This window comes from Leucopleurus acutus (genome assembly GCF_964270905.1).
Source record: "Leucopleurus acutus genome assembly, chromosome: 3".
Taxonomy (NCBI): domain Eukaryota; kingdom Metazoa; phylum Chordata; class Mammalia; order Artiodactyla; family Delphinidae; genus Leucopleurus; species Leucopleurus acutus.
The window spans coordinates 89,984,443-90,056,531 of NC_139145.1; positions in this window are offsets into that span (position 1 = coordinate 89,984,443).

Here is a 72,089-nt window from a genome sequence, read left to right on the forward strand (position 1 = left end):
AACTTAGGTTAAAAGTTTCTGAATATGAGTGCTAAGAAGCCTTTTTATGGATGCCAGCTCCATTTTGTTTGTTTGTTTTTGTTTTTGTAATCACAGCTAACTCTATTGGATTGATTTTCAGCTTGTTGTGAGGATATGGAATGTGTCAGAATAAGTCATCCTTAGAAGATGATAATATAAACCCCATGAAGCAAAATACCCTTATTAGTTTTTAAAACTAATTATATCATTTTCTTATTTCTCAATAAAAGACAGTGCCAACTTCTTAGAATTCTTGAATAATCTTGTGCTAGAAAGAAATATTTTCCAAAGTTGTCTATCAATGTGCTTGCATAAGTCATTAGACTCTAAAACTACTTACTTGGAAATATGAAACCCCCGTTGGGAAACAGTATAGCATGCAAAATAGTAATTGTTCTGAATTAAATTTTAGTGCTTAAACCCTATCTATTATTTGATTGGTGCTTTAGGAAAGAAATGGGGCAATAAGACATTGCTATCATTTGACTTTTATTTAACAAATATTTATTGACAACCTACTATGGAGTGGGCATTGTACATGAAGCTAATGATAAGAGGCAGATTTATGGGGAAGATAAAGAAGCTTAAGTCTCTAGACCTCTCACCTGATTGGGGTCCCTCACCTCTCTAAGACCTTATCCAAGGCTCTGGGAATTGTTCAGCAATGGATTCGTGTCATTTTTGTAAATTTTGGTCATGTCATTTTCGTAAATTTTGCAGAAATATGACTGAAATCTTTTTCCATTCTGATTTCCACTCAGGAAAGACTGCTGTCTTTTAACCACTCTGATTTTCTGTCTATTATACTTTTCTTTATGAATAGCATTGGATTGGCTAGGGATATTTGGGGATCTAACTAAGGAAAAAGTTGAAGTGATACACTGTCATTTCTACACAGTTCAGTTTTTGCTAGGTATCCTTGTACAAGAATAGTTTCCTAGGAAAATTCTCCCAACCTGTATCAATTACCCAGAATTCATGCCACAAAGATGTAGTGCCAGAGGCAATATCTTGATATGAATAAATTTGATGGGCAGTGGGAGATAAACATGGTTTTAAATATATGGTGTCAGAAGCTGGTCTGGATTTTTTTCTTTTTTGCATTCTGTGATGTTCTACTAAATGTTTGTATTTATTTTGTTCTATTTTTAAAATTTAAAGTGTTTATGTATATTTTTTACTCCTAATTTTATATTTATTATGTATAAAATTGAATCTGACCTTACTTGGGACACAGTGATGAGCCAAAAAGAGTCATACTTCTTATCTGGAGACATACTGGAGCTTAGAGTCTCATAGACAACATAGATATTAATAAAATATTCACAAGTTGATTTAAAATTCTAGCAAATATAAATGCCCCAGATGAATGGACCATTGTGCAATGAGCACATGCTTTTTGTGTGTGTGTGTGGTACGTGGGCCTCTCACTGTTGTGGCCTCTCCCATTGCGGAGCACAGGCTCTGGGCACGCAGGCTCAGTGGCCATGGCTCATGGGCCTAGCCGCTCCATGGCATGTGGGATCTTCCCAGACCAGGGCACGAACCCGTGTCCCTTGCATTGGCAGGCGGACTCTCAACCACTGCGCCACCAGGGAAGCCCAATGAGCACATGCTTTAAGAGAGCTGGCTTTGTCTGGAGGGTGAGATATGTCTTCCATGTGGAATTACTGCTTGAAAAGAGATCTGAATTAGATACCCATCTGAATTAACAGATGACAGTGGTGTGGGCAAAAAGGTAATTACTTGAGATGAACCAGAGAACCTGTATGAAGACCCTTTGGAAAAAGGAAACACATTTTTTTGCTTATCTTAAATCTTTTTTTTTTTTTTTTTTGCGGTACGCGGGCCTCTCACTGTTGTGGCCTCTCCCGTTGTGGAGCACAGGCTCCAGACGCACAGGCTTAGCGGCCGTGGCTCACGGGCCCAGCCGCTCCGCAGCATGTGGGATCTTCCCGGAGCGGGGCACGAACCCGCGTCTCCTGCATCGACAGGCGGACTCTCAACCACTGTGCCACCAGGGAAGCCCACTTATCTTAAATCTTTCAGAAGAATATCCAGTTTTTAAAATTTTCTTACTGACCGCTAATTGTGTTGTAGCACACAAGAAAACTGCCAAGGTAGTGAGGCCTATCCTGTTTCCTGTGTAAGTAAAAATACTGGCTAGGATAAACTAATTTCCCTTTCTCTCTCCTCTCTCTCTCTTTCTCTCTTCCTTCCTTTCTTTTTTCTTTGTTTCTTTCTTTCTTATTTTCTGTCTTTCTCTTTCTTTGTGCTTCCTCCCTCTCTCCCTCCCTCCCTTCCTTCCTTCCTCCCTTCCTTTCTTCTTTCCTTCCTTCCTCTAGTATAGAAAATTGTATTGATTTCAAGGAGAATATTAGCCTGTTTAAGAGTTATTTTCTTTAAACCCATTGTATAAATAAAGTCATACATTTACAAGTTTGTAAGGTCTTTTTGTGGATATGTGTGTATAACGCTTAGTTTTGGCTGGGGACTACATTTTAGTTGAGGTTTAGCTATCCTTAAAATTGATTTTTAGTTATTTATTCCCTCTCCATTTCAAAATGTTTTACTGTAATCACTGAATGCTGTCTGTGTTTCCTCCAATGGCTAATTCAACTGTTAAATATTTCAAACATTTTTGGAAAGATAGTAGTGTAACAGAAAATGGTGGCTGATAGAGATGTCGTATAGTTGATGTAGTTCTTATTGATAATACATTTCTTATTCTGTGAGGTTTTCTTTTCATGTCTTCATCCACAGTTTCCTCAATATTGTTTTCTGTAAAATAAAAAAATAATAGGTGACAATATGTAGAAAGTTTAGTGGATGCTTTTAGTGCCTCATGCAGATCCCTTTCACCAGACAAATTAATCTATCTGCTGTAAATTGAGCTGCTACTGGCTCAGAATAGCTTTTCTTTTCCTGCAGAATTACCAAAGGAATTGCTCTAGGCCAAAGGTTCTCAACTTTTAGGGGACATCAGAATATTCTGGAAGGAATGTAAAAACACAGATTCCACTTCCAGATCTTGAGTGAAGAATTAGAATTCGCATTTCTACTAAGTTTCCTGTATTGCTGGTGGTGTTGGTCACAAGTACTAGGTTTAAGGAAATTGCTTTCCTGGGTCTCTGCATTCCTGCAAGGGAATGGCCCAAGGGGTGAAAATTTAGGACAATTCTTGGGTGTGATTTTTGCTCAAAAGGCATCCTGTCCTTTGGAGCAGACCAAGAAGAGGCTTTCTCTGGGTCCACAGTCTTGCTCAACTCTTTTCCCTTCACTGTATTGCTTTCCAAAAGCACACTCTCCCTATATATCACGTGCTAGAAGCCCAGACTCAGGCTCTGTTTCTAGGAATTGAACCTAAAAAAGACTAAGAGAATTAATTTTCTTCAAAGTAATTAAAGAATTTTTATAATCATTAATTGTCTTGATTCCATGTTAGTATCCTTACTTTGATTTGTCAGATTTGTTAAATTGAGGCTGGAGTGTAAATCCACCATTGTTTGGGGATCAGTGCTGAGATCTTGATTAGCAAATGCTCAGACTTGTTACCAAAAAAAATCAGGCTTGAGCCAGAAAAAACCCTCTGTTCTTGGACTTTATTTCCTCCCTACCTATCCCCTTCTCTTCCCACCTAGGGCTGAAAAAAAGGTAAGTTCTATTGACTGATCTTGCAAGTAAGACAAAATAAAGCTCATATTTTCAAAGTTAATCATCTTGAATAATGAAGATATGATATATAGAATACATATATGTATACTTGATGTTGAATATACCTTCAAGCAGTACATCTAAGAATACAAAAATATAGACTAATTAATAGAGAAAAGAAAAAGTATCTTATTTAGGTTAGTATACCTGCATTATAATTACTGTGCAAATTGTGTACTCTGGGCCAATTTTTATATTTTCTTTTTTGATTTTCAAATATTTACATATTTTATGTAATTTGTTTTTATTCTGGTAATTTTTTGGCAGAAGTAGTATCACACTATTTAACAGATAAGCATTTAGGCTTAATTTAAATAAATTAGCATGGAGTGAGGTCCTCTTGTTCTTGTTTTCAGTCAGCTTCTCAAGGAAAGTGGAAGGAATCATTTTGAGAGATCAATGAGAAATTTCTATTAAATAACTTTAATAAGCATAAGGCTTAGTGAATTATAGGAGAGAAGGACTTGCTTGTGATGTGGTACATTCCTATCCACTACCATACATACTAGTGGCTTTCACAGCTCTAAAGGAACAGGAAATGCATACATACACACATGCACACACACACACACACACACACGCGCGCGCATACACACACATCCCTGTTTTATGTGGTTATATGGCCATATGAGTTACAGATTAAGAAATGCATGTTGTAAAATAAAATATTTTATGATTACATAAAGAGTAAATTATGTTGCTAAACTTAATTCACAGTACCATATAGGGAAAATATTCAGAGGAAATATGCATTTAAGTATAATATTGCTATAGAACTGATGAGGAAATATTTAGAGGTGGCAAAAACTGTTATTTATCAATGACTTATTAATTATAGACATTGATCTATTATTTGCTCATATAGGATTTTAATTTAGCAGGATTTTAATTTAAAGTTAAACATCTCAGTGCAACAGTGAAAAAACTCAAATGGCTTATAGAAAAGAGAAGCAATCTATTCACCAAATATGCCATCAATAGCAGAGGGATTGTGCATGGCTATATTGAGTTTAAATTCTGCATTTGCAAAGGAAGCTGAGTTTTGTTTTTTACTTAACTGCAAACATTACTCCATACATTTTGAATAAAAAAAGACAGCAGAGACTATTATGATTTGTGTCAGTAAACTAATTTTTTAAGATTTTATTCTTTGAAGGAAATGGGGGATGTTTTCTCTTAGTTTTCTTACTCTCAAATCAGCTTTTCAACCTGAGATCAGCCTATGAAATTTCAGATACCAGTTCTAACACATATTAACTCTTTATTTTTTTAATTTTTAAAAAAATTTTTTAACATCTTTATTGGAGTATAACTGCTTTACAATGGTGTGTTAGTTTCTGCTTTATAACAAAGTGAATCAGTTATACATATACATATGTTCCCATATCTCTTCTCTTTTGTGTCTCCCTCCCTCCCACCCTCCCTATCCCACCCCTCTAGGTGGTCACAAAGCACCGAGCTGATCTCCCTGTGCTGTGCGGCTGCTTCCCCCTAGCTATCTATTTTACATTAGGTAGTGTATGTATGTCCATGCCACTCTCTCACTTTGCAGCTTACCCTTCCCCCTCTCCATATCCTCAAGTCCATTCTCTAGTAGGTCTGTGTCTTTATTCCCCATATTAACTCTTTAAGTATGACTCTGTTACTTTTCTTTACAATGTCTTGGTTTTCTAGACTGTGAAATAGGAAAGAGATTACTGACCTCGATAATTAACTAAATTTATATTTTCAGAGAGTGTTGAACTGTGAGTGCCTGTCACATAGCTCAGCAGATGTACACATGTTTGTTATTGCCCCTAAGTACCCATATTCCAGGTCTTTTTATATTTTTGTCTTTTAAATGTCATCAGAAGCACTTATTTCAAATTTAAATACATTTGCTTTTTGAGAGACAAAACCTCTAACTCTTACAAAAATTGTCAAAGAAAACCACATTTCATCTTACAAAAATTGTCAAACAAAACCACATTTCATCTTTTTTTTATAACACAGTTTAAAAAAAGAAATACAAAAACGTATTTAGGAATTAAAATTACTGTACTAGTGTTTTAGACTAAATAAGGGATTGGAAGTACTTATATAGACCGTAAGTCCAATAAAATTTATGGTGACATTATTCTTGTCTACGCTCCTACCCTTCACTCTAATAGTCATTTTAATAGTGGAAATTTTCATGAGTATATATGAAACTTTTGTTAATTTCATAAATTAATTCATTAATAGTAGTAGGTTTATTTTCCATCCAATGTGAACAAAATTTTTTGTGTGTCTACTGTGTAAACAAAATAGAGCCCTCAGTCTTAGGTCTTAGAGCTAAAATTCTGGTGAGGAGAATACAGACAATAAAAACACTAACAAATAAAATTTTAGTTGTTGCTATGTGCTATAAAATAAAAGAGATGAGCAATGTAATAAAGAATAACATGGGGAAAGAAGTATATGGAGGAATTGCTTGAGCAATGGTGATTGGATAAGGCCTCTCTGGAGACCTGAAAGATAAGAAGAAGCCAGGGTTGTGAAGATCTAGTAGTAAAAGGACAACCCAAAATGAAAAAAATCACAGGATAAAATACCTGAGCATGTTTAAGGGATACACTAAAGGCCAGTGGGAATGAAATGTAATGACTAAGTGGAAGAAAGGAGAGAAAAGAGACCAGAGATTCAGGCATCAGCCAGAACACGTAGTAGCTTGCAGAACAGAGTATAAGTTGATATATTTATTCTGGTTGCAGTGGGAAGCCACTGGAGAGTTCTAAGAAGAGGAGTATGTTCTGAGATTTATGCTATCCAGAGCTACAAACAGCAGAATATCAGAAATCCTATGAGAGCCCAGCCTGTAATATATTTATCATTTTAATGGGCACTAATCATATTTTGATGGTATTATACATTCAGAAGTTATCTTGTAAATCATTGGGTTTTTATATCACTAACAACATTTGGACTCAGAGGTACAGGTGTAGGGAATAAAACTTTGGTAGAAGAATCACCCTGCACATCTCTAATCAGCCACTGTTCATAATTAGCTAAGCAACTATTCACATAGATATCTTCATGTTGCTTCTCTCTCTAGGCTTGCCAGCCTCAGTGGAAGCTTGCTGCATTTATTGGGTAGTAAATTAACATCACAGTGCTTCAAGCAACAACATGTTTTTTTTTAATTTCTGTTACAATTTCAGCCCGTCTGCCTTCCATGCTGCAATCCTCTTACAATGGAGCCAACTTACAAACTGAATGCTGAGATAGTTTTGTCAGCTTGGCAAATCATTTTATTTTTCTTCCCTTGTTTAGTAGAAATAACAAGATGATTCTCTTTTAGTATAAAAATTTAAAAAAAATATAGCAGGAATTGTACGGAAACTTAATCCTAGAACATTTTATATAAGCAATACTAGATCATCTCCTTTCACAGCAAGAAAAGCCATTACTACTTCAAATGCTCTAATTCCTTTAAAGTTTCATTGAATGTACCTTCTGAGAAACATCAATTACAGTAGAAATCAATCATAAAGGGGCCTATTTGATAAGCTTTAACTGTATAACAACACTCACACACTTACACTGATACTATACAGAGGAAGAAATTGCCATTATAAAAGAAGTGAATGTTCTTAATCCAAGTATCATCCAGAGTCATTTACAGAATAGGGAAAATGACTGGGAAGTGGACTGTTTTGAGCTAACTGAATATAGTAAAATAAAGGGGGAGCATTAAAATATATTAAAAAATAGTAAGGTAAATTAAAAATAGGAACAAAGAAATATTTGAACTTTTGAGACCAAACAGGGAGATCTATAATTTAAAAATGGGTATCTAGTAATATTAAATCATGCAAAGAGAATCTGGCAAAAATAGAAAGTAAGGGAGGGAAGAATAGGTCCTCTGTTCCTCTTATATTGGGAGAAGAGTGGAGCAAAATTCCCTAAAAATATTTTCCCTTTAATAATTATAAATATGATTTTTTTTGTTACAAATTCACTTTGTAATCAAAGAAAGAGCAATATTTTTAGATGTCCTCAATCACACACAGAGATAAAAAGTCAGTCATGACATACTACTTCAACAGGTGCATCTCAAGAATAATTAACTTCTGCTTATTTTCTGGTATTAATTCATTTTTGTGTACAGGGACCTAAAACAACAATCCATACTTTATTTTAGATATTTCTAGAATGCAGAAAAGAATGTCTGCCTTTCTGGCATATTTAGAATCAAGAAAAGATGATGTTTCTATAAACCATGCTAAACATATAAACTATAAACTGTATTGTTAACTTAAAATAATGATAACTGATTAAATGCCACTAGGTTTCAGCTTACAAGTGCATGTGACTATTGAATTATAAAAAATAATAGGATTCTGGTTTCTTTTGTGTGTTCAGGTATATTTATCTTATTAACTTCACAAAAGAACTGTATGAAAGTGAGTGACTTTCAGCCCACATTTTGGCTTTCATACTAGATTTCAAAGTTTTAAAACATTGCACCTTTTATTGGCTTAATGATATTTCACTTATTAGACAAGGCTATAGGAAGAACTTTACTTTTCTTAGGCCAAATTTTTGTATGGAAATCAAACTCAGTATGATGTATTAAGTATCTTTCCTTGGGAATGGAACATGTGGATTGGTCCTCTATTTGTTCATGTAGGAGGAAAGCCATGGAAACTATAATACCATAAAATCTATGAGAGTAGGAAATGTCCTAACACTAGACTTTCTCATGTTTCTCATGTTATTCATTCAATACAATCTACTGAACTGAATTTTAGGAAAAATAAAAGTTTATGCCCGGAAGGTTTGTTGTTTAATGCCTACCATTACACAAATATCTGTTCCTACACAGTTGCACATGAGAGAATAATCTTGAAAAACAAAACTAAAGTACAGCTTTGTGCAAAATGCATGTGAGTGAGCTCTTATTGAAATGTATTTTTGGGGTAGAAATTGGTTCTAGGGTTGTATAGGAACTATACTTTGAATAAACTGTTTTTAATAAAGAAAGCAAATGAAAGCATGTATATACTTACAGTCAGTGTCATTTGATTAAATATAGCATCGCCTCTTTAACATTTTTCTCTCATCCATGTTTTTATCATTGCTCTTCTACATAGTAACACTGGAGATTTTATATTAATGCATGTTATATGTATATATAACATGATTTAAGATAATTTTGTATTGGTACAATGTTAATAATGTATCCTGAAAATTGGCCATTTTGCCTATCCTTAAAAAAACAAAATGATGGTGTCACTTGTATCAACATTTAGTAATTGGTTTTTTATTTACATCTTTAAAAGGTTGAAAACTCTTAAAAAAGAAAAATATAATGTGCATTATTTTTTGTAATTACACATAGACTTCTTAAGATTGAGATTTAAGTAGCATTACATCACAGACAAATATAACTTTAGAAATGTCTAGTACTTTCAATTATTTGCTAAGTTTATGTATTTTAGTTTTATACTTTTCCAGTGTATCTAGGTCATTCCACATTATATAGAATTTTCTAAACTGTGAAATATATTAGCATTTTCTATTCGGTGTATCTGAAACATTTTAATGTAATAAGATAAAAAATTTATCTTAAATCTGGTGCCATAAACTTGTGTATGTCAATTTCCACTACTAGCAGTATGGGAGACAAGACTCCCTGATGATCTCTTGAATTTAACACAGCTAAGCTATGAATAAGAACAATATGCTATAAAATGACCAAGACAATTGGAAAATATTAAACAGGACTGCTTAAAATAAATGCAATAAAAATTGGAAATAAATCACAATGAATTCGTGATTTGATCAAATTGTAGAGGGAATTTGGAGACTAAAGTAAATTATAAAATTAAATTAAATTATTAAATGTGTATGTAATTCTCAGTAATAATTTACTGTTAAAATAACAGTAGTAGTCATGTGTTATTCTAAGTCACTAGTGGACCCTTGACTTACATATATCTCAGTTAGGAAAAAAATACTATCTTCCATAACTGTTAAACAAATTTGAAATGCTAGTAAATGATTGAGTTTCATAAAAAAATCTACTACATGCTTAGTTATTAGTTTTTCAAAGAATTTATGTGACAGTAAAAATTATATATTGGTTATTTTGTTCTTGTTAACATTCAATTAAAAGATTATTTAAGTTGATGTTATTTACCATTTGCCATTATTCATATTTCTTAAGTTTGTGGGTTCTTAAAAATATGATGTTGTAGTTCCAATTCACCAAATGAACAGATCACTTTAAAAGTATTCATTAAAGCATAAGATGTGTTAATATTATCCATAATCATAGTTTTAAAATATTACACAGAAAAGTATAGAAGCAAATAATAAACTGAACTCAGGAAATACAGAATGTAAATCTTTACATTCTGGTATAAGGAAATATGTGAAACAAATATTTCTGCACAAGCAATTCAAAAATTATAAAAAGAGAAAACAATGTATTTTAAAGTTTTATGCATTAGACCAGCTATCTAGTCACAGTTTCTTTCCTATTTACCCATATATTATACAGTGTTGTCAATACTCATTAAGGTTTTACATCATTTTTGTAGAGAACAAAGTTATGGACACCAAGTGGGGGAAAGGAAGGTGGGATGAATTGGGACACTGGGATTAACATATATACACTAATATGTGTAAAATAGTTAACTAATGAGAACCTGCTGTATAGCACAGGGAACTCCACTTCGCTGTACAGTAGAAATTAACACAACATTGTAAAACAACTATAGCCCAATTAAAAAAACTAAAAAGGTTACACATCATTTTAGAACAAAGCACAGAGATCATTGTTATAATTATTGTTTGTTGTTTGTGTTTTATTGAATAATCATGAAATGTTTTCCAGCACAAAATTGGTAAATTTTTGTCACTAATGGCAGGCAAGAGCCCAAAATTAAAGAAGTATCATTCAGCCTACTAACATGGCATAGTTTGCTAGGAGAGAAAAAAAAAATGAACTACTGGAAAAACATTATTTAATAGTACAGTTATATCAACAGCGCCAAGTCAGTACGCTGACTGCCAAGGGAAAAGTACTCACATGCATTTTGGTACTCAGGGAAGATGTACAATATTTACTTATTGCACTGATAATACAAAAAAAAAGAGTCCATTTCAGTTATTTTAGGTGACCTGTTATATTGTGTGGTGAGGGATAATTTTAATATCCTGTATAGAAAGAACCTATAATTTCCCAGATAAAAATAGTTCTTTTTTAACATTGAGGATAAGATATTCAGCTGTTTTAAAGCACAAACTCTGATAGCAATAATTTGAAAAGTAAGAGCTTGAGTCATTCTTTCTTTTTAAAAAACTGTTACTGTGGTTTCTATGCTTAGAAGGTGATGCTTTACATTCTCTGCTCAGCCTCCTACTACCAAGCCCAAAGGTTATGTCAGGGCTCTAATATACCCTTTTGCCAGGTTCATGGCACTGTCCTAATCGGATTTTAATTTTCTAGTAACCTGCAGCAGTACACTGAGTTCAGTTCATTACAGTCCTGAATAGAGATGCAGACAAAATATTCCCCATGGTTGGCCTTGAAAAGCTGCTTCTTCTCCTTCTTCCTCTTCTTCTTTCCTTCTTCTTCTCCTTCTCCTTCTTCTTCTCCTCCTCCTCCTTCTTATTCCTTTTTCTTTAATTTTTAAAAGTTGCAGAAGATGCAAAGAAATGTACAGGGAAGACCTGTTCAGCCATCACCCCACCTCCGCCAGTGTTGACATCTTACATGACTGTAGTAAAATACCAAATCCAGGAAGTTGCCATTACTAAAATCCACAGAGAAGATGCTTCATTTTATAGGATGAAACTAGAACATTCTCTAACACCATATACAAAAATAAACTCAAAATTGATTGAAGACCTAAATGAAAGACTGGACACTAAATCTCCTAGAGGAAAAACATAGGCAGAACATTCTTTGACATAAAATGCAGCAATACTTTTTTGGATCTGTCTCCTAAAGTAAAGGAAATAAAAACAAATAATAAACAAATGAGACATAATTAAACTTAAAAGCTTTTGTCCAGCAAAGGAAATCATTGATGTAATGAAAATACAATCTACTGAATGGGAGAAAATATTTGCAAATGATATGACCTACAAGTGGTTAATATTCAAAATATATAAACAGCTCATACAACTCAACATCAAAAAATAACAAACAACTGATTAAAAAATAGACAGAAAAACTGAATAGACATTTTCCAAAGAGGAAATGCAAATCGACAACAGACATGTGAAAAAATGCTCAACATCAGTAATCATCAGGGAAATACAAGTCAAAACCATAATGAGATATCTGTCATAATGGCTATCACCAAAATGAACAGAAATAACAAATGTTGGTGAGGATGTGAAGAAAAGGGAACCCTTGTACATTGTTGGGAACCCCCGTACACTGTGGAAAACAGTATGCTCGTTTCTCAAAGCACTAAAAATAGAATTACCGTATGACCCAGATATTCCACTCCTGGGTATATATTCAAAAGAAACAAAAACACTAATTCAAAAAGATACATGCACCCCAATGTTCATAACAGCATTATTTACAATTGCCAAGATATAGAAGCAACCTCAGTGTCCATCAACAGATGAATAAAGAAGATGGTATATATATATACAATGGAATACTACTCAGCCATTAAAAAAATAAATTTTTGTCACTTGCAGCAAAGTGGATGGACTTGGAGGGCATGATGCTGAGTGAAATAAGTCAGACAGAGAAAGACAAATACTGTATGATATCACTTAATATGTAGAATCTAAAAAATACAATGATCTAATAGATATAACGAAAAAGAAGCAGACTCACAGATACAGAGAACAAAGTAGTGGTTACCAGTGGTGAGAGGTGGGGGAGGGCAATAGATGGGTGGAGGAGTGGGAGGCACAAACTTTTGGGAGTAAGATCGGCTCAAGGATGTATTGTACAACATGGGAAATAGAGCCAATATTTTGTAATAACTGTAAATGGAAAGTAACCTTTAAAATACTTTAAAAATAGTCAGTAAAAAGGGATGAAAATTTAAAAAAAATATAGGACTGCAAATAAGCTAAGCTTGTTACAGGCATAAACAAAGAGCTGTATCAGTACAGAGGAGAGGTACCTAACCCAGCTTGAGAGGAGTTACAAAGAGGATGTTGTTGGAGAGGAGGTAACACTATGACTTAATCTTAGAAGGTGAGGAAGACTTGGGCAGGCAAAAAGACTAGATGTGTGTGTGAGTGTGGGTGTGTTGGGGGTGGTGGTGGCAGAAGGCAGATCAAAGCAAAAGGAGAGCTCTATAAAGACAAAGGATCATCATCTTTTGCCTCTAAAAAGAAGAAATTTCTCTCAATTAATAGCAAGTGTAGGACATTTAAAATGAGCTTTTCAGCTCTTGAATATCAAAGTAACACTAAGGTATCAGCAACTCTTAGCTGAGTGAGAAATTTGCTAATAGAACCCCTGCAATAGTGGGAAGGGATAAAAGAGCTTTGATAAGTATAAAAGCACGTGTGAATACAATAGTTTATTATTATTACTACCATATTGCCAAACACCACCGTCCCAGCCCAGAGGCGTCTTCTACAACTCATTCTTTCTTTTTTTAGATAATATATTTGTGATGAATTATTGGATATATTAAAAAAATTCTAAATATGCCACAGGAATGAGGAGACTCTTTTCACCGTTTAAATATAAATAAAGATGGATTAAAGCTTCATTAGACTCTGACTTGCAAATTGAAATCCTCAACACTTAATTTGAATCTAACATACACGTTGTGTTAGCATATTACATAAGATTGTTAAAGATTTTCAAGAATAAATATCTCCTTATTTTCTAAGTCCATGTCAAATAATCCAATTCATATGGTAAGGCCACCAAGAACTTGCTACAACTTCCCAACCTCTAGCTGTGTGTTGTTTTAAATAATTATAAATAGAGAAAGAAAAAATAAAGATAATTGGATAAAGAATCTGAACTAAAGTTCAATGTCAATCACCAAGACTCATAGAGATCCCTTTGTGTTCATTGGGTAAACCATATAATCCCTCTCAAAGATCTGAAATCATTAGTTTTAATATTATGTTTATTGTCACATTAACAGAAATTATTTTATCCATTTCACTTGAAAACTATTTTTCTATCACTAAAATTCACCTACAGTGAAATTGAACTCCAATTCCATATTGAGAAACACCGTATTGGCCTCAGGTACAAAATTTTGAGAAACCTGATCTAACTGAACTTAGAAAATGGGAAAATATAAATTTGGTGTATAGCACAGTATATTACTAAAAGTGGAATATTCTGATTAATATATTTTCCCTCCCATGACCATCTCATTAGACTTTATCATTGAGGTTAATTTTCTGCTCCAAATCTAGCTGTTACTTTGTGTATAATATGCCTACATACATATATAGAACACCAAAGAAGTAATTGACTTTCCCAGCTGAAATTTAACTCACATAACGGCTAAGATACAGAATTTCCCAGAAATTTTATTCTTTGCCTGTACCTTTAAAACATACAACTTTATTTAAAGTATAAACGGATTTTAACTGATCTTATTAATGCACAGTGATGTCAGTGTTCTGGTGAAATAAATATACTTAGTGACTCAATATAATACTTTGATGTGGAAAATAATCCTTTGGAAAAGTGGGACAGAGTAGACATAAACATATTATCATTTACTATAATAGGTTTACTGAATTATGTTGTATGAAAATGGCCATGCTTAATTAGCTAAATCTAATATATGAATTTCTAGAAAAAATTACCAAGGGCAATTTTGCTCATATCTATGTTATATTTAGACAAGTCAATTTGTTATTATTTGTTAAAGTATATCTATCTTAAATTAACTATATCATGCCCTAAAGAATTCTTTCTTAGAGTTCTAGGAAATAGTACATTCTACTTAGAAGAAAATAATAATAATAATAAATCAAATCAAATGTGTTTAAATATTGCCTTTCCAATTTCCTCAGTTTTCTCATTTGTAAAATCAAAATAACAGTTGTACATATCTCATATAATTTCACAATGTTTAAATATAATAATAAATGCAAATAAGGTAAAACTATATATGGGGCATTTGTGGATATTCTATATTTAGCTAATAGCATTTCAGTATTCGAAGTATATGTTTTTTACCATGTATAGATCAATATTTTAAAAGATGTATTGATAAAACATATTGCAGTTTGCAAGAGGATAAGTATATTAATGGCAAAGTAAAGTTCTTTCATTCAGTATTTTCCCAATCTATATACACTTCTTTGTATATATAAAATTTCTGTATATTTTATTCCGTCTATTTATTTTGTTAATAGTAATGGGCATATTATGGATAAAGTATTTTTAATTAATAAGCTTTGAGAAATGGAGGTTCATATGAGATGGTCATTTCCACACTAAGAATGAAATAACTCAAGCTACAAAATTATGATTTTGCAAAATTAATTATAAAATTAATGTCTCTCTTTCACATATACACACAAACACAACTGAAAACAAATACATTCCAGACAATCTCAGGTTCTATTCGGGAGAGAACAGACTCACAACTTATCCCTAGCAGAGATCCTCAGGAGAAGGAAGCCATTATAGAAGTGGAAGAGACACTACTTGAATTTTAGCACCCATTTAATAGTGGTATGTGGGCTGGTGTGACAGAATAGAATTCAGAACATCCCACAAAAAGTAAATTGCATCTACATGTTCTCCTTGACTTGTTGTTCTTCACTCTACATGGTGGTGGTGAAGGAGACAGGAGTACTGAGAGAAATCTCTCAATAGCTCTCTAAATCTTCAGTTATAAAAAGACTCCAGTCATTCAGGGTAAGGGGACAAAGAGAAACACCTCAGGCACTCCAGGCTTTCACCTTCAAAATGCTGAGGGGTTGGCAAGTGAACTAAGAGACATGCTCCTAGAGAATGTTGTACACCTTAAACTCATACAATATTATGTGTCGATTATATCTCAATAAAACTGGGAGAGAAAAAGTACCCCACACAGCATAGAGCTGGAGCCCTACAGAAGCTAGGAAGGGGTAACTAGATTGGAAGAGATTTACTGAGACACAAAAAACAGAGGGCAGAGCTAGAGTTCAAAGACTTCCACAGAAAGCCAAAAACCTGACAGTGAAGCTATAAAGAAGCATGAGATTTTCCACACGTTTGAAAAATAGAAGTTTAATTGTGAAACAAGGAAGATCTTTGGAATCTCCTCTGTGTTCAGATCTCTGGTCTGGGTTCTATCCTCAAAATGTTTAAAAAACAGCTGTGATCTGAACCACATTAAGCCTGCAACAAAACTCAGACCCAGAATAAGTATAGGTTAGATTGACTCAGCCCCACTGTTTTGGGACAACAAGAAAGAGATCTGCTCTTTTCTTGATATTAACATTATTTACTTAAGTCTCCATCATTATTTTATATAAAACTTTCAGTAAAAAATCAAATATTATAAAATGCATTTAAAAAATCAAGAAAATATGACCCAAGATCAAGAGAGAAAATGGTCAATAGAAGCAGTCTCAGAAATGATCCAAATATTAGAATTATCAGACAGGGACTTTCAAATAATTTTGTATGAATAATCAAATTATGTATTTGAAAAAGTGCAAAAAACTGTGTGAAGAGATGCAAAATTTAAGCAGAGGTATAGACACTATAAAAATGAACTGAATGGAGTGCTAGAAATTTTTGAATGTAATGTCATGTAGGAAGAAATCATTTGAAAGGTTAAATTCAGATTAGACTAACTGAAGAAAAGATGAGAGGCCTTGAAGATGAAATAGAAAAATAGGACAAAGTAGTCATGAAAGCAATCCAGAGAGTCTGAGATCCATGGGATAATAACAAACAGTTTAGTATACTACAATTTAAGTCCCAGAGGGAGAAAAGAAAAATATAGGGAAAAGGGCTGAGAACTGTCCAATACTGAAGGATGAAAACAGATCTAACAAATTCAATAACTTCCAAGCAGGGTTAATAAAGAGAAAATACACCTAGTCACATTATACTCTAAGTAGTGAAAACTGAAAAGAAAGGGCAGATGTTAAATGGTGCCAAAGAAAACAAATTGTATCATAGGAACAAAATACGAATATTGCTGATTTTCTATTAAAATAAAGTGAAAAATAAGATAATGAAATGACAATACTAAATGGTTGACTCAAAATAAGTAAATGATTTAAAAAATTGTAAAATTAAAAAAAATTCACAACAGTATCGAATTACTAAATTCTCAAAAACATTACTAACGTAAGTAAAGAATAACTAAACAAATGGAGAAATATATTCATGGATTGGAAGATTCCACATTTTTCAGATGTAGTTTTCCCTAAGTTGATTATGGATTCTTTGCCATTCCAGCCAATTTATTGAAAAAATAGATAAGCTGATTCTAAAGTTAACATAATAAAGTGTCTAGAAAAGCCAAAAGGGTCTTGCAAAACAAAAACAAGTTGGAAGACATATACTACCTGATTTCAATAATTACTGTAAAGCTACAGCCATCAAAACATCATATTTGCATAAGGATAGACAAATCAATCAATTGAACAGAATAAAGTTTCAAAATAGACCAACATTTTTATGGCCAACTGATTTTCAGTTAAGGTCCCAAGTCAATACAACAGAGAAGAGAAAGTCTTTTTAACAAAAATTACTGGAAAATTAGATATCAATATGAAAATAAAATAACTTCAACCACTGTCTCATTCCCTATACAAAATTAATTTGAGGTATAGATGGAACCATAGCACCAAGATCCATAAATATCTAGAAAACCAGATTTTTAAAAATCTATGGGAACTTAGCATAGGAAAAGATTTCTTAAACTAGATGCCAAAAGCATGTACTGTACCAGGAAAAAACAATAAAATGGACTTTATCAAAATTAAAAATGTTTGCTCCCTAAAAATCACCATTAAACGTTGAGTTGGCAGACTACAATTTGGAAAAAGAATGTATATGACAAAGAATGTGTCTCTAGAGTATGTATAAAGAACTTGTACAAATAAATAATCAATAAAAAACAATCAATCCATTAAACATGGCCAAAACTTTAATGGACACCTCAAATAAAAGGCACCAAAATTATTATTTTTCAGAAAAATCCCAGTTAAAACACTAAAAATATACTGCTTTATACCAAACAGAGTGGCTAAATTTTCAAATATATATATTGACAACACCAAATATTGGTATGGATGTGAAGCAACTGGAACTCTCATATAGTGTTTGTAGGTATGTAAACTGGTGTAACCTCTTTGGAATAGTGTTTGGCAGTTTCTAATGAAGTTAAAAATATATCAACCCTGTGGCTGAGGAATTATATTGCTAGATATTCACCGCTACCACCACCAATAAAAATGTATGTCCACAAAGAGACTCATACAAGAATCTTAATAGCCACCTTACTCATAGTAACCAAAACTGGAAACGACTGACATGTCTATCAACAAGAGGATAGATAAAAATATTGTGGCCTATTCATACAATGTAACACTACTCAGTACTAAAAAATAATAATAATGAACTCCCAATACATGCAATAGCAACACAATTGAATCTCAGAAACTTTGTGTTGAGTTTAAACTCAACACAAATTGTGTGTTAATCCTCACAAATTGTGAGGATTAAACTAAGGAAGGAGGAGAATGATTAAATTCTACATATAGAAAGATAAAATGGAATTCAAAGTACATAGAAAAGAGATTTAGAAAAAACAAATCAGAGGCAAAAAGTTAATAATGTAAGCATATTGTATACTAGCAATATGAAACATTCAAAAAGTTTACACCTAAAGTCTTCTCTTTTCTCTGGAAAGTAAGAGGAAGTAAAATCACCTAGTGTAGGAGAGGCACTGTGATAAGAACACCTCTTGTATTTCTTTTCCCTATATACACAGTCAGTTAAAAAATCAAGGCTTTCTAAAGGAGACACAGACATAAAGCTTTTACTCTTCGATGGCTTATTAAACTGTTTAAGAGTAATACTTTTCCTATGCTTATTTCAGAAATAATTCCAGATAATTATAATTCTTATACAATATTAGTGTAAATACTGCTAAATAACTTATTTGAGATTTGTAAATCCATAGGTATTTTTCTTAACTATTAAAGAGGAAGGGAAAAAAATGGTGGAGTATGAAAATCCTGGGCTTGTCTCCTCTCAGGGCACACCAAAACTACAACTACACACGGAGCAAGTATCTCTGAGAATGACCTGAAGACTAACAGAAAAGATTTTTGATAACTAAGGATATAAAGAAAAGCCACATTGAGACAAGTAGGTGGGGCAGAGACACAGTCTGGCCATGACCCCCACAGCCAACACAATGACCTACAGGCAGAAGAGATATCACAGCAGCAGAGGTTCTCCCTGAGGAGAAAGGGATCAGCAGGTCCCCAGGCTGAGTTCCCCAGCCTGGGGACCTGCACCAAAAAGACAAGCACACATAATCACTGGCTTTGAGAACCAGTGGGGCTTACCTCCAGAAAGTCTGTAGGAAACCCAAGACTCTGCTCTTAAAGGGTGAGTGCAAAAACTCACTGGCTTGGAGTTCTGGTACAGGGACAGCAGTTTGAAAATCATCTGGATCATACATAAAGGGGATTCATTGACTAATTTTAGGGCATGCGCTGGAGGGTCAGGGACCTGTTGGAAATTTATTCAGGTAGGGAGGTACTGGTGGGCCACATTTTTTTTTTCTCACCTTCTGCTTAGCTGGCCTAGCCCTGGTGGGTGCCACTTCTGACTCTTCATCTAGCTTACCAGAACTGCTTGCCCCATCATGGTGCTAACCTGTGGGACTGCCCCAGACACATTCTTACAAAGTGGCCTTCTAAAACATGACATCTGGCAGGCAGGCTTAGTTGGCACCAGAGACCCTCCAAACCGGAATCCTGCCCACCCTCACCAGCAGGTGGCATCAGCCGGCACAAGGCCAGCCATTCACACTAGTGTACCTGTAGTAATTGCAGCTTAGCCACAACAGAAGGACACATGGATAGCACACCAGGAAAACTCCTGAAGCACCTGGCTCTGATGACCAGGAGGGACTGTGCTGCTGGGCCTAACAAGACATTTTCTACATAAAGCCACTCCTTCAAGACTGGGAGATATAGCTGATCTACCTAACACATAAAGACAAAAACAGAGAGTTAGGCAAAAGAGGAGACAAAGGAATATGTTCTGCACCAAAGAACAAGACAGAACTTCAGAAAAAACTCAATGAACAGAGGTAAGCAACCTAGCAGATAAGGAGTTCAAAGTAATGGTCATAAGGATGTTCACCAAACTCGGGAGAAGAATAGAGGAACACAATGAGTGTTTAAGAAGAGATAGAAAATATAAAAGTAACTAATCAGAATGGAAGAATACCAGAAATCAAAACTACGGTAGAGAAAATCAACAGCAGATTAGATTATGAAGAAGAAAAAATCAGCAATCTGGAAGACAGGGCAGTGAAAATCATCCAATCAGAAAAGCAAAAAGAACTAAAAAAAAATAGTTTAAGGGACCTCTGAAACAACATCAAGCATACTAACATTCACATTATAGGGGTCACAGAAGGAGAAGAGAGAGATAAAGGACCAGAAAAACTATTTGAAAAAATAATGGCTAAAACTTACCTAACCTAGTGAAAATAACAGACATCCAAGTTCAGGAAGCACAGAGAGTTCAAAACAAGGTGAACTTAAGGAGATCCACACCAAGACACATTATAATAAAAAGGTAAAAGTAAAAGACAAAGAGAGGATCTTAACAGCAGCAAAAGAAAAAAAATGTCTTATTTACAAGGAAAACCCCATATGGCTATGAGCTGACTTTTCAGCAGAAAGTATATAGGCAAGAAGGGAGTGTAATGACATGTTTTAACTGCTGAAAAGAAAAACTTGCAAAACCGAGAATATTCTACTGGGCAAATTTATCATTCAGAATTGACGAAAAGATAAAGAGTTTCCCAGACCCAAAAAAAAAAGGAGTTCATCATCATTAAACAATCTTAGAAGGAATGTTAAAGGGAATTCTTTAAACGAAAAAGACAAAGTCATAACTAGGAAGAAAAAAATTATGAAAGAAAAGATTTCATTATAAAGGCAAGCCTATGTTAAATGTAGTCCATCAACCACCTATAGAGCTAGTATGAAGGTTAAAAGACAAAAGTAGTAAAATTTATCTATATCAATGATAATTAGTCAAGGGACACAAAAAATAAAAATATGTAAATTATGATAATGAAAACATAAGGCTTGAGGGGCAGAGTAAAAATTCAGTGCCTTCAGAATGTGTTCCAACCTAAGTGACCATCAACTTAAAATAGACTGCTATATACATAGGTTGTTATAAAAGAACCTCATGGTAACCACAAACCAAAAACCAATAACTGATCCACAAACAATAAAGAGAAAGGAATACAAAAATAACATAAAGAACGCCATCAAATCACAAGGAAAAAGAATAAGAGAAAAAGAAAGGAAAATAGATACAAAACAACCAGAAAACAATAAACAAAATGACAATAACTACACACCTATTAATAACTACTTTAAATGGAAATGGACTGAAGACTTCAATCAAAGACACAGAGTGAATAACTGGAAAAACTAGGGCTGTCCTTTGGAACAAATTAAAATACCAAGCAATGAAATTCTACATTCTAGAGGCTTGATGCTATTTCCTTGATTTTTTTCAGTTAGAATTCCCACAGAATTTTTTTTTTCAAAATGTGTGGCATGTATACAGCAATAGATATACAAAGTAATTTTATGTGGTACATAAAAAAAATCAGGCTAATATGTATTCAAAAATACAATTAACACGTGAATCTGATTTCAAGGACACTATTTTCTAGGATGAAACAAGACTAGATAGTGATAACTGGGATTATTAGATTTAAATGGAAATATCAAGTTAATGATAATAAAATTACTAGGTGATATAAAAAATGAGAAAGTAATAAATAAGAGCACTAAATTAGTGGAACACACTAAATTAGAACATTTCTTAAGGCCTTGCTAACTCCTAAATATTTCTTCTTTTATACTATGTATTGGCTTTTATATTTTTTATTTTTTATATGTGCACCACACAGTATTATTATTTTTGTTTTGTTTTGTTTTTGCGGTAGGTGGGCTACTCACTGTTGTGGCCTCTCCTGTTGCAGAGCACAGGCTCCAGATGCACAGGCTCAGTGGCCATGGCTCACGGGACTAGCCACTCTGTGGCATGTGGAATCTTCCCAAACCGGGGCACAAACCCGTGTCCCATGCATTGGCAGGCAGAATCTCAAGCACTGCACAACCAGGGAAGCCCCTACACAGTATTTTATTGTAATTACATGTTTTCTCATCATGAACTGTGTGTTTCTTTTCTTCCCTTCCTTCTTTCTTTCTTTCTTTCTTTCTTTCTTTCTTTCTTTCTTTCTTTCTTTCTTTCTTTCTTTCTTTCTTTCTTTCTTTCTTTTTCTTTCTTTCTTTCAGCATCTTTATTGGAGTATAATTGCTTTACAGTGGTGTGTTCGTTTCTGCTTTATAACAAAGTGAATCACTTATACATATACATATGTCCCCATATCTCTTCCCTCTTGCATCTCCCTCCCTCCCACCCTCCCTATGCCACCCCTCCAGGCGGTCACAAAGCACCGAGCTGATTTCCCTGTGCTATGCGGCTGCTTCCCACTAGCTATCTATTTTACGTTTGGTAGTGTATATATGTCCATGCCACTCTCTCACTTTGTCCCAGCTTACCCTTCCCCCTCCCCGTACCCTCAAGTCCATTCTCTAGTATGTCTGCATCTTTATTCTGGTCGTCCCCCTAGGTTCTTCATGACCATTTTTTTTTTTTTAGATTCCATATATATATGTTAGCATACAGTATTTGTTTTTCTCTTTCTGACTTACTTCACTCTGAATGACAGTCTCTAGGTCCAACCACCTCACTACAAATAACTTAGTTTCGTCCCTTTTTGTGGCTGAGTAATATTCCATTGAATATATGAGCCACATCTTCTTTATCCATTCACCTGTTGATGGACACTTAGCTTGCTTCCATGTCCTAGCTATTGTAAATAGAGCTGCAAAGAACATTTTGGTACATGACTCTTTTTGAATTATGGTTTTCTCAGGGTATATGCCCAGTAGTGGGATTGCTGGGTTGTATTGTAGTTCTATTTGTAGTTTTTTAAGGAACCTCCATACTGTTCTCTACAGTGGTTGTATCAATTTACATTCCCACCAACAGTGCCAGAGGGTTCCCTTTTCTCCACACCCTCTCCAGCATTTATGGTTTGTAGATTTTTGAATGATTGCCATTCTGACTGGTGTGAGATGATACCTCATTGTAGTTTTGATTTGCATTTCTCTAATGATTAATGATGTTGAGCATTCTTTCATCTGTTTGTTGGCAATCTGCATATCTTCTTTGGAGAAATGTCTATTTAGATCTTCTTCCCATTTTTGGACTGGATTCTTTATCATAAATGGGTGTTGCATTTTGTTGACAGCTTTCTCTGCATCTATTGAGATGATCATATGGTTTTTCTCCTTTAATTTTTTAATATGGTGTATCACATTGATTGATTTGCATATATTGAAGAATCCTTGCATTCCTAAGATAAACCCCACTTGATCATGGTGTATGATCCTTTTAATGTGCTGTTGGATTCTGTTTCCTAGTATTTTGTTGAAGATTTTTACATCTGTGTTCATCAGGGATATTGGCCTGTAGTTTGAGAAGGATAGATGTTATCTCTTCTCTAAATGTTTGATAGAATTCGCCTGTGAAGACATCTGTCCCTGGGCTTTTGTTTGTTGGAAGATTTTTAATCACAGTTTCAGTTTCAGTGCTTGTGATTGGTATGTTCATATTTTCTATTTCTTCCTGGTTCAGTCTCAGAAGGTTGTGCATTTCTAAGAATTTGTCCATTTCTTCCAGGTTGTCCATTTTATTGGCATAGAGTTGCTTGTAGTAATCTCTCATGATCCTTTGTATTTCTGCAGTATCAGTTGTTACTTCTCCTTTTTCATTTCTAATTCTATTGATTTGAGTCTTCTCCCTTTTTTTCTTCATGAGTCTGGCTAATGGTTTATCAATTTAGTTTATCTTCTCAAAGAACCAGCTTTTAGTTTTATTGATGTTTGCTATCGCTTCCTTCATTTCTTTTGCATTTATTTCTGATCTGATCTTTATGATTTCTTTCCTTCTGCTAACTTTGGGGTTTTTTTGTTCTTCTTTCTCTAATTGCTTTAGATGTAAGGTTAGGTTGTTTATTTGAGATGTTTCTTGTTTCTTAAGGAAGGATTGTATTGCTATAAACTTCCCTCTTAGAACTGCTTTTGCTGCATCCCATAGGTTTTGGGTTGTCATGTTTTCATTGTCATTTGAGTCTACATGTTTTTTTGATTTCCTCTTTGATTTCTTCAGTGATCTCTTGGTTATTAAGTAGTGTGTTGTTTAACCTCCATATGTTTGTATTTCTTACAGATTTTTCCCTGTAATTGATATCTAGTGTCATAGCATTGCATTGGAAAAGATTTTTAATACGATTTCAATTTTCTTACATTTACCATAGCTTCATATGTGACCCAAAATATGGTCTATTCTATAGAATGTTTCATGAGCACTTGAGAAGAATGTGTATTCTGTTGTTTTTGGATGGAGTGTCCTATAAATATCAATTAAGTCCATCTTGTTTACTGTATCATTTAAAGCTTGTGTTTCCTTATTTATTTTCGTTTTGGATAATCTGTCCATTGGTGAAAGTGAGATGTTAAAGTCCCCTATTATGATTGTGATACTGTCAATTTTCCATTTTATGGCTGTTAGTATTTGCCTTATGTATTGAGTTCCTCCTATGTTGGGTGCATAAATATTTACAATTGTTATATCTTCTTCTTGGATTGATCCCTTGCTGATCATGTAGTGTCCTTCTTTGTCTCTTGTAATAGTCTTTGTTTTAAAGTCTATTTTTTCTGATATGAGAATTGCTACTCCAGCTTTCTTTTGATTTCCATTTGCATGGAATATGTTTTTCCATCTCCTCACTTTCAGTCTGTATGTGTCCCTAGGTCTGAGTGGGTCCCTTGTAGACAGCACATATATGGGTCTTGTTTTTGTGTCCATGCAGCCAATCTATGCCTTTTGTTTGGAGCATTTAATCGATTTACATTTAAGGTAATTATCAATATGTATGTTCCTATTACCATTTTCTTATTTGTTTTGAGTTATTATTGTAGGTCTTTTCCTTCTCTTGTGTTCCTTGCCTAGAGGAGTTCCTTTAGCATTTGTTGTAAAGCTGGTTTGGTGTTGCTGAACTCTCTCAGCTTTTGCTTGCCTGTAAAGGTTTTAATTTCTCCATCAAATCTGAATGAGATCCTTGCTGGGTAGAGTAATATTGGTTGTAGGTTTTTCTCCTTCCTCACTTTAAATATGTCCTGCCAGTCCCTTCTGGCTTGCAGAGTTTCTGCTGAAAGATCAGCTGTTAACCTTATGGGGATTCCCTTGTGTGTTATTTGTTGTTTTTCCCTTGTTGCTTTTAAGATTTGTTCTTTGTATTTAATTTTTGATAGTTTGATTAATATGTTTCTTGGCATGTTTCTTCGTGGATTTATCCTGTATGGGACTCTCTGTGCTTCCTGGACTTGATTAACTATTTCCTTTCCCATATTAGGGAAGTTTTCAACTATAATCTCTTCAAATATTTTCTCAGTCCCTTTCTTTTTCTCTTCTTCTTCTTGGACCCCTATAATTCGAATGTTGGTGCATTTAATGTTGTCCCAGAGGTGTCTGAGACTGTCCTCAATTCTTTTCATTCTTTTTCTTTATTCTGCTCTGCAGTATTTATTTCCACTATTTTATCTTTCAAGTCATTTATCCATTCTTCTGCCTCAGTTATTCTGCTATTGATCCCTTCTAGAGAATTTTTTATTTCATTTATTGTTTTGTTCATCACTGTTTGTTTGCTCTTTAGTTCTTCTTGGTCCTTGCTAAACGTTTCTTGTATTTTCTCCATTGTATTTCCAAGATTTTGGATCATCTTTACTGTAATTATTCTGAATTCTTTCTCAGGTATACTGCCAATTTCCTCTTCATTTGTTAGGTCTGGTGGGTTTTTGCCTTGCTCCTTCGTCCTGTGTGTGTTTCTCTGTCTTCTCAGTTTGCTTAACTTACTGTGTTTGGGATCTCGTTTTCACAGCCTGCATGTTCGTAGTTTCTGTTTGTTTTTGATGTCTGTCCCCAGTGGCTAAGCTTTGTTCAGTGGGTTGTGTAGGCTTCCCAGTGGAGGGGACTAATGCTGGTATTCTGGTGGATGAGGCTGGATCTTGTCCTTCTTGTGGGCAGGTCCGCATCTGGTGGTGTGTTTTGGGGTGTCTGTGGCCTTTTTATGATTTTAGGCAGCCTCTGTGCTAATGGATGGGGTTTTGTTCCTGTCTTGCTAGTTGTTTGGCACAGGGTATCCAGCACTGTAGCTTGCTGGTCCTTGAGTGGAGCTGGGTCTTGGCGTTGAGATGGAGATCTCTGGGAGATTTTCGCTTTTTGATATTACGTGGAGTTGGGAGGTCTCTTGTGGACCAGTGTCCTGAACTTGGCTATACCACCTCTGTGGCACAGCACTGACTCCTGGGTGGAGCACCAAGATCCTGTCCTCCACATGGATCAGAATAAAAGGGAGAAAAAAGAAGGAAAGAAAGAAAGAAAGAAAGAAGATAAAGTACAATAAAATAAAATAAAGTAAAATAAGATAAAGTTATTTTAAAAAATTATTAAGAGAAAAAAAATTTTTAAGTAATGAAAAAAAAAAAAAAGGGCAGACAGAACCTTAGGACAAATGATAAAAGCAAAGCTATACAGACAAAATCACACACAGAAGCATACACATACACACTCAGAAAAAAAGAAAAAGGGAAAATATATATATATATCGTTGCTCCCAAAGCCCACCTCCTCAATTGCGGGCGATTCGTAGTCTATTCAGGTATTCCACAGATGCAAGGTACATGAAGTTGATTGTGGAGATTTAACCTGCTGCTCCTGAGGCTGGTAGGAGAAATTTCTCTTTCTCTTCTTTGTTCACTCAGCTCCTGGGGTACAGCTTTGGATTTGGACCCGCCTTTGCCTGTAGGTCGCCTGAGGGCATCTGTTCATCACTCAGACAAGACGGAGTTAAAGGAGCAGCTGATTAGGGGGCTCTGGCTCACTCAGGCTGGGGGGAGGGAGGGGCACGGAGTGCGGGGTGAGCCTGCGGCGGCAGAGGACAGTGTGACGTTGCACCAGCGTGAGGCGTGCCATGTGTTCCCGCAGGGAAGTTGTCCCTGGATCACGGGACCCTGGCAGTGGCAGGCTGCACAGGCTCCCGGGACGGGAGGTGTGGATAGTGACCTGTGCTTGCACACAGACTTCTTGGTGGCTGCAGTAGCAGCCTTAGCGTCTTATGCCCGTCTCTGGGGTCCTCGCTTTTAGCCGCGGCTCGCACCAGTCTCTGGAGCTCCTTTAAGTGGCGCTCTTAATCCCCTCTCCTCACGCATCAGGAAACAGAAGGAAGAAAGTCACTTGTCTCTTTGGCAGGTCCAGACTTTTCCCGGACTCCCTCCCGGCTAGCCGTGGCGCACTAGCCCCCTTCAGTCTGTGTTCATGCAGCCAACCCCAGTCCTCTCCCTGCAATCCGACCGAAGCCCGAGCCTCAGCTCCCAGCCCCCACCCGTCCGGGTGAGCAGACAAGCCTCACGGGCTGGTGAGTGCTGGTCGGCAGCGATCCTCTGTGTGGGAATCTCTCCACTTTCCCTCCGCACCCCTGTTGCTACGCTCTCCTCCGTGGCTCTGAAGCCTCCCCTCTCCGCCACTGGCAGTCTCCACCCACAAAGGGGCTTCCTAGTGTGTGGAAACCTTTCCTCCTTCACAGCTCCCTCCCACTGGTGAAGGTCCCGTCCCTATTGTTTTGTGCCTGTTTTTCCGTTTTTCTTTCGCCCTACCCAGGTATGTGGGGAGTTTCTTAACTTTAGGAGGTCTGAGATCTTCTGGTAGCGTTCAGTAGGTGTTCTGTAGGAGTTATCCCACATGTAGATGTATTTCTGATGTATTTGTGGGGAGGAAGTTGATCTCCGTGTCTTACTCTTCTGTCGTCTTGAAGCTCCTCCTCTATGTATTGGCTTTTAAATGAAGGTTCTCCATTTTACTCTCCTCATATTTTGTCTAATCAGTGTTCATTTCCTCTTCCTGAATATATATTCAAGAAATAGTAATTTATTTCATTTGATTATGTATATTCAAAAAGTTTTAAAATTTTCCACATGCTTTCTTGTTTTGAAAAATATTGAATTTTGTTTGCTTTATAAATGTGTAATTTGATACAATTCATGTCTAAATGGAATGTTATCATATTTCAAGAACTTTTCATATCAAACAACTAAGTGAAAAATATGTTCCCATAGCAATCAGACTTTCAAAATCACAAAGCAGAAACAATATTGTTCAATTTTAAAACCCCACTGGTAAATATTGGCAGAGCTTTTCATGGTTTGGAATAATTAAATCATCATACAAAGTGTTTATGAACCCAGATCCATAAGATATAAACAAAAATGTTGGCAAATATTTTAAACTTTGCATTGTCTTAAAAGTGACTGATGACACATAATAATATTGGCAGGTCTCAAAATTACAAATAAATTGTGTTTTTAGCATTCAATTTTAAGTTGATTATTTATAACTCAGAGCACATACCTCAATGGAAAAAATATTAAATTTATTCAGTTCTCAGCTTAGCCTTTAAATGGCTACAAAATATAATGTAGAAAAATGAAATGCTAGTACTTCTGGACTGAATTCTGAATACTAGGATGAGAAAACAATGATATATCAAAAGAAGCAGAGATTCCTTATTTTTCTGAGAATAGGTTAAATATTAAACAAAGTTGTGGTATTATTTATTATCATTGTTACTAATATCATTGGTATCTATTGTCCATTCCAATACCCTTTTCTTACCCAGTTTCCTTCCTCTAAAATGTTTTGAGTTGTATCCATCGTTAAAGCACCCACCCTGTAACCTCCAGTCAACCCATTCCACTCAGCTGCTCCAAAGTATTTCATAGTTCAAAGTCACTGCCTTACTATGTGATCAAAACTCCTGTTAATTAAGGACTGCTGATTTAGCTATATTTTAGGAAGAATATAATATGATTTAACTGTTTCATACTAATATGGGATTATTACCCCTTCAAAACCTTAAAGTTTAAAAAATGATATAATCTTAAAATTTATAGTGACTGTATCTAAAGGCAGTCCTCTCTTGAAATTGGCTACTGAATTTATCTCTACCAAGATGATTATTTTCTGGGTTAGTTTGAGCATCATTTGTTGTATCATTCCAGTTTCCTCCATTATTCCACCTCTGAATTTATAAGACCACCAAAAATTCCAAGTCTTATTTCTCTCCCACAAAAGCTTCTATGGCCAAAGTAGTGAGTTTTGGTGGCTTGGGAAGGATCAGAGGAACAAAGGCCAGGGCAAAAGCTACAGGAGAGGTGGCATCAGTCCATAAGTGAAGGATGTTTGCAATAAAGATCATTGTAAGAGGGTGGGTTAGTCAGGGTTCTCCAGAGAAACAGAGCCAACAGGATGTTTTTGTGTGTGTGCTTGTGTGTGGGTTGGGGGTGGGGGTGTGTATGAGAAAGAGATTTTAAGGTTGGCTTATGCAGTCATAGGGACTGATAAGTCCAAAATCTGAAAGGCAGGCAGGCAAGCTAGATGACCAAGGAAGAACTGATGTCATAGCTGCAGTCTGAAGGCAGTCTATAGACAGAATTCATTTTTCTTTGAGGAACCTCAACCTTTTTCTCTTAAGGCCTTCAACTGGTTGGATGAGGTTGGAGATTATGGAGGTTAACCTGTTTTACTCAAAAGTCTACTAATTTAATGTTAATCTCATTTTAAAAGTACTTTCACAATAATATCTAGACTGGTGCTTGACCAAATATGTAGTCAAGTTGGCACATAAAATTAACCATCACAGACTGCCCACCAGAACTATAAAGATGATGTTTGTGATTTAAATATATTTAAATGTAAATATAATTACTTCTATTTTAAAGTAAGCAGTGGTATCATTGTATAGGAATATCTATGTATTTAAATTTTGCAAAGTAAAAAAGTAGGAGACAGAAATTTTTAAAATTTAATACTAGTTGTTTTTTAATAATAAATTGCCTATATTCTTTATATTTTAATGATTTATTCTATTTAGTGATTAAAAACTGTCACCTGTGAAATCAGTAGAGATTATGCTCATTGTTCCTTCAATATATGTATATGGAATACATATTTTCATAAAATTAGAATTGAAAATACTTCTTAAAGTGAATCTTGCTATTACTTCATCTAAAGAGATGAATGCAAGAGTAGGGCATGTTTATATTTTGTAACAAGATAAAATTCAAAGCAGTTATGTACATTCTCCAAAAAAATTTAAAAAGAAAAAAAAATTGTCATTCTGGGGTGTAAATTCCCACTTTAATTAATTTGGCAGAACATAATTCATACAAGGCATAAACTTTTTTTACCTAGAGTATGCAGGTATTACTGTCATTATTCATTTCTCTTTCAACTATAAAAGGCAATATTTTACAGTTTAAAGGACATATAGATTTAAATAAGTTAAGCAAACAGATACTGAAAGCAGTTGTTCACGGATACCATAATAAAAACAAACTCATACACTCACACAATGATAAAAAAAAAGTGACATTTTGTGTTTAATGAAGGTCCTTTTTTAACAAATTATAATAAGAGAAGATGCTGATTTTCAAATGAAATACTTTTATCTCTGTATCCATAGCAATATGTATCACTCCTTTACGGTTATTATAATGCTGAGCAATGATAAAGTCACATACACACATAATGAATACAAATGAAAGGTAATAGTTAGCTAAATAATGTGTGCCACATAGATGTATGAAACACTAATTTAGAAATTTCTAGCAACCAAAGGGAATATCAATGAGAAATAACCTAGAGCAAAAAAGAATCAGTTTGATGAATTGGGCTATATTAAAGAAGTTCTGAGATTTTTTCTTTTTTCAACTCCAGCAATAAAATAGACAAAACTTTCATGTGAGAAAGTAATATTTTACTCTTGGAAAATGAAAACTTCGAACCTTTTCCTTAAGGGAAGAACTTTGCATTTAAACCACTGGCTCTTTAGAGACATTTTCAGGATGAAAAAAATCAAAAGATTCATTTTACTTGGAGCATTAAAAAAGATGAAACACATGGGGCTCCTGGTATTCCTCCTATTTAAGTTTAGTGTCACAGTGGTTTGAAAGGGTCTGAACATTTCATTTAAAAAGATATGCCAAGTAATTAAAAATATTGCAGGTACGTTGAACATTTGACCTATTTGCTTATTTTAAGCTCTGCCTCGGGATCACTCCTATTCCACAATGTAGACTATTCCACAGAAGTTATAGGCCATGCATATATTTTAGCATGGTGAATGTTGGTATTAAAAAGCTACAGTATATCCCATTTGAGACAGCACTTTATATCAATATAGAAACTTATTGTGAGATTGAGAGTTACTGCAGTATCCTAAGGATTCAAGAAAAGTCATACTCTAATGTGATGAATACTCAGAAGGAACAACATATAAATGCACCATGTTTTAATCAACATCTCTACCTCAGTATTATAATAAATGTTCTAAAATAATACATTGTCATTTTGATAGTAACATTTGGTCATTTATGCTTTAATTCATTCATTCATTTGTGTATTGCTTCATTTATTTAACACATTTATTGAGCATCATTTATGTTTCTAGGAATTCTTCTAAATTCTGGGACGTAGCTGTGAATAAAACGTGTTTCCCCAATCCTCATTTAGTGAAGGGAAATAGAAAACAAGCACATAAATAAATAAAATATATGGTGTCTTAGGTGACTAACAATAAAACATGATGAGAACAGAGAGTGATGGATGAGAATGGTGAGATATAATTTTGGAAAGCACTGTTACAGAAGGCCTCAGTTAACAACTACCATTTGAGGAAAGATCCAAAAGATGAGAGGAGAGCCACGTGTTGATAACGGGGAGAAAAACCTTCCAGGCAGAGTAAATAGCAAGCACAAAGGCCCTAATATGATTGGCAAATTCTATAAACAGCAAGAGGTTCTATTGCTGGGGTGGAGAAAATCAACAGAAAAGGGGCTAGACATTTTAGGACCTAGTAGGCCACAAGAACTTTGGCTTTTCTTCTGAGATTTTCTACTTATCAGAAGCCACCAAAGGACTTGAGCTAAGGATAACATGATGTGACCTAGGTTTTAATAGCAAATTCTGACTGCTATATCGAGAATTGACTATATGTAGGTGAGGAAGAAAGTGATTATACTGGTTAAAAGACTTTCCCAATAATTCAGGTGAGAAGTGACAGCAGAAGATTAGCTGCTGAAACATGTCAGATACTACATGAATTTTGACTGTAGAGCAAACAAAATCTAGGCACAAGGGGATTTCTTGCTCTTCCCTCATGGACAGAGGTCTTTTGCTTTTACATAGGGTTGACAGCTAAAATACAAAATTCCCTGTTAAATTTGAATTTCAGGAAAAAGTAAGTCGTTTGTAGTATAAGTATGTCTTATAGAATATACTATTAATACAAGTATGTTTCATGTGGTAAAAAAGTATACTAAAAAGTTATTTGTTTTGTGTTTGAAATTTAACTGGAAGTCTTGTATTTTTATTTGCTGAATCCAGCAACCCTACTTCTAACATTTCACCAGCTACAATGGCTCTTTACTTGCATCCTATTGGTGAGAGTGTTCTTACATTTCCTCAGATGCAGATATGTTTTTCTTCTTCCAAACCCAATCCCCCAGAATCAATAGATTTTTCCTCATCCCTGGGAGATGGAGAGTTTGCTATCCTTTACCAGCAGCCTCAGATTTTTGCTCCAATGAGAGATGGTTCTGAGGGAAATGGGCACGGCTTTCTGTCTTTCTCAAGCAGGAGCTAATAACCTCTGTATCCTGTATCATAGAGAATAGTTCTCTTTGATTTTCTGCCTTGCCCCCAATCCTTCTTATGAGCACCCTTTGGAGGCCTACAAAGTCATCTTGGGTTTGGAGCTCCCAGATTTTCCAAACAAGTGTTCCACATCTGGCCTTTAATAATCAGTTAATATTTTAGCTAACTTCTTCTTACCCTTTTGTAGAGTAACCAATCTTTTCCATGATTTTCCAAAGGTAAAAAACTTTCTATGTGTCATCTCTTCCAGGAGGGTCATGCTTTGGAATTCAATTTATTTGGTTGCCTTGTGGCATCCTATGTCTGATAGTTTCAGAAAAGTTACTTGGATTACTTGGCCTTTTCTCATTGTTAAGGTGGAAGAAATACCGTTAAGTCCCCTACATACAAATGAGTTCCGTTCCGTTCTTAAGTTCAGTTTGTTCCTAAGTTCAACAAAGTTAGCCTAGGTACCCAACTAACACAATTGGCTATATAGTACTGTGCTGTAATAGGTTTATAATATTTTTCACATAAATAATACATAAAAAACAAACAAACAATACAGTAAAGCACAGCCACTTGTAGAGGATGCACCCACGTGACAATGCATGCCAGACACGTGAAGTAACTTACGTGATTGGACCTGTGAACACAAGTTCGCATCTTTGAAAGTTTGCAACTTAAATTTTCATATGTAGGGGAATTACTGTACTCTCTTGCAGCTCCTACATACTAAGTGGAGTAAGATCATTAAAAACTTTTAAAAAATTTAGACACATTATCACCCTACATTTTCCCTTCTTTTCTTATCCATCATCCAGGAAGACTAGAGACAGTATTTTTGATTACATTGTAACCACTGAAAACAAATAGGAGGTAGTGCCAATAAAGAGTGCAGAAATTTAGACAATTAAAATTCAGACAAGTAAACAAATAAAAAATAGTGCTCCCTAAGCAAATATTCTGCCTGTGTATTTACTTCATTTTTTGCTCCTGTTCAGCCTTATATGGCTGGAAATGCTCATAGAAACATGTGACAGGTATTCACTATAATATGGATATTTAATCTCCCCTAGCTTTTGATCTCTGCCTAGCCATCTGTTTAGTTAACCCATATTAATTCTCTCCCTGTAGAAATATTTTAAATTTGTCTATCCCATCCTAGACCTCTATTTTAATGTCATTTTCAATATCATTCTTCTCTTTCAAAAGAAAGTCATCCCATCTAATTCATTGAGGGTGGAGGTCGTTTGGCATGAGCTCCCTCAATTTCACCACTCTTCAAATGTAGTTTACCCTTGTATTCACACATCATTGTTTCCTTTTCTTCTGCCTCAAAAAGATTCTTCTTTTCCAAAACCAGAATTATTTCTGTTACCTTGACATGTCCTAGATTTTACAAATTGATATTCTTATTTGTTTGTGATTGACCTTTCTCCTTATAACTGAATATTCCTAATTCATCCCCCCATCTTTTAAAACATTGCTGTTACTTATTTTACTTATCCATAAGCTATAATCACCTGGTATATTGTTGATGTGATTATTTTGAACAAATAGCTCTATTAAATCAATTAAGAATAAGAAAGACAAAAGATTTTATTTTACATTCTTGCAAGGCAGATCTACTGATGACAAATCCCCTCATTTTTTTTATATGAGGACATTTGTATTTGTCTTTCACTTTTGAGAATAATTTGAAAAGGTACATATTTCTAGGTTATTGTTGTTGTGTATTTTTTTTAACACTTTAAATATTTCATTCCACTTTCTTCTTGCTTGTATTGTTTTTGAAGAGAAGTCTGACGTAATTCTAATCTTTGCTCTTCTGAAAGTAAAACATTTTTTTCTTTGACTTCTTTCAAGAGTCTTTTATTTCCTGCAGTTCAAATATGATATGCCTATGTATAGGTTTATAATATTTACCCTGCTTGCCGTTCTCCAGACTTCTTATTGTAAGTCATTAATTTTGAAAAGTTATCAGCAGTTATTAGTTCAAATATTTATCTTGCTGTTTTTTCTCTCTCTTTTCCTTCTGATATTCCCCCTATGTGCATGTTTCACTTTTTATTATAGTCCCATAGTTTTTGGCTCTTCTATTCTTTTTTGTTTTCATTTCTTTTTTTTTTTCATTTTGGGCAATTTCTATTCATATATCTGCAGGCTCACTGATTCTTTCCTCAGCGGTGTCCAATTTAATAATGAATCCATCAAAGGAATTATTTAATTATTTCACTGACTCTAACTTCTTGCACTTCCTTTTGATTCTTTCTTATGGTTTCCATCTCTTCACTTACATTCCTCATCTGTTCTTTCATGTTGCCAATGTTTTTCATTAAAGCCCTCAGCATATTAATCAGAGTTATTTTAAATTCCCTGTCTGATAATTCCAAAATCTCTCCCTTATCTGATTCTAGATGCTTGTGTTGTCTCTGCAGATGATGACTTTTTCTTGCCTTTTTACCATGTCTTGTAATTTTTTGTTGTAATGTCTTGTAATTCTTTGTTGAAAGTTGAACATGAAATAAGAACTGAGGCAAATAGGCCTTCTTTGAGAGGTTATATGTTTATCTGGCTAGGAGTTATGAAGCATTAAATGTTTGCTGTAACTGGAAGGGTCAGAGGCTTCAGTTTCCTATATGCTCTTATTTTTTCCTCCACTGCTGTTTTTGGGTTTTCCTAGAAACTGTCTCTTAAATAGAGTCTGTCTTGAAGCTACCTCAGTTATAATTTACTGTTACTATACTGAACCCCTGGATGTGGTTGTAAGGTATTGGGGGAGAGAACCATTCTATAATTTTTTAATTAATTATCCATTTTGGGAGTCTGCCACTGTCCCTGGGCTGTGACCTTTAGAAACATTTATTAGCCATTTTTTCTTCCCTGTGTGAGACCTAAAGTCTTCTGGAAGCTGGAGTTGTCTAATTCCTCTTCCCCTTGGTTAGATAAGCCTCTGATAAAGTATTTTCCCATGAGGGCAATTTGTTATGGAGAACATAATGGTCATGGCATATTTCAAAATTGTTATATTCCCTCCTCTCCTCTACCACCAGAAGTAGGAAGTCATTTTTCTCTGACCTTCATCAAGAGAACCTAGTAGGGGTCCTAGAGGTAAAACTCATGAAAGTTCAAAGGTGCTTCCTGAGTCTGGGCCTCCAAGAGATTTTAACTCTCAAGCCAGCCCACATTCAGCCAGTCACTTGCAAATTACTGGTTAAGTGTTCCTATTTATGACTTGTTCCACTGATTTCTCTTTCCTGGAAGCTGTGATTCTCTTTATTTGTCTGTGTCTACAGTTTTCAGGACAGTGGTTTGTTATGTGAACTCAATTCTCTGGTGGACCTAACAAGAGTTGTTGGTTATCAATCTGTTTAGTTTGTTTCTTATTATAAGTATGTGAGTGATGACTTCCAAGATTTTTACACATCAGAGCAAAAACTGGTAATGTCTCTTAGAGTTTTTAAAACCTACTTTTTATACTAGTCTTGAAATGCTTATTAACTGATCCTTATCTAAAATTCACTGCAGAGTACAATATATTTTTATATATGTCACAATTTGTGAGACTTGCCACACACTTGAATCAATTGCAATATATATAGGGGTATTTTTTCCATCTCCTTATTCCTTAATAGATAAATTATATAGCTGGGACCATGTTTTATTTGCAGAAACATTTTAATCTGTGTAGTTTTTGCAGCAGATATTTGTAGGAGACATGCTCTAATCATGCATGAATATAAATGTTTAACTAAGCACCAATTTGTTATCTTGAGACTGTTTTTTTCTGTTCAGAGGTAGTTTCAGATATTTAAGTTCTTAAGTCAAAAAAATAATTCAAGCTTTCAGTACTAAATAGATTTTTATTGACATATAGTGTCTGTTGTGTAAATATTTTCTTTAGCTTCTTAACATCAACATTTAAGGTCAGCAATGTTTGATAGCTATGCTATTTTTCTTACCTTGATCTTTGCCTCTTTTTGAACCAAGCCTACCTTAACAGATAGGATTTTAGAAGATTTCCCCTAGAGACTTACTTCAAGCTATTTAAGCTGCCATCAGCTCCTGATTTAGCATTTTTAATAAACTTCCTAGGGCAAAGGATTAATTTCCCTGGACCCTCTTTATCCTTGATGTAAAAGTATAATGTTTAATCGAGGATGGATCATTGTTCTCCTGCTGTCTTCCCTGTTAGTTTATGAATAAGTTGTTACAAGCTCAGGGAATGGAGGAAAGCCAGGGCAAAATAAAAGTATTCCCAATACTTAAAATTTGTTGCTAAATGAAAACAGCAACTAATACATATGAATGCAGATAGAATTACTTTTACCACATTAAAGTGAACGCATTAAAGAAACATATGTCTACTGATGTAGTTTATAGCCAAGTAGTTGCATTAAATTGCCTATGTGCTTACTGATTCTTATCTAAAACTCATCTAAAAACAGAAGTTCCACTGTCTTAGCAAAACTGTAGTTCACATAGTGACCCAGAAATTTGGGGCTTTAGCATTATTAGGGACACTTGGATTAGTAAGTCAACTCTCAACATTTTCTCATCATTATAATGGGAAGTTAATCTAGGAAAAATATGTGTAATTTTTCCTACTCTCATTACATATATACATATTAATATTCAGAACCCAGTTAGTTCAGAACATACCAGATTATTATTTGTGAGATTCTCTAGTCTCAAGCTTGGACCCACATAAAACCCTTTCCAAGAAAATGAGAAACTAGGTGAGAAGGTATATATTACCCAGAAAATTGTATAAGAAATTCTGGCAAACAGTGTATTACTTACATATACTCTTTGCTAAAATCGAACTTTCTATCATTGTTTCTTTCTTTTTTTTTTTTTAGACTAACCTCTGAGCTTCAGTTTTTTATATTTTTGTTTTTTTAAAATTTATTTATTTATTTTTGGCTGTGTTGGGTCTTCATTTCTGTGCGAGGGCCTTCTCCAGTTGCGGCAAGCGGGGGCCACTCTTCATTGCGGTGTGTGGGCCTCTCACAATCGCGGCCTCTCCCGTTGCGGAGCATAGGCTCCAGACGCGCAGACTCAGTAGTTGTGACTCACGGGCCCAGTTGCTCCGCGGCATGTGGGATCTTCCCAGACCAGGGCTCGAACCCGTGTCCCCTGCATTGGCAGGCAGACTCTCAACCACTGCGCCACCGGGGAAGCCCCATTGTTTCTTTTTTTTTTTTTTCTTTTGGCTGTGCTCATGTGGCTTGCGGGACCTTAGTTCTCTGACCAGGGATCAAAGCTGGGCCCTTGGCAGTGAGAGCACGGAGTCCTAACCACTCGACTGCCAGGGAATTCCCATCATTGTTTCTAATAAGATCTGATGTAACTTACTTATGACAAAACATATACATTCTATGTTAAGGCACATAATATGCTGCCACACTGCCATGAGTCAAACACAAGCCAGAGTCATTGACAAGAACTTTCTTAATGATAATTAAAGATGATATTATCTCTCAAGTGCCATTCTGTTATCCCTTCTTATTGAGGATGACTGTATAATTTATTGTCCAAATGGGACACATTTCAACATAAAAGATGGCACTTAGTGGGCAGGATGTTGCAACAACAAACCTAAATTGTGACTATTCCGGGAAAATCAAGATGCATTTGGTAAAATATAGAAAAAATTTCAAACTTATGGTTTGATGACTTATTTTCCTTCTACTGTAAGATAAGCGTTCCAAAATTACCAGTGTTTTCTAAGATAGAATATGTATGCGAGTAAAATAACTATGAAACATTTAAAAAAATAAGTAAAAATGAAATCCAACATTTTAAGGTAAGTTTTTAAAATAATAAAAAGTAATCATTTTTAAAAGAAACGGGTGCTAGATAAAAGGCATTTAAAAACAAATATTTGGAAATATATCTAACATTAAGGGGTCTTTTTAGACAAAAACTATATATTTCACATGTAAAAATTCCATCATCTGCAAACTTTTACACATTAAAAGCTCATATATAGACCCTTAATTTTCCAAAGGAAGAGATTTAATAGGATATAAGTGTATACACTTACACTTTTCTTTTTTATATGTTTCTAATTTAATTTTTTGTAATTACTAAACTATTTGTGTAGTTAGAGGGTTACAGGAGAATTCAGTAGAAAATACAGAGTTCTCATATACATCCTTACACCATCCCATTTTCCCCATTAATATCTTGCACTACTAGGTTACATTTGTTACATTTAATGAGCAATAACTGATATTAACTAAAGTCAGTAATTTACATTAGGGTTCACTCTTGCTGTTGTACATTCTATTGGTTTTCATAAATGTGTGACATGTATTCATCATTCTACTATCATATGGGGTAGTTTGACTGCCTTAAAAATCCCCCGTGGAAAATCCATAGTACGTAATTGAACTCAGCAACAACATCAATCAACTGTATATAATTGACATCTATAAACTACTTCATCCAACAGCAGCAGAATTAACATTTCTCACAGGCTCATTTGGAACATTCACTAAGAGACCACATTCTGTTACAAAACACACCTTACCATATTTAAAAGAATAAAAATTATACAATGTGTATTCTCAGACCATGATGGAATCAAACTAGAAATCAGTAACAGAAAGAAAACTGGAAAATTCCAAAATATATGGAGATTGTGTAAACACTTCTAAATAATACTTGGATTAAAGAAGAAATCTCAAGAAACTGTAATAATATTTTGATTCAAATGAAAATTTGTGGGACAAAGTGAAAATAATATATACAGGGAAATTTATAGCATTGAATGCATATGTTAGAAAAGGAGAAAGATCTAAAATCACCTAAGTTTCTACCTTAGGAAACTTGAAAAAGAAGAGCAAATTAAATCCAAAGTAAGCAGAAGAAAAAAAATAAGAAGAATTAGAATAGAAATCAGTAACAGTTGAAAATAGGAAATCAATAGAGAAAATCAACAAAACCAAAAGCTGGTGCTTTGAAAAGATCAATAAAGTTGATAAGTCTCTAGCCAGACTAAGAAAAAAAGAGAGAAGACAAAAATTACCAGTATTGCAAATGAAAGAGAGGACATAACCTTTTGAAGAAGAGGTTAAGAGAAATAAGAGGTTAATAAAAAAATACTAGGAAAAACTGTTTGCCTACAAATTTGATAATACAAGTGAAATGGACCAATTTCTTGAAAAATACAATCTACCGAAACTCACTCAATAAGAGATAAAAGGCCTATATTTATTAAAGATATTGTGTCAATAATTAATAACCTTCTGAAACTGAAAGCAACAGGCCCAGACAGAGCACAGAGGGGTTTTTTTTTGGGGGGGGGGAGAGTGAAAATACTCTATGATATTATAATTATTGATGTAATTATATAGTTTTTCAAACCCATAAAAAGTATACCACCAATAGTGAGCTCTAAGGTAAACTGTGGATTTTGAGTGATTATGATGTGCCAATGTAGGTTCATCCTTGCTTAAAAATGTTCCATTTTGGTAAGTGCTTTGACAATAGGTAAGGCTATGCATGTGTGCCTTGGCAGGTGGTATATGAAAAATCTCTTTAGCTTACTCTCAATTTTGTTATAAACCTATAACTGCTCTAAAAAATTGTCTTCAAAACATCCCCTGTGCAGCATTTATTTATCTTTCCCTACCCCCACTAATGGCAACCACTCACCTTTTTACCATCTTCACAGTTTTGCTTTTTCCAGAATGTGCTATAATTAAAATCATACTAGAAAACAATTTTATATTAGTTTCTTTCACTTAGCAAATACTTTTAAAGTTCCTCCATATCTTATCATTATTTGATAACTCATTTCTTTTTATCACTAAGTAATATTTCATATTATGAAGGTACCACAGATTGTTTATACATTTATCTATTGATGTCTGTCTTAGTTGCTTCCAAGTTTTAGTGATTAGAAAACTTGTGATAAGCATTTGTGTAGACATAAGTTTTCAACTCCTTAGGGTAGATACCAAGTAGTGCCACTGGTGGATCACATGGCAAGATTATGTTTAGTTTTGTAAAAAACTGCCAAACTGACTTCCAGAGCAGCTGTACATTTTTGTATTCCCACAAACGCAAATGAGAATTACTTTTGCTCCACAACTTTATAAATAGCAAAGTAAGTAATCTCAATAGATGCAGAAAAAGCATTTGATAAAATTCAACATCCACTCATGATAAAAACTCATACCAAATTAGGAATAGAGGGAACATATCTTAACATAATAGAAGATATTTATAACAAACCCACAGCCAAAATAATATTCCATGGTGAGAAGCTGAAAGCCTTCCTACTAAAATCTGGAACAAGACAAGGATGCCTACTCTCACCAGTTTTCTTCAACATAATATTGGAAGGCCGAGCCATAGCAATCAGACAAGAAAAAGAAATAAAAGATATCCAAATTGTAAAGGAAAAGGTAAAAGTGTCAATATATGCAGATGACATGATATTACCTATAGAAAACCCTAAAGACCCCACACAAAAACTATTAGAACTGATAAATAAATTCAGTAAGGTAGCAGGATACAAGATCAATATACAGAAATCTGTTGCATTTCTTTACACTAAAAACAAAATATCAGAAAGGGAAAGTAAAAAAAAAAAACCTTTAAAAATTGCATAGGACTTCCCTGGTGGCGCAGTGGTTGAGAGTCCGCCTGCTGATGCAGGGGACACAGGTTCGTGCCCCGGTCCGGGAAGATCCCACATGCCGCGGAGCAGCTGCGCCCGTGAGCCATGGCCGCTGAGCCTGCGCATCCTGAGCCTGTGCTCCGCAACGGGAGAGGCCACAACAGTGAGAGGCCCGCGTTCTGCAAAAAAAAAAAAAAAAAAAAATTGCATAAAAAATAAAATACTTAGGAATAAACCTCACCAAGGTAGTGAAAAACTTACATGCTAAGAACTATAAAACAGTGATAAAGGAAACTGAAGATGACTTAAAGAAATGGAAAGATATCCCATGCTGTTAGATTGGAAGAATTAATATTGTTAAAATGGCCATAATACCAAAAGCAACCTATAGATTTAATGTATCCCTATCAAATTATCCATGGCATTTTTCACAGAACTAGAACAAACAATCCTAAAATTTATATGGAACCATAAAAGACCAGAATCGTCAAAGAAATCCTGAGGAAGAACAACAAAGGTGGAGGTATAACCTTCTCAGACTTCAGACAATACTACAAAGCTAAAGTAATCCAAACAGTGTGATATTGGCACAAAAACAGACATATGGATCAATGGAACAGAATAGAGACCCCAGAAATAAACCCACACAACTACCATCAATTAATCTTTGACAAAGGAGGCAAGAATATACAATGGGAAAAAGACATTCTCTTTGACAAGTGGTGTTGGGAAAGCTGGACAACCACATGTAAATCAATGACGTTAGAACACACCCTCTCACCATACACAAAAATAAACTCAAAATGGCTCAAAGAGTTAAATATAAGACATGACACCATAAAACGCCTAGAAAAGGACATAGGCAAAACGTTCTCTGACATAAATGGTAGCAATGTTTTCTTAGGTGAGTCTCCCAATGCAATAGAAACAAAAGCAAAAATAAAGAAATGGGACCTAATCAAACTTATAAGCTTTTGCACAGCACCAAACCATCAACAAAATGAAAAGACACCCTATGGACTGGGAGAAAATATTTGCAAATAATGTGACTGTCAAGGGCTTAACTTCCAAAATACACAAACAGCTCAATATCAAAAAATAAAAAGAACAACCTAATCAAAAAATGGGCAAATCTAAATAGATGTTTCTCCAAAGAAGATATACAGATGGCCAAGAGACATATGAAAAGATGCTCAACATCGCTAATTATTAGAGAAATGCAAATCAAAACTACAATGAGGTATCACCACACACCAGTCAGAATGGCCATCATCAAAATGTCTACAATTAGTAAATGTTGGAGAGAGTGTGGAGATAAGGGAACCCTCCTACACTACTGATGGGAATATAAATTGGTGCAGTCACTATGAGAACAGTATGAAAGTTCCTTAAAAAACTAAAAATAGAGTTTCCAGTGTGAGATGGTATCTCACTGTAATTTTGGTTTGCATTTCTCTTGTAATTAGCAATGCTGAGCATATTTTCATGTGCCTTTTGGCCATCTGTATCTCTTCTTTGGAGAAATGTCTATTTAGGTCTTCTGCCCATTTTTCAATTGGGTTGTTTATTTGTTTGTTGTTGAGTTGTATGTGCTGTTTGTATATTTTGGAAATTAAGCCCTTGTCGGTTTCATCATTTGCAAATATTTTCTTCCGTTCAGTAGGTTGTCTTTAATGTCCATCAACAGAAGAATGGAAAAAGATGTGGTACATATATACAATGAAATACTACTCAGCCATAAAATAGAATGAAATAATGCCATTTGCAGCAACATGAATGGACCTGGAGATTATCATACTAAGTGAAGTTAAGTAAGAAAGAGAAAGACAAATGCCATATGATATCACTTATATGTGGAATCTAAAGCATGATACAAATGAACTTATTTTAAAAAAACAGAGACAGCCTCACAGACATAGAAAACAAACTTATGGTTACCAAAGGAGAAAGGGGTGGGGGAGGGATAAAGTAGGATTTTGGGATTAGCAGATATACACTACTATATATAAAACAGATAAACAACGAGATCCTACTGTACAGCATAGGGAACTATATTCAATACCTTGTAATAAACTATAATGGGAAAGAATATGAAAAAGAATATATATATATATATATATATATATATATAAAACTGAATCACTTTGCTCTATATCAGAAGCTAACACAACAAGAAAATAAAGTGCTCTTCTCAAATAAAAGGGGAACAGATGCCTGTCAGCTAACAGGGAATGCCCACTAAACTAGTAAAGTAAACCTTATTATTTTTCTGACTCCTATATACACCATTCAATAAACACAGATTGTCTGCAATGTGCAAGACGTATGAGACACTGGTCAGAGGCAGAGAAAGACACTGCTTTATATATGAGAGTGGCATAAATCTTCCTAAGAAATTATAGCTAGGCTATTCATATTTTATAAAAATTGTATTTTGATATATTTTAAAGTACATGAGTGTAGTGATTTTTTTTCCCTAAATACTTTTCTGCAGTCCTGTGATTCATACTGCTTTTCATTCTTAAACCTAGATTTGAATGGCTATTAGTCTATAATCTTAACTAATTGCTTTTCTGGACTTGAAAAGAAATATTTATAAATGCCTAAGAAATCAAAATCCACATGACATCTGTTGCTCACAGCCAGAACATTACTCATTTACTTTTATTGTTCAAAATCATTTACATTTGACATAAGGACAATTAACTACACACACATGAAAGATAATCACGTAATTAAATATTATTCCTAGCACCAGAACACTTTAAAAATATTACTGCAGAAAGTTGGTTCACAGTGGGAGGGCAATTTTAACAAAGTTGTATAAAAGATGATTTTAATTTTTTAAAAATACCTTTTTTTCAGGTGTGAGAATATGCTTAAGGAAGGAAAATAATATTTTCTTAATTCCAACCCCAGCATTTATTTTTAAATCTTATCTCCTATTTTTAAAGAATGTTTTTGAAGGAAAAATCGATTCTTGTTGAACTCCTAAGGTTCGGAGGGATGAGGACAACACATAAGTTATAGCCATGAGTTGTATTTGTTCAACCTCTATACTGTTGGGAATCTTGGTGTTCTGCTGGGAAACTGACATTCCAATCTAGTTTACAATCTGGCTGTCATAAGAGACTATTTGGAAGAAAATTTTGAGCCTCTTACTCAGGGGATTGTGGATAGGAATGGGAGGGAGTGGTAGCAGTGTTTAAGGGGATAGTCCCTGGGGAGGAGACAATTGACTTTGGAAACATCTGTTCTGGAACAGTCAAGAGCACCTGATTTAGTTTTCTTCTTGCCATCTGAATTATTTTCCATTTTATGTAAAAAAATGTTTTTATTAAAAAAATCTTTAAAGAAAGTGACCCCGTAGTGTATACTGACAGCATCAGCATCGACTCTTAACACCAGCATTGTCAAATATAAAACATATTCATTGTGATCATCAGAGGGAAAGGGTAGAAGTTCAGCCTACATAATTTAAGTACAATTCTCGATCCAGGGGTAGTCATGTGACAAAATTCAGCAGACAAGAACATCACAAAGTAGTCACCCAGAGTATTTTGGCTGAGAGAGAGTAATATGATTCAGGCAGTGTCAAACTCTTGGAGCTTTTGCTTGAGTGATTAGGAGAGGAGTGATTAGGAGAGGAGCAGACACTCTTCTCGATTGGAGTTACTGAAGTGACTAGAAAAGCTTAGAGCTCAGGGAATCACCCAGAGGAATCATTTTGCTTAGGAAAGGAGCAAAGCCAAAACAAAAGGGAACAGAGCTGTGAGGCAGAGAAAGATTAATATTAATGAAGTCATTTGAGCTGCTGGATCCAGCCATGGGTGATAATTTTCTTCACTAATTTGTGAGATTCTCTCCTTGACCAAACTGTAGCCAGGTTCCTCTGAGCCCTTTCTGGACTAGGCCTCAATCTTGGCCTATAAAGACTTGAACAAACATGAACAGTTTTTAATGGCCAAGGCCACATTCCTAGGATGACTCTACTTCCCTTAAAGTGTCAGCTGAGAAAACATAAGGTTGCCAACAGAATTTACTGTTTGTACACAAGGTTACCAACAGCTGGAAATAGGGTGCCTGTCTCTCAGTATCTGTGGGAAGATAGGAGCCTGGTATAGATAAACACCAGTTAGCAAACCCAGATGTCTTTCACATGGACCAAGGCCTGTCTCTTGTTGATTTTGTAATTTTTTACTTCCCTGACTTCACCAAGCTCTGCTCAGCCCACTCCCTATTCCTTCATTCTCCTTTTAAAATCTTCAGTCAACTCATTATATAAGTCAAAGTTGAATTCAGTTCACATGATACTGTTTTTTCTATTGCAGTAGTATATTACTGATTAAAATCTGTCCTTACTCCTTTAACTTGTGTTTGGCATTGTTTACTTTTCTTTGCTTACAGTAGCCAATAACCTAACATGTAGCAAATTGAGTTTAGTTTCTCCCTCATTTGCAAACAAAAAGAATCATAATTATTTTATTCTGTGCACTACCTAGAGTTTGATTTCCCTTCTCCACGTGTCGATGCTCATATTTCGTAAAGATGATCACAAAGATATTATTGTGAGGCAGATCTTCCTCAGAGATTCCTCTTTATCTCTAGGAGGAAACAAGCGTGAAACTTGTTTGATAGTTACTCTAATGTAATCTAATCCTTGTTAAAATAGTAAATTCAGTGTTGTTTTAACTGTGGAGAAGAGAAGAATCAGAGATGGGCAAGAAACACAAGTAGAGGAATGACATATAGGCTAGACAGCATGAATTTAAGATATTTAATGGAGACAAAAGAAGTTGGAAAGGCAACATGATAGGAAATATAAAGGAAGATGATTAAGCATTTTTTATACAAGTGGAGAATTAAATGTTATAATTATTTTTAAATTGAAGTGAAAGTGAGAATGAAGGACTTAATGAGTGTTATAAGAATGGGAATACACAAACTGTGTGGATAAGAGAAGTGTAGATTCTATTTTGACTCAAGAGACCAGAAGAAGAAGGCTAATGGAAAGTTGGATCTAGTTTATTTAGTAGTTATTCTAACACAAGCTAAAGCAGATGCTCTTTCTCAACTCTGATCATGGTTTTAATAGTTTGAAGTTGTAATTTTCTTGCTTGGAGTGAAAGACCACTTAGTTTTAACTATTACCAAGGTTGAGATTACTGTTGCAAAATATTTTATTCCTTTGATGTACAGTAGTTAAATGTAGCTTTTGACTGCAGGTACAATAGATTAAAAAAAATACTCAGATAATCAATGGCCTGTTCCTACAAATGTATACTGTATCAGCACAGCAAGGAGTCTCTTGTTTCTGTGAAAACTGGATGTTGAAAAAAATAATGATAATTTTCAGAAGATCAATGGTTTCTGAAAGTGAGGAGGCGTTAGTGTAAAACAGGAATGCCTTTTAGAGTCATCACTTTCAAACTCGATTGTGCATTGGAATCAACAAGGATGTTTTAAAATAAAATCTCTGATGTCTGGTACCCCCTCCAGAGATTCTAATTGTTCTGAAATTAAGGCTATTGGATTTTAAAAGAAAATATCTCCTCAGATGGGTGTAATGTGCATCCAAGGTTGAAAATTACTCTTTTGAGAGCTCAGTTCAGGGGCAGGCTTCTAGGCTTTGGGAGCATTTCTACAGTGGCCTCCAATGTAGCTGCTAAACACTCGGGAATTAGAGGTTGAATGATGGTAATAAGCATATTCTCTTAAAGCTAATAGCTCTCTGATGAGCTAAATTAAACTCTGATGAGTTATTGGAATTTAAGCAATGTTTATAATATTTACATAGCAAAAGTGTGAACAACTTCTTAATAAACTTTGGAAGAAAATATGCAACCATTGCAAGTTATGGGAATACTTGTACATTATTAATTCAATTTAACAAATATTCCTTAATGAAAACTATTTTAAATACATTATACAGCTTAAAGTGTATTTCCAATTCTTAGATGAATTGCTACAATCGGGAAAATTATAATGTATATTAAGTTGAATCCATTAGTGAATTTTTACAAAAGTACTTGATAGTAATTTTTTTTTTTAGATCGTCAGCTGGGAATTGTGGCTAGTTATATTTCCATGATGCAGTTTATAAAATTTTATTTTATTTGTCCTTGTAGACAATTCAAATTACCTGTAAGATATATTTAACTGTTCCAAATTATTCTTTTGAGAATATCTCTATTCCCTGAGAAGAAATATATTTAATTGTCAAACAAATTGTAATTTTGTAAAGCCTTCCAAGAAACACTACCCTAAAATCATCACCTTATCAAATAAGATATTAGGAATATTTTAATAAACATATTATTTATTAACAAGTGCTAGAAAAGAATTATGATTATAAACTAAAGTTAATAATACTTCGTTTGGATAGTTAAACTTTATCACTTAAAAAAATATATAACAGGGCTTCCCTGGTGGCGCAGTGGTTGAGAGTCCGCCTGCCGATGTAGGGGACACGGGTTAGTTCTCCGGTTCGGGAGGATCGCACATGCCACGAAGCGGCTGGGCCCGTGAGCCATGGCCGCTGAGCCTGCGCGTCCGGAGCCTGTGCTCCGCAAAGGGAGAGGCCACACCAGTGAGAGGCCTGCTTACCGCAAAACAAAACAAAACAAAACAAAAATATATATATATATATCAATTTTAAAAATAGTTATGCACACATAAAAATTCATAACGTAGTGATGAATCTCTTTTAGTTCAGAATCCTTAGTTGTGGGTAAGGACTAAATTCATGTAAGTAGCATTGCTCACTAAAAAAGTATATGTTGTTTTAATTTTGAAGGACATTACCAAGTTATACTACATGAAGTTTCCAAACCAAAATATGTGAGAGAATATATATAAATTCACCCCCACCTCTTGTTATCATAAACATTAATCTGACAGATATGAATTATACTTTACAAAACTTTCAATGTACTGAGTCATAAGTGTGTTGAGCATGTTTTCACATATTCCTAAGTTATTTTTCTTTTTGGTAAGCTTGCTGGTTATGACATTTACTAACTTTTTTTGTAATAGGATATTTTTATTACACTGATTTATATAAAGGCTTTGCATTTTTTTAAAAAGGGTGTATAGTGGTGCGTGTGTTTGTGTGTGTGTGTGTGTGTGTGTGTGTGTGTGTGCTTGCCTGCATGTTGTAAATATATTTTCCTGATTCATTGTTTGACTTTGGACTCCTTGATATTTTAAGAAATGCAAATTTTAAAGTATTATGTAATCAAATTTATCATTTTTATTGCAGTTCAATTTTATATCTTGTTTAGGAAAGCTTTCCTCATTCTGAGGTTATGATGATAATAATCCCCATGTTTTCATCTAATATTTTCATGGTATGAAATGACATTTTTTTCTCTTTTTCTTTGAAATATAACAGTTGGTGAGGATGAGAGAGAGACAGAAAACAAAGTAAAGGTTTATATAACAGCAACTTAAATAAAGAAAGAGAATATTTCCAAACCTCACGAATTCTACATTTCTTTTCTAGGTCTGGAGTAACAAATTACCATAAATTTTGGGGCTCATAAAAACAGGGATTTATTCTCTCACAGTTCAAGAGTCCAGAAGTACAAAATCAAGGTGTCAGCTGGGTTGATATTTTTCTTTTTGAAATTTATAGTGATGCTATCTGGGTTTTTATTTTCTTTTGCGATATACTCAGTTCTATTCAACAGATATAAAATTAATCAAAATTACTATTTCTTCATTTTAAAATTTTGGTAATGAATTTATTTAGGAATTGTCCATTTTAATTAAATATTCAAATATATAGTATATATTTTATCATGATATCATCTTATTACCTAATTTTAATGTGAATGGGCTCTGAAGCAGTGTCCCTTTTTTCTTTCTCTTCGAATTACCAACTTTGGGCTTTGTGGATGCTCTCTGTGTTATGCTTATTTTCCTTTTTATTATTTTCTCCTATATTCTTTACTTTTTCCTAGCTTTAAGATACTCTAGGTTTAACTTGCTATTCTTGGTCTATTTTTATAAACCATAAAGTGTGTACTAAAATAAATTTCCTCATAAACATGGCTTTATTTTCCTTGCATGTATTTTATATGTAACATTTTCATGATTCTTCAGTCAAAATTACTTTTTAGTTTTTATTGTTTTCTTTGACCATGGGTTATTTAGAGTTTACTTCTTAATTCCCAAACATACAACTTATTTCATTTTGTTGTTTTTAATTAATTTTTATTAACTGAATTCTAAAATTTACCTTAAGACTCACTTTTTTTGTTGTACAGTTTTAAGGGTTTTCATAAATTCATGTCATGTATCCACCATTATGGTAGCATACAGAATTATTTCTCTATCCTAAAAATCCACTGTGTTTCATCAGTTTATCCCTCCTCCACTCTTCCCAGCTGCTGACATTCACTGATCTCTTTTATTGTCTTTATAGTTTTGTCTTTTTGTCATGTCAATATTAGTTGGAATAATATAGTATGTAGCCTTTTCAGACTGGGTTGCTTTTCTCTTCTGTTATCTTCTAGAAGTTTTATATTTTGGGTTTTAAATTTAGGGCTATGATCCATTTTGAGTTCAGCTTTGTCAAAGATATAAATTCTATGTCTAGATTTTATTTTATTTTTTGTTGTTGTATGCAGATGCCCAGCTATTCTAGCACTGTTTGCTAAAAAACTATCTTTTCTTCCATTGAATTCCCTTTGCTCCTTTGTCAAAAATCAGGTGTCTGTATATGTGTGGATTCATCTATTTACCCTTGCATGTCTATCAGTTTTCCTCCAATATTTGACACTTGATTGTTAGGCACAAACACATTATGGTTTATTGTATCTACTTGGAGAATTGACTCCTTTATTATTATTTAATGCCCCTCATCATCCCTGATAAATTTTCTTGCTCTGAAGTCTGTTTTGTCTAAAATTAATTTAGCTACTCCAGCTTTGTTGGATTAGTGTTAGTGTGGTATACCATTCTTCAACCCTTTAATTGTAATCTACCAGGACCCTGCCCCAAGGCTGCACTATTGTTTCTTGACTGCTTCTCCCTTGCTTCTGCATCCCCTTCCTTCCCTGATTAAAAACTGCTTGAATCTGCCCTTTGGAACTCAGGTCATGGAGGTTCAAGCCTGTTTCCTACAAACAGGAAATGGGGGACTCAGAAAGGCTTTTGGGCCCAGGAGCCCCACAGGGTCCTGCTTGGTTTCAAGCCTTTGGCATATTCATCATAGTTATTTTAAATTCCTTGTCTAATATTTTCAAAATCCCTACCATAGCTGATTCTTTTTTTTTTTTTTTTCCTTTTTTGCGATACGCGGGCCTCTCACTGTTGTGCCCTCTCCCGTTGTGGAGCACAGGCTCCGGACGTGCAGGTCCAGCGGCCATGGCTCACAGGCCCAGCCACTCCGCGGCATGTGGGATCTTCCCGGACTGGGGGATGAACCCGTGTCCCCTCCATCGGCAGGCGGACTCTCAACCACTGTGCCACCAGGGAAGCCCCATAGTTGATTCTTGATGCTTCCTTTGTCTCTTCAGACTGTGTTTTTCCTACCTTTTAGTATGTCTTGTGATTTTTTGCTGAAAGACAGATATGGTGTATTGAGTAATAAAAAATGAGGTAAATACACATTTAGTGTGAGGTTTCTCTGTTTCCTGGCTAAGGATTTGTGAGATAAAATTTATATTTTATGGCAAGACAAGAAGTTAAACATGAAAATTTTTCTCTGTCCTTTGGCCTCCCCTTTCCCCCCACTGTGCATTTTGTGTATCTGCATTATGCATCGATCAAACCTCCCCATTGGTAGAAATACCTGATCAAACATAAAGAGCAACATTCTCCTAAGCATCAGTAAGACAGCTCCCTAAAAGATAACATTCCTTCTTGATCTTGTAAGGGGCCACAAAGATGCTTATATCTGAGGTGTGTAAACTGTCAATAATACATCATTTAATGTACAGCCCTCTGTCTCAAAAAACTTACATAGCTGTGCTTTGACTTCTAAGGGACTGTGCAGAGTTTTCTGAGGTGCTCTTCCTGAGTTATAATTCTCAAATTTGCCTTGAATAAAATTTTCCATTTCTTTTTTAGATTGACTGGTTAATTTTTCATCCACAAGTTAAACTGTGTTTAACGTTTGCTATCACTGTATATGTCAGAGGTTTCAATTTCCTCTAATGTCATTGTTTTTGTCTCCCCTGTTGTATTTGGGTTTCCCTAGAAACTCCTTTTTAAATGGCGTATGTGTCATGCTGCTCTCTCAGTTTTAATCCAGTATTTTTATTCTCTTATGCTGGAGTCCTGTTGATGCGGTTGTAAGGTATACAATAATCTGTATAATCTATAATCTTATCATTACCTTTTTTTTTTCTTAGTGGACTAGAATGCTTGGGATGTGACCTTCAAAAGCACTTCTTAGCTTTTTTTCGCTCCACTTTTGTAACAGAAAGAAGGCTGAAGGAGGATGAAGTTAACTAATTGCCCTTCCCTCGGGTAGGTTAGGGCTCTGGTTAAATAGTTTCCCTTGAGGGTAGGCCTTTGTTATAAAGAACAAGAATGCTTCCGCCATATTTCACAATGGCTGCTCCCCCCCCCATCTCTTTAGCAGCCTCTGCTCCTGTTCAGCTGAGATATCTGTATTCACCTGCCTTTCCAAATTCCACGGCAGTAGTTTGCCCTGCCACTTAACTTCTCTCATGGATCTGAAAAGAGTTATTAGTATTCACTTCTTCAGCCTTTTTCCTGTTGTGAGATTGGGAGTGACAACTTGCAAGCTCTTTATATGACCAAATGGAAATGATAGCCCAATTTTGTATAAATTGATTTTGGGGTTTAATTTAATTCCTTTATGTTCATGGAAAACAAATATTTTTTGGCCCAATATAGTGTCAATTTTGGTAAATATTCCCTATGAATTTGAAAAGAATATGCAGGATACATATTTTTAAAATACTACATACTTTTGGTGTAATATTTTACATATGTCAATATGGCCATGTGTATTGTTCAAATCATTTACATGTTTACTAAAACGTATGTTCTTTTCAAAACATGAGTGGTTGTTTATTACTATCTCTATAGATTTAGGTCAAAATCTCCACAAATTTTGGATTATCCAGGGCATTTCTTTTTCTACACACAGATAAATCTTTTTTTTTTTTTTTGGCTTCATGCATTTTCAGACTATATAGTATTAGACATCACCTTGGACAGTTATCTCAATTTTCCATCAAATTGTCATCATTTTGAAATATCTCTATCATTGATAGTGTTTCTTTCCTTAAAGTCTATTTGTGTAATATGAATATGGTCTTCAAGCTTTCTTTTGCTAAATGTTGGCATGATCTTTTTCCATTCTTTCATATTTAATCTTTCTGCATATTTATATTTTATCTATGTGTCTCAAAAACATATATACATGAGTTTCATTTTTTGTTTCCAGCACCACAATTTTTTCCTTTTAGTTGAAGCATATACTTCATTTACATTGGACCTCATTATTAACATATTTAATTTTAAATGTATTATCTTACTGTTTACTTTCTGTTTACACCCATTTTGTTTTCATTTTTGTTTCTTTTTTTTTTTGGATTGATGTTAATTTTTAAATGTCTTTTCCCTTTTATTTCTCTAGTTCTCTAGTACAATTCAGAGATTATAACATGCATCCTTGACTTACTAAAGTCTAATATAAATTTGAACATATTAATACATATTTATATATTTACCCTACTTGATTTATCTGCAAGATTAGTGTACTTCTATATTTATAAAGTTCACAACACATAGTTTTTAAAGTTTTGTATATATTAATATTTAGTTATATATACCCACATATTTACTGTCTTTATATGAAACTGAGTCTTTATTTTCATAGCTGAAAGAGTATCCATTTTTATCCTATCAGTGATGAAATTACTTGTTTTTGTTTGTCTGAAATTATCTTTTTAAAATATTTTTTAACTGGAAGTTGTTTTCATTTATTTATAGAATATAGAATTTGACACATTCAAGAAACTATTCAATTTTTTTCTGACTCCCATTGTTTTGGTTAAAATGTTTTAAATTGTCTATGTTTAATATTTTTGGTTTAATCTTTGTGGATTTCAAACTTTTTGATGAAATATTTTTCCAGAGATTGGTCAATTATTCCATTTTATTTCACTTTATTTTTTTCTCCGTCACTCTGATATGCCTTCTTTATCATATATTAACTTCTTTATATCATATCATATATCATCTTCTCTAGATACTTGAATATTTTTCTAGATGTTCTTTACTTTTACATTGATTTGCTGTCTATTCATGAATTGGTTTTAATTTGTTTTATGTAATGTATCATTATAATGAATTTAAAGTTTGCATCATTAGTCCTGACACTAGTATTCTTTTAAAACTATTTCCCAGGCTATTCTTTTATGGTCTCCTTACCATGTGAGTTTTATCATTTTTGCCCATTTGAAAATTCCTGTTGATATTCTTAAAGAGAAAAAATAAAGTTTGTCGTATTTTCTAACATTTTGAATTTGTTTTATTTCCTATTAAACATATCCATAACTTTTAAAACAAGGTGTCGTATAACTTCCAATAGTTTCCATTTACTGAAAGACATCTAACTGGGGATTGGTATTCTTCACCAATCTTCCCTGGACATTATTAAAGCTTAATATATAACTTACCTCAATACTCTACTTTTCAAGTCTTCTGGTGAATTTCTTCCTCACCCATAAGAATTGGACACCATGTATTCTTCATCTCATGTTTCTTCATCTTCATGTTTCATTTTGTTGTTCTTTATATTGTTTCTCTTGTTGATGCTGTTGTTGTTTGCTTGTTTGATTATGCAGCTACTGTCTCTTGTTTGTGGATAATAGCACCTGATAGTTCTTGAGAAAAAGTGCATGGTAGTATTTTTTTTTTAATATTCAAAATCTGTAAAAAAAAAAGTTTTATTGTATTCTTAACCTTGATGGATAATTTTCTAAGTGTATCACTCTGGCTAAACATTATTTTTTTCCTTCAGTATTTTCAAAGCATTGCTCCTTTGTACCATTTTCTTCTAACTGTTCCTATGTAGGTATTTCTTTTGGTGCCATTCTTTTCACTACAACCCATTACTCCTTCCTTAGCCATACTGGTGTCACCAAGCCATACTGTTTTTGGTTCATCCTGTCCAGAGAGCAGTCCCCCAATTATCTGCTGAATTGAGGGAGGTTTACTGATTTTGGAGGGGATACAGAATCTTATGGTCTAAGATTTTCATAAAATCACTTTCAATCAATTATCTGCTCTCAGTCGCACTCTGTACTTTGACTTCAGCAATACCTGGTGTTTTCACTGCCTGGCTTTGTTGCATTGATCAGCTTGTTTCTTGCTGGTATTCTCTCTTGGGTATTTATATTGCAGGCACTAGTTTAATGCCTTTTGTATTATTGACTATCATATTAGAAGGGATCCATGAGAATTCTGATAACCATGTGGATTCAAACTATTTTAAAATCAGAGATATTTTTTAAACAGCATTGTGTATTGTACCTCTGTAGCAAAATACATAATGTCAAAGTTTTAGTTTTTGTGTGATTGTTTTCCTTTATTTTATTAATGGATCTTCCTCATTTTTCAGGTCTCCATTCAAAGGTCGCTTATTCTGTCTTCCCTGCATGTCACCAACCCCATCTCTTGCTATTATAGTGTGCTGTTACACTGATTTCATAGAACTTATCTAAAGTAATTCATTATATTCCACACATTTCATTTCTTTTATCAATCTTGTTCAACACTATATACCAAACACATTGAAAAGTACCTGTTTAAAGATATACAGTAAGTGCACCATAGATATTTGATGAATGAAAAACTAAATGAATGAGTATGACATTTTGTATATTGAGGATTTTGATTACAGAAAAAATCTAGTAAAAGAACAGCTTATTATCACAAGTCACATTACTTGTATGAACCTTGGCATAGATTAGTCACTTAACAAAATGTTGACTTAATAGAAATGGAAAGAATTTCAATTGTCACTTCAGATGGAATTTTCTGTATAATACACCCATTTTTCTAATAAACAAAGCCCATTTGTATCAGAGTTTGTGGTATGCATTTAGAGTATTAACTATGTGATACTAACCCTTTATATTATTTTTCAAAACACCCCATCTGAGTTTCAACTAGTAAATACTTCCTATTTCAATTAGTAAATATAAAATCCTAAAATATGATCTTGTCACAACTTTAGTTTTTAATGTTATGCTAGTTTTTTGTCTTTTTAAGTATTCTAGGACATGAGTTTTCTGCTGTATGAACCCAGAAGCACAGTTCGTTCTTAGATAACCTTTTTCTTCTCTTTAGAAGAATCAGTGTCCTGCTGTTTTACTATTCACGAACTTTTACACATTATTGTATATTTATTGTTAAAAAATGCAACAAAAGAAAGATCACTCAAAGGACTAAAAAAGAAAAATTGAAAGCATATTTCAGTGCTTTCAATGCATTGAAATGCATTGAGTAAAATGCATATTTCATGTCATAGTGGTAAGCGCTGCATTATATTAGCAATTTAGCTATAGGTTCAGTGACTTTTCTGTCCTGTATTGAATTTCTAATATCATAAGAAAGTTACTAATGTGATAAAAGTCTTAAAGTATTACCGACTTTCTATCATGATCTTGAAGTAAATTTTTATAGTATTAGCAAAAACAGAGTTTCAGAATACCATATAAACTGACCAAAATGATAATTAAAAAAAGCTTTAAAAATCAATAATACAGTTTATTCAGCTGGTCTATTTGAAGCTTCTTATATTTCATTTTCAGATCTTTCTCTTTTAGTGGCTCCCGCCCATTGGTAAGAATAGAAGTTGCAAAATCCTAACTTCCTCTGAAACAACATCTAGTTTTCAATAGATTTTCTTGCTAAGAGCAGATTCAGAAAATTGCTAGCAGTCTTATTTACAGAAAAGAATGATAAAGTACTTGCAACACAATAAAAGTTACTGCCAGCTTTACAAAATATCCAGCAAAAAATAAAGTCCACTGAGTGGATATGTATGTCTTGTACATATGGAATGTGTCAGTTATGACAGACAGAATGTCATGTATTATTTTATTTTCTATAATATTGAATATGAAAAATTAAAAAATAGGAAAAATGTTTACTTTTCTCCAGTCCTACATAGACAAACTAATTGTTATTCTTTACCACCATTCAGTTTTACTAATGTAAATTCATTACAGTTGTTTGTAATAGAAATGTAACATAAATGGGCCACAAAGACAGATTTTAAAAAAGCACACATAACCAAATTAGTTTTCAGTAGGTTAACTTTTCCTTAGCACGAATCCTGTATTATTTGAAAAAAGGAAATTCTTAAAATTTTCTTGCTTCTTGAGGATTTTTATACTCTCTTTTAAAATAGCTACTTTGGTTTACTTACTGATCAGTGCTAGTTGTCCAAACACTTTTTTTGTACTCTAGCTGTGTAATTAAATACCAAAAATGTAATTTGGAAGATAAAATTTAAAAAGAGTTATGCATTAGTAACTTTGGAAAAAATTACAAAAATTTAGTTTCATAAATTTGATTCCATAAATTTGGAAAAATATCACAAAAATTATTCATGTTCCTGTGTTTTGTTTCTGTATTAGACCACAAAATAGAAATTGATGATGTTAGTGAAATGACTAAAACTACCCACTATTTTCTGAGTCTCTTGTTATTTTATGTTTCTTTCTCACTACATATAAATCATCAGATTGATTTTTAATCTTTTATGAAATTGATTTTAATTATATTTATTTGTCTTGTGTATCCTCTCTTTGTACTATGAATCTTTTAATTTAAAATCTGTATTAGAGCTTCATGGTTTCCTACAATTCTTTAGCATTTAGTAGTTTGTATTTGGTTGAGAGAAGTAGTGTAGTGAAGAGTGCCAAAATGTGTATTATAGCAAATCTTGAATCAGGAACTTAACACAATCATTCCACCCTTACCATCTCCATGTTCCTTTAAACCTTCATAGAGTACTCACAATGTGCCTATAATCATAGTGCTATGCACACATGTTTTCCTCACTAGAGTGTAAACCATATGTGGGAATATTCTCTGCAGACCACGACACTTGGAGCATAATCCAACATGACCCAGGAAATATAGAACCAATTTAAAACACATCTTAAAAGAAAAATTAATCCAATCATCTATTGCATAAGATCACTGTTTCTCTCAGAAAACTGTCTTACTGGATTCAATCTTTCATAATTTTGTTCATAAATTTGTTTATTTGTTCAAATAAAAGGCGTAGTGCCACATAGGTATCCTGTTAGAAATATGAAGTTCCAAATAATATCATGGCAATGACTTCCAGCCAAATATCACCTGAAACACACCTATAGATTAAAAAGTCAGATTTATTATTCATTGCAGCAAAGAAGAAGATACTTCTTGGGGAGCTGTAGGAAGTCTCAGTAAGAGCACATCAGATGAATTAAGGGAAGATTTAAGGAAGTGGGGATTTGTTCCCGATTGTATGTTATCAAGAATCCTGGTAAATCTATGACTGGGTATTTTTAAATCTTGAGTATTGGGAGGGAAGACTAGACAGGGCCAAAGGCATAATTTATAAGCAGGTGGCAGTAAGAGATGTTTATTATTTTGTGCCTTGATGATATTCTTGTTTCATTTGTATTCAGACATGATTACATAGTGATATTATTTTTGTTTTGTTTCATCATGGTCAGAGTGACCGGTCTGATGTCGATGTTCTTTCAAATTATTTATGTTCAAGAGGAAAACATTCACACTTAGCTGTGAGTGCCATGACAGTTCATAGTAACACCAAAGCCTAGCTGATATTACGAGAATAGCTCCTGGATGTCAGCGATCACTTTTTTCTTTCTCAATAATTAACATATAATTATATGTACTAGCAAACAAAACTTTCATTAAATCTATTTTGGACTTTGTATCATAAAAAAATTACTGGAGATTGCCTTAAACAGTTTTTTGGAATTATTGTTTTTTCTTCAAAGTTATGTATAATACTCAATATTTTTCAAAGTAATGTCATAAATTGATAGAAGTAGAGAATCAAATATAAATTATTATTTTGCTGGGGAACTTACCATATATGTAAAACAAATTAATGATGCTCTCTGTGAGAATTGTGTCATTGTTTCTAGGAAAAAAATGCTAGCATACATAAAAACAGCTTTCCTTGTTTCTGAATGAGGCTGATTTATATAGTCTTTAATACTATTCTATGACTTAATGCCAGAGACTTCGGACAGCTTGAGGCTTATTTTGGCTGTTCTTCTAATTGAATATTCCAGAGAATAACCAGTTTTTAGCTTCTTCAATGTGTGATCAACTGTAGCCCCTCTCAGAAAAATTGCATTATAGATACAGAAATATCATTGTGAGCTTGTAATTGTCAATTTAAGTGTTATTAGTTGTGTTAATTATAGATGAATGATTGACAAATCAAGTTCATAACAGGGGCTCCAGTGTGGAGGCTTGACAGTCTCTGCATGAGTATTCCACCACTGTAGCCCTGTTTTGGAAAAATAGATGAAAGTTTCATGAATGTGAAATTTAAAACCATATTCCTAGAGCTTTTACTGAAGGACCTTTTAACTAATTTAATAAAAATGCTCCTTCTTATGGGCCTGAGGAATAAAGTCTTGGAAATTGATAAGAGACTGCCTAAAGATAAAAGAAAAGGCTGAGCCGTAGTGAAATTATCATTTCCACAAGTTTAGCTTCAAAACTGCATCAGAGAACCAATAGTAATTTTATTTGCTTTGTAAATCTAGAAAGAAACCTGAGCCATTGTGCAGGGTAGAAGACAACTATTACCATGCAACCCAGGTTCCTTAAAATGTCTGGTTCAATCTCAGCAAGGATGCAGTCTTCCCAGTTATTTTTGTCATTTGTCCTGCCCAACCTGCACCACCCCCGCCATTGCCAAGTAGGACTGAAACAAAAGTGTTCAGACAGAAGAGAGAATTTACAACTGATATAGAATGGAAAAGTTAATTGGATATTTTCTATGTAAGGGCACTGCTGCAATTGCCAACTGTATTCCAGTCACAGAAGAAGCCATGTGTCTAGGAACATGATGATATAGCCCCTGTTACTGGTCAATTATGAGATAACAACATTGTGGTAGTAATTTGCCTCTCCATCTGCAGCAATCTGTCAGTGGCTCTAAAAGCCACTTATCCTAGGAAGACAAACCTAAAATAACCTGGAAAATTAAGAATAAAGTATAAACAGCGAAGGAAGATTTCAGGCAAGTGTTGCACAGCAGCAAAATCAATTTGACATTATTACACATTATTTTGTATGTCCTAAATATTATTTTTATATCATTCTATTATATCATCCTAGATAATTTCTAGAGGAAATTATTAGGTGCCATTTTCTCATATTAATTAATTTACAAAGTAAATTTCTTACTAGTCTAATGACAAAAGAACCAACTAATTTACACATATTGATCTACTTAAGCCTTCGGGAAGGTACTATGTCTATTTCCATTTTACAGTTAAGGAAACTCATCTGTAAGAAGAGTCAGATTACTTGCCAAAGATCACATAACTAGTATTTGAACAAAATCCATATTTGTAAGCTACTTTACAATTCAGTAAGAATAGTATAAAAAAATGTAGTCGAGTTAACACAAGATAATTATACAGCTAATCCCCCTAACAAATTTATATATAAATAATAAATTACCAGTTGATACAGGATAATTATGTACTTAATCTCCCTAACAAATGTTCATGTGAATAATATATATTGGAAAGGTAGTCAATCAAAGTGAATTATGGAGGACATTACAAATTTGTCTATGGTGTTCTTTCATTTATTTGTTTAAGGGCTTAAGGGGTAGTGTTAGTAATAGGTCAACAGGAGGTTAACTAGGAGTAGTGTTTATTAACAGTATGATCATAGCCGTCTCCTATTTTTTAGACTATGATACAGAAATGCCAAATGAAAGAAAAATTACATTAGAGACTTAGTTGAATTCAACATAGTTCCTTTTTGTGGATGCAAAAGAATAGAAGGCTTATCTTCCTCTGCTCTTGATCAACTTAAAAAAATAAACACTTTCTGCTTAAAAAAAAAGTTGATTAAAATCAAGACCCTGTGTTCTATAAAACATGGTCTTATTTTCTTTATCCTCTCAATATAAACATCCAAGTATGCCATAAATATGAAAACAGTTTTCAGAGTAGAAGTAACTAATCATGATCTTCCTTTTTAAAAATGTCTCTGGATTCTAAAAGAGACTTATTCTTCTTAGGGTTTAGCAAAGTTGTCATACTCATTTTCAACAAAAAATTAAATGCCACTGAGGCTTGAAACCCAAACATTTCTTTGCTAAAAACATTGTTTGAAAAACTGACAACTATAAAAATATAAGAGAGAAAGAACATTTAATAGCAAGATCATATAATCCTATCAAACTCTTCAACAAAATAACATAGTCTTCTCTTTTGCTATTTTCTACCAGATTTGTACATTTTACATTGCTTTAATGGGTGACAAATGCCTGGTAACTTTCTCTTCAGGAAATCTGTTTTCAATCTTCAAATTTACTTTTGACATTTAAAACTATCATTATAATTCTCACCATTGATGCATATCATAAGTTACACTATTTTATTTACTGTAGCTTCATGCATATGAGAACACACTGTTCATTTTAAAATATCAAGTTTACAATTCTCCCATCTCATCAGGTGAGCTATTTGAAGCAAAACTCCCTGTCAACAATATGTGATACCTAAATTTGATGAGAGTATTTTTCAGTTAAGCTACTATTGGATTATAGTTTTCAATGTAACATTTCAAAATATTTGTAATGTTTCCTAAAGTTTCATCAGAGAGATCATTTTGGTTTTCATTTGAGATGAGAAACCTAGTAATTATTTTTGTTTGGAGGTAATTTTGTTTGGAACCAAATGATGGGTCTGCTAATGCTAAAATTTGCCTCTGGAAATGGACACATAAAACTACTTGTATAGCAACAGGAAGAATAGAGTGCTTGATATTAATGGGCTGTGACAGTCATTCTAAAGGGGACTTCTTGTATATAGAAAAAGGAAAAATAATAACTATACAATAAATTATCTTACATTTTGATAGGTGTCTTTTTGGTCAATTCATAATAAATTGTATGTGGTAAATAGTTCATCTGTATTTGCAAAATTAAATTGATACTATTATCTAATCTGCAACCAAAAGCCCCAAACTACTGTGAGTAAGATTTCCAAAATACATAAAGGGCTTCTTTCATTATATATATCAGACATATTTTTGAACAGACATGTTCAAGATCTTGATACAAGCTTATTGTCTGAGGATACTTGGCTAGTCATTCAGACTCTTGTCTTTCTCATATAAGAGTTTGATCTATACTGAAGATTACTCTTGGACATACTGCTTGAGAAGTAATCTGTCAGTTCTCCCATGTTAGGAAGAGATTAAATCTTAACCTAAAGAATAATAGGTCTCCTAAAATCTAAAACAATACTCAACTGTCTTAATAAAATAATGTGGTAGCAATGATAGATTTTTATCCAACCAAATTTGTTGTTTAAAGTTGTATGTGTATATCATAGCAAAACAAAGGGGTACGTGTGTGTGTCTGTGTGTGTGTATTTGCACCTAATCTGTGACCCAAGTAAGCAACTCCTAAGAATGATTTTAAGGAAATAACAATGTGTATTAAGATATGAACTTAAAGAGAAATATCCCACGTAGTTAAATTTATGTTTTCATTTGAAGGGTAGATTACATTTGACTTGCGTAGAACTGAAGGTCAAGTCTGGCACAATCAAATTATTTCATCTTTTAAACTGCATCCAAACATTTAAATTGACTACCTTTTAAAAAAATCACTATGGGTAAGTAGAAAGAATATATTCCTTAAAGAATGGTTTGTGAAATAACAGAGAACATTGACTGCAGCAACAATAGAGCATAATAATGTTCTCATGGGGATAAACACCAAGTTCAATTTCACTGGAAAGTCAAAAATCACAAGGAAAATTAATGTTTTACTATAAAACTTTGACCAAAGTACCTACACTATAAGATTCACACCAGACACATTTGAACAAATGTAGATAAACAGATTTAGTCAGAAAGTCTTTTTTCCCCACCAGAAGGAAAGACTTGAGGAAGATACCAGGAGGATCTTTTGAAATTTAAGTTTAAAGAAAAAGCTCTTTTTCCCTCAGAAATGGGGCTTTGAACACTGGCAAAAACTGTATTTACTTACTATATCAGTTGAATTATTACTTTATTACATGTACAATATATATGAAAACCTTATTTATACAAAGATTCAGATAATTGTGCAATTTTTCTTAATTTGAATGTAAATATTGCTATTTATATATGTGCATATCCAACAATATATGTATATGTAGGTAAATGTGTGTGTATAAGTGTTTTTGTGTGTGAGTGTATATATTCCAGTTTCCATGTAGAACCCAGGGTGAGAAATAATTTTTTTTTCTCCCAATAGTGACATACTTGCTACTATTATATAAGAGTTTCCAAATATACTGAGTTTCTTTTTTTGCCATGGACACTTCAATGTTTGCACAAAGAAAAGCTAAAACTTGCTATTTCATTCAACTTTTTAACTTCTGTAAAAGTCCTCAAACAGGATTTTATTATTTTGGGGGGGGGGTATTGTCTTCTATCTCTAGAAGTATAATCTTCTATCTATAGGTGTAAAGTCTTCTATCTCTAGGACTATACTCTTCTATCTCAAGGTATATAGTCTTCTATCTCTAGAAGTATAAGCTTCTATCTCTAGGTGTAAAGTCTTCTATCTCTAGGAGTATACTCTTCTATCTCTAGATGTACAGTCTTCTATCTCTAGAAGTATAATCTTCTACCTCTAGGTGTCAAGTCTTCTATCACTAAGAATATACTCTTCTATCTCTACGTGTATAGTCTTGTATCTCTAGAAGTATAAACTTCTATCTCTGGTTTAAAGTCTTCTATCTCTAGGAGTATACTCTTCTATCTCTAGGTGTACTCAAACAGGATTTTAAAAACATTCCTTTTCTTTCTATTTTACTTCATGTTTTTAATGTGTTTCTTTTGCCTTTTAAATTAATAAATTTCTGTTATTATTTATATTTGCATTGCCTTGATGCTTTTTGGTAGTTTGTTACATTTGATACGGGTATCAGTCAATAAAAAAGTATTTCTTAATTAAAATAAAATTCATAAAAGTGATTTAAAGAACATGAGAACTAGGTTCAGACTTATACTATTATTAGGAGTTTAGAATATTATGTAATTATCTTAGAAATAGAATATTCAAATATAATATTTGAAATAATGGTAATGAAAACAAAATACAAGAAATAAATGTTATTGTTTTAACATTTTGCAAGAGCTTTAAATCTACCAAAAGCAAGGATATAAGCAACAAAAATGATGAAAACATTTAAAATGCAAAAGCAAACATCTCAGGAACATACATTAAGTTTTTTGTTGAGAGTTCTGTTATTTCTATGCCTTAACATTACTTTCTTACCTTAAACATTATTTTCTTTTTATCGAAGTATACTTGATTTACAGTATCGTGTTAGTTTTAGATGTACAGCACAGTGATTTAGACTCAGATACATATATATATATATATATATTCTTTTTAATATATCCCCTCATCCTTTCCCCTTTGGTAACCATAAGATTGTTTTCTATATCACTGAGTCTCTTTCTGCTTTGTAAGTTCATTTGTATTCTGTTTTTTTTTTTTTTTTTTAGATTCTGCATGTAAGCGATATCATGATATTTGTCTTACACAGTCTGGCTTACTTCACTTAGTATGATAATCTCTAGATCCATTCATGTTGCTGCAAATGGCATCATTTTGTTCTTTTTTATGGCTAATGTTCCATTGTGTATATGTACCACATCTTATTTATCCATTCATTTGTTCTGCCTGCATTTTCCTCTAGGAGTTTTATAGTATCTGGTCTTACATTTAGGTCTTTAATCCATTTCAAGTTTATTTTTGCATATGGTGTTAAAGAATATTCTAATTTCATTTATTTACATGTAGCTCTCCTGTTTGCCCAACACAACTTATTGAAGAGACTATCTTTTCTCCATTGTATAGTCTTGCCTCCTTGTCATAGATTAATTGACGATATAGGTGTGTGGGTTTATTTCTGGGCTTTCTATTCTGTTCCATTGATCTATATGTCTGTTTCTGTGCCAGTACCATACTGTTTTGATTACTGTAGCTTTGTAGTATAGTCTGGAGTCAGGGAGCCTGATTCCTCCATCTTCATTTTTCTTTCTCAATGTTGCTTTGGCTATTCAGAGTCTTTTGTGTTTCCATACAAATTAAAAAAATTAAAATTTGTTCTAGTTCTATGAAAAATGGCATTAGTAATTTGATAGGGATTGCACTGAATCTATAGATTGCCTTGGGTAGTATAGTCATTTCAACAATATTGATTTCTCCAATCCAAAAATGGTATTCTTTCCATCTGGTTGTTTCTTCTTCAATTTATTTCATTAGCATTTTATAGTTTTTGGAATAGTGTTTTGCCTCCTTGGGTAGTTTTATTCCTAGGTATTTTCTTCTTTTTGATGCAATGGTAAATGGGATTGTTTCCTTAATTTCTCTTTCTGATCTTTCATTGTTAGTGTATAAAAATATAACAGATTTCTGTGCATTAATTTTGTATCCTGCAACTTTACTGAATTCATTGATGAGCTCTAGTAGTTTTCTGGTAGCATCTTTAAGGATTTTCTATATATAGTATTGTGTCATCTGAAAACAGTGACAGTTTTACCTCTTCTTTTCCAGTTTGGATTCCTTTTATTTCTTTTTCTTCTTTAATTGCTGTATCTAGGACTTCCAAAATTATGTTGAATAAAAGTGGCAAGAGTGGGCATTCTTAGGATTTGCTGATAGTAAAAGAGCAAAGCTGCCTTGATGGGTTGCTGGATTTTGAATGACAGTCTCTCCATCATATTAGTAGTAAATATTATTTTTGTTATTCAATTTTAAATATATACATGGCATATCTTGATTCTTAGGATAACTTGTATAGGAATACTAAATAACTTGAAAGAGTTAAAGACTGTGTTAAAAGACTAAAACTTGTTAGAAAACATTCAGTAGATACATTTAATTTACCCTTGCAGAATCATGTAAATCATTATTTTTAAAGTCAGGTAGTTTGCTTTTACATCATATATGAACATTTCTCTAAATTGAATGAAGTCTTTGAATTAGACTATGACATTGGAATTTTTGTAGAGTACTTTCTGAGTTGATTTTAAAGATTTCCTCCTTGATATTGACTTAAAATGTTATAACAATGTTAATTAGGATGGTTTTGTACTTTTAATTAAATTCCTTAAACTATAAAAAAAAGAGTGGACATTCTTGTCTTGTTTCTGACCTTAGAGGAAATGCTTTCAGCTTTTTACCATTGAGTATGATGTTAGCTGTGTATTTGTCATATATGACCTTTATTATGTTGAGGTAGGTTCCCTCTATGTCCACATTCTGGACAGTTTTTATCATAAATTGGTGTTGAATCTTATCAAAAGGTTTTTCTGCATCTTTTGAGATGATCATATGACTTTTATTCTTCAATTTGTTAATGTGGTGTATTGCACTGATTGATTTGTGGATATTGAAAAATCCTTGCATCCCTGGGGTAAATTCAACTTTATTGATCATGGTGTATGATCCTTTTAATGTATCATTGGATTCAGGTTGCTAGTACTTTGTTGAGGATTTTTGCATCCATGTTCATCAGTGATATTGGCCTGTAATATTTTTTCTGTGCATGGAATGTTTGTCTGATTTTGGTACCAGGTTGAGGGTGGCCTTATAGGATGAGTTTGGAAGTGTTCCTTCCTTTACAATTTTTTGCAGTAGTTTCAAAAGGATAGATGTTATCTCTTCTCTAAATGTTTGGTAGAATTCACCTGTGAAGCCATCCAGTCCTGGACTTTCGTTTCTTGGGAGTTTTTAAATCACAGATTCAATTTCTGTACTTATAACTGGTGTGTTCATATTTTCTATTTCTTCCTCGTTCAGTCTTGGGAGATTATACCTTTCTAAGAATTTGTCCATTTCTTCTAGGTTGTCTATTTTATTGGCATATAATTTCTTATAGTAGTCTTTTATGGACCTTTGTATTTCTGTGGTGTTGGTTGTAACTTCTACTTTTTCATTTCTGATTTTATTGATTTGGGCCCTTTCCCTATTTTTCTTGATGAGTCTGAGTGAAGGTTTATCAATTTTGTTTATCTTTTCAAAGAACCAGTTTTTAGTTGCTTACATATGTGTAAACAATTAATGTAGAAAATATCTCTCAGGGGAAGAGCTGTTGCTATATTAACAAAAATTCACCTCATTCCTTATTTTCAATCTTTATAAGTATCCCAGTGTCTGAAATGACAGTAAATATTTTTATTTAAAATTTTACAAAATTTAAAGTATTGAGGGTAGGATCAACATGCTTTTGTTTTTTAGTAGAAAAATACCTGCTGATTTAAACAATTGAAAATATTACCTTTTGTTAATCATTTTATAAACATTTCTACATGCCAAATGTGAGAACTTAGTGAAAACAAATAGTTTTAACTATTTAAAATTAAATAGAAAATTTTAAGAAATTATGGCAATGTGTTTTCATGTTATATGATATTTAATAGTGAATTTTAATGAGTTGAATAGTTCATCGATGATTCTTAAAATAGACCTAAGGTGAGATATGCTTATTTACCTTTTCTATACTGGACTTGTGCAAATTGAACAACTATTAAAAGCATACTATACCAAAGGAAGAGGTATTTTATAACAACAAAATAAATGTAGACTCTCTGTAAAGATTTTGTTAAGGGAATGAATGAATATGTGTGCATATGAGTGTGTGGGATGTATGCGCATGGGGTGTATGTGTATGCATATGTGTGTATATAAAAATTTATATTAAGTAATGGAAGGGAATTTTTCCTTTTTTGAAAAAAGTATTTCAATAAAATTTTAGATCTAAATATGTAAATTAGAACAGTAAAATGCTTAGAGGAAATCAACTTCACGGCATTGAAGTAGGCAAATATTTCTTAAATAGGTCCCAAAACTCTAGTTGTAATAGAAAAAGTATATAGATTGGACTGTAATAAACAAAAGAACTTCTGTTCTTCAAAGTAATTATTATGGGAATGGAAAGGCAACTCAGGAGTGAGGAGAGCTTTCCACAATACATATAACTCACAAAGGATGTAAATCTAGATTATGAAAATACATCACACAAATCATTAGAAAAAAAACAGTTGAATAGAGCCTGGACTAATGTCATGACTAGACAATTTACAAAAGAAAAACCAAGCTGGCTAATAGATTTATAAGATGCTCATCTTCATTATTCATTGTGGAAGTTCCCATTAAAAATACAATGTGGTACCACAACACACTCAACAGAATAAATAAAGTTAAAAGATAGAAAGCATAAAGCATTAGTGAGGCTGTGAAACAAGTTACACCGTACAAGTGCAACTTGGTAAAATCACTCAGGAAAACTTTATGGAAGTTTCTTATAAATTTGAATATACATGTACCCTATTACGCAGCAATTCAACTTCTAGTTATATTTCAAGCAAAACTGTACCCAAATATTCACCAAAGTCATTGATCAGAATCTTCACAGCGACTTTAATCACAATAACAAAAATCTGGAAACAAGCAAAGTAACTTATCTCAAGTAGAATGGAATACTACCCAGCGATGAGAATGAATGATCTAAAACAACAAACCACAATATGAATGAATTTACAAAAGAAGTCAGACACAAGAGAGGATTACTCTATTAAAACAAAGTACAAAAGCAAGCAAAACCAATTTATGACATTAAAAATAAGGCTAGTGGTGCTGGTCCTGGAAGGGAGGTAAGGGAATCTGAGATGGGTTCTTAATCTCTGTGCTGGTTACAGCTGGTAAGTTTGATTTGCAAAAAATTCATCAGGACTTATGTGTATTTTATTACACATATATTTTACTTCAATAAAAAGTTTAAAATATATGTCATATACCCTAAATCAGTTCCTATTTTCAATAAAGTTTGAGACCTCTTAAAATATAGATGCTCATTTTTTTCCCTTGCTCCCTCCTGTTATTTTCTCTGTAGTCCAAATTTGGCCATATTTCTACGTACTCAGGTCCTCCAAATATCATAATGATACAATGTAAAAAGTTCAATCGAGGGCTTCCCTGGTGGCGCAGTGGTTGAGAGTCCGCCTGCCGATGCAGGACACACAGGTTTGTGCCCCGGTCCGGGAAGATCCCACATGCCGTGGAGTGGCTGGGCCCGTGAGCCATGGCCGCTGAGCCTGTGCGTCTGGAGCCTGTGTTCTGCAACGGGAGAGGCCACAACAGTGAGAGGTACGGCAAAAAAAAAAAAAAAGTTCAATCGAGACATGATATTTTTGAATTTGAAGAAGCAAAACTCCTAACGAATGACTCTTCACATAAGATTCCATCCTATATTGAAGTTAAAGGTTGACTTTTTTACTGGAAGTCAACATATGGTGAGAGCCTAGTACATATAAAGTAAATTAAAATATACCAATTGTGAATGGCAGACTTGAAATTGCTCAAAGGCATTTTCTAGATTAGATCATCAGTTTTAATATGACTCTTTCTGTTTTTGGTTTTTTTTTTCCTTTCACTTGGGAAATGTGTATTGTTGTGAAACAAATGCTGAGCTCAGGAAATCCCTGCAAGAGCATTGCTTACCTTCTAGCAAATGATTTTTGACACTGTTTTCTGGTCCAGCTATTCTGAAAATATCTAAGTATGTTTTGAATTGCTTAATATTTTAATTTTTAGAAAAGGTGTAATTATTCAGTTGGGACATAGAGAAAGTCACAAGCATTCCTATTATATCAATTTATATTTTTTCCTTATGTTCTACAAAGTTCCAAATTTTTACATGAGGAAATAGTCTCACCTATATTAATACACAATAGTAAAATACATTAGTTACTGGAGGTGAAAAATTTGCATCCACACTCAATAACTCAGTGTTCAGAAGATTTTCCTGGCCTCCGCTCTTCTTCCTATCCAGGCCAGTATGATATTGTCTCCATCCTCCCAGTTTGGCCCAGCTTGAATTCGGGAGTTGCTCTTTTTCCAGATATAACCAAACAGGTTAGTTCTGCTTTTGGATTTAAACACTCATGCTCTCTTTGACCTTTGATTAATTCCTGATAACAGCCAGGTGACCTGAGAGGTTAATGTACTGACACAACTGCCTAAATGACACAGAATGCTAGAATCCTAGTGCCAACATCCATAGCACTTTATTATCACCATCCCCACCCTCACCTGAGTGTTTTCATTCCCACTGGAGATTTACAAGCTGAATAATATGACTTGGTGAAAAATGTCTTCTTACTAGTGAATTAAACCCTGCTTTGAAAGTAATTAGACACTGTGAACATTTAGCTACATTTTGTCTTTTTAAGCATTCATAGAATATCACTGGAAAGTGCACATTATTTTCTTCCTTCTTTTTTTTTTTGTCTGCTTTAAAATTTCACCCTGTTATATTATGTCCCTGGAAAGAAGTTAACATTTACTGACCACTCTGCTAGATGTGTTTTGTGCCCTTGCCCTGCCTCCCTAAAACTCCCACAACAGCTAGGCTAGAGTCTACAGTAGACTTAAAATGAGGGCACTAATGTGATTTTTTTGCTTACTCTCTTCACCTCGAGACAGTTCTCACCATCCAGAGTAATAAAACAAGTGTGATTCTGGTGCTGGAACATTCAATCCAGCAATTTACAACAGTGTCACCTAAGAAAGCATAACAGCTTGTCTGCGTAAGGCTCTCAGACGTAGCATTTTCTGAATTTATGTGAGGAGACTCAGATCTAGAAAAAAGAAAAATTTCAGGAATTTCTACCATTCTTTTATCCATTTCTTCTCTTTCAAATATTAGCCTCATTATGTAGCATAGTTTTGCAGTGGTCTTCTTCACGTCTTTCTTTGCTTGTTAATATCAGATTTTTGGTCAGAAGCATTACAGCTTGTTAGTTTAACTCTCCCTCCATTTACTCTTTACAATATAAAAAATATACATGAAGATTCATGCAAGGTGAATTAAATTCATTCTTTTATCTTAATAGTAAATAGTTCATACTCATTTGTAAACGAGTTGCTAGTAAGTCTTAATTTTGGGGCAGTGCTTTTTAGTTAACAGTGGGCTTTTACATAAACCCCATTTTCATTTTTAATCCCATAAAAATTCTGGGAACTTTTTTCCAGGGTAGCTGTGATTATATCTGTTTTCAATGAAAGAAACTGAACATGCTTTCTGATCCTCTCTTGATTCCAGTGGGTGTTATTATTTTTAGTATACCATTACATAGTAACGTCTATAGCTAAATGCCCCATCTTGTGATTTTCTTAAGGGCTTTGATTGGGACTTGTTGGGGGTTAGCATAGGATGTGGCACATAATATATGTTTGTGAATGAGTTCTAAATATAATAAACAGAGTTGGTTAAGGCACCAGCTACTGAATGGCAGAAATATTATATAAATTTGGTAATCCAACAGTAAGTTTTGAACTCTTCACTAAAATATATTTCCACTTAACCCTTAGGCAATAAGCCAATTAAGTAAGGCCTCTGCATTAAATGACACATGGTATCTACAACCTATAGCCAAGTGACAATAGCAATGAGATAAATATCAGGAGGTTCCATGTAAAAATATATGTTTTGCTTTAATTTTCACTTCCCAATTGAGCAGATCAACCATCCACTTTACCATTATCATTTGTTAGTGGAAAACACTCCAAACTCTTCCTGTTGTTATTGCCTTTTCAGATTTAAGTTGCATTGTATTTTAACTTTTCAGAAAATATGTCAAGAAAAATTACTGTTTTTATTACCAAAAATGAAAGATGAATACCAGCTGACTTGTAAGAATTTGTGGGTAGAAGTTTGTAAGGATTAAAGGAGAGGCTCAAAATGAATTCAGAAATAAGTACCTTAATAATGACTCTTTGTGAAGATAATTCAGTGGGTAAACTAATTTTCTTCCCCAATAAAGTAAAAAAGAAAGAAAATTAGTTAAAACAATTGTTGACTAGCTTAAGAGAATAAAGTGTTGGTTGAATGAACTTTGAGATTAATGCTGAATTCATAAGAATTACAATTTTTTCTCCATTCAAAGCAAGAGTGGTGTCAAAAAGAGTTTTGCTCCTAAGTTCATACATTTTTAGAATAATGTGTTTTAAAACTGAATGTAGTCTGGAAATGTGTTGTAGCATCACATATATGCATTTTATTCTGTAAATCTTTCAATAATTATTTCAGTCAAGACATCTATCTCCTTATCTTTATTTATTTACTTATTTATTTTGCGGTACGCGGGCCGGGCCTCTCACTGTTGTGGCCTCTCCCGTTGCGGAGCACAGGCTCAGGACGCGCAGGCTCAGCGGCCATGGCTCACCGGCCTAGCTGCGCCGCGGCGTGTGGGATCTTCCTGGACCGGGGCACGAACCCGTGTCCCCTGCATCGGCAGGCAGACTCTCAACCACTGCGCCACCAGAGCAGCCCTCTCCTTATCTTTAAAAGCAGTGAAATCCACAAGTTATACCATAGAAAGTGCAAATGT